At 41.9% G+C, this 69,474-nt stretch overlaps 7 protein-coding genes across 12 annotated transcripts; all 7 read right to left on the bottom strand.

Annotated features, from left to right (window-relative positions):
* Positions 1-9,114: 9,114 nt before the first annotated feature.
* On the bottom strand, positions 9,115-11,066 carry LOC135609672 (monoterpene synthase 8, chloroplastic-like). 3 transcript variants are annotated; one of them, XM_065103171.1, is made up of 5 exons: positions 10,703-11,066; positions 10,359-10,629; positions 9,738-10,113; positions 9,424-9,641; positions 9,115-9,334 (listed from the first exon to the last, which is right to left on the bottom strand). In XM_065103171.1, exons 2-4 carry the CDS (start codon positions 10,603-10,605, stop codon positions 9,542-9,544), a joined length of 723 nt encoding a protein of 240 aa, XP_064959243.1. In that variant the 5' UTR covers positions 10,606-10,629; positions 10,703-11,066; the 3' UTR covers positions 9,115-9,334; positions 9,424-9,541. The 3 variants fall into 3 exon arrangements, with proteins under 3 accessions (XP_064959243.1, XP_064959241.1, XP_064959242.1); XM_065103169.1 differs by having other exon boundaries at positions 9,424-10,113; XM_065103170.1 differs by having other exon boundaries at positions 9,115-10,113.
* A 9,958-nt stretch (positions 11,067-21,024) lies between these two features.
* Positions 21,025-22,759, bottom strand: LOC135608943 (monoterpene synthase 7, chloroplastic-like). Its single transcript, XM_065102020.1, has 3 exons — positions 22,486-22,759; positions 22,142-22,412; positions 21,025-21,900 (listed from the first exon to the last, which is right to left on the bottom strand). Exons 1-3 carry the CDS (start codon positions 22,684-22,686, stop codon positions 21,356-21,358), a joined length of 1,017 nt encoding a protein of 338 aa, XP_064958092.1. The 5' UTR covers positions 22,687-22,759; the 3' UTR covers positions 21,025-21,355.
* A 5,850-nt stretch (positions 22,760-28,609) lies between these two features.
* LOC135608942 (monoterpene synthase 8, chloroplastic-like) lies at positions 28,610-31,360 on the bottom strand. Of its 2 annotated transcripts, none has more exons than XM_065102018.1 (5): positions 29,962-31,360; positions 29,647-29,865; positions 29,419-29,557; positions 29,088-29,333; positions 28,610-28,990 (listed from the first exon to the last, which is right to left on the bottom strand). In XM_065102018.1, exons 1-3 carry the CDS (start codon positions 30,381-30,383, stop codon positions 29,524-29,526), a joined length of 675 nt encoding a protein of 224 aa, XP_064958090.1. In that variant the 5' UTR covers positions 30,384-31,360; the 3' UTR covers positions 28,610-28,990; positions 29,088-29,333; positions 29,419-29,523. The 2 variants fall into 2 exon arrangements, with proteins under 2 accessions (XP_064958090.1, XP_064958089.1); XM_065102017.1 differs by having other exon boundaries at positions 28,611-28,990; positions 29,088-29,557; positions 29,962-30,854; positions 30,909-31,360.
* Positions 30,576-39,413, bottom strand: LOC135610089 (monoterpene synthase 7, chloroplastic-like). The gene is made up of 3 exons (XM_065104104.1): positions 39,167-39,413; positions 38,714-38,922; positions 30,576-30,854 (listed from the first exon to the last, which is right to left on the bottom strand). Exons 1-3 carry the CDS (start codon positions 39,411-39,413, stop codon positions 30,576-30,578), a joined length of 735 nt encoding a protein of 244 aa, XP_064960176.1.
* Positions 39,414-49,166: 9,753 nt separating this feature from the next.
* On the bottom strand, positions 49,167-51,439 carry LOC135608941 (alpha-terpineol synthase, chloroplastic-like). 2 transcript variants are annotated; one of them, XR_010485648.1, is made up of 5 exons: positions 51,202-51,439; positions 50,265-50,955; positions 50,038-50,175; positions 49,730-49,952; positions 49,167-49,621 (listed from the first exon to the last, which is right to left on the bottom strand). XR_010485648.1 is itself a non-coding variant. In XM_065102016.1 (4 exons), exons 1-3 carry the CDS (start codon positions 51,293-51,295, stop codon positions 50,079-50,081), a joined length of 882 nt encoding a protein of 293 aa, XP_064958088.1. In that variant the 5' UTR covers positions 51,296-51,439; the 3' UTR covers positions 49,652-49,952; positions 50,038-50,078. The 2 variants fall into 2 exon arrangements, 1 of the variants encoding a protein (XP_064958088.1); XM_065102016.1 differs by lacking the exon at positions 49,167-49,621 and having other exon boundaries at positions 49,652-49,952.
* Positions 51,440-57,166: 5,727 nt separating this feature from the next.
* LOC135608940 (monoterpene synthase 8, chloroplastic-like) lies at positions 57,167-58,725 on the bottom strand. Its single transcript, XM_065102015.1, has 5 exons — positions 58,562-58,725; positions 58,247-58,465; positions 58,019-58,157; positions 57,688-57,933; positions 57,167-57,589 (listed from the first exon to the last, which is right to left on the bottom strand). Exons 1-5 carry the CDS (start codon positions 58,699-58,701, stop codon positions 57,296-57,298), a joined length of 1,038 nt encoding a protein of 345 aa, XP_064958087.1. The 5' UTR covers positions 58,702-58,725; the 3' UTR covers positions 57,167-57,295.
* Positions 58,726-66,242: 7,517 nt separating this feature from the next.
* Positions 66,243-68,937, bottom strand: LOC135609671 (monoterpene synthase 8, chloroplastic-like). Of its 2 annotated transcripts, XM_065103168.1 has the most exons (7): positions 68,692-68,937; positions 68,348-68,618; positions 67,726-68,101; positions 67,411-67,629; positions 67,183-67,321; positions 66,852-67,097; positions 66,243-66,754 (listed from the first exon to the last, which is right to left on the bottom strand). In XM_065103168.1, the coding sequence occupies exons 1-7, from the start codon at positions 68,887-68,889 to the stop codon at positions 66,461-66,463; spliced, it is 1,743 nt and encodes a 580-aa protein (XP_064959240.1). In that variant the 5' UTR covers positions 68,890-68,937; the 3' UTR covers positions 66,243-66,460. The 2 variants fall into 2 exon arrangements, with proteins under 2 accessions (XP_064959240.1, XP_064959239.1); XM_065103167.1 differs by having other exon boundaries at positions 67,411-68,101.
* Positions 68,938-69,474: the final 537 nt, after the last annotated feature.

The following is a 69,474-nucleotide window of genomic DNA, read 5'->3' as shown; positions in this document are numbered from 1 at the left end:
CTCGGGCAATGAACTAGGCTGGCGAATCACAAGTCGGGGATCGACATTGAGTGACTCGGGCAATGAATTAGGCCGACGAGTCGCATATCGTGGATCGACATGGTGTCACTCGGGCAATGAACTGGGTCGGTGAGTCGCAAGTCGGGAACCGATCTGGAGTGACTTGGACAAAGACTTGGGCTGGCAGGTTGCAAGTCGGGAATCGATCTGGAGAGACTCGGACAAAGACTTGGGCCGGCGGGTTGCAAGTTGGGAACCGACATGGAGTGGCTCGAGCAAGGAGCTGGGCCGGCAAGTCACAAGTCAGGAGTCGACATGGAGTGCCTCAAGTAATGAACTGGGCCGGCGAGTCGCAAGTTGGGGATCGACATGGAGCGACTCGGGCAATGAACTAGGCCGGCGAATCGCAAGTCGGGGATCGACATGGAGCGACTCGGGCAGTGAACTGGGTTGGCGCGCTTCTTGTCGCACTGGTTCTGGCAGAGAACCGTGTTAGGCACGGATCCTTTCGCCACGTGGCCTGCCAAGCGGGGCGGTGCCGGTTCTGGCGGGAATCCGTGTTACGCATGGGGCTTTTCGCCACATGGTGCACCGAGCAGGGCGGCGTCGGTTCTGGCGGGAGACCTCCTGTCGTGAGTTGCCTTTTGGTGGGAAACCTTGAGTGATGAGGCATTTTTTGGCGGGATCTTCGAGACCGACGAATCTAGGGAATCCGAGTCATGATGGTTTCGAAGGCCGCGACCATACCCCTCCTCGGAAAGCTCAATCATCGCCTTCGGGATGAAACGACCTGTTCTTTATAAGCTTCTGCCGAAGGGGTTTCTATCATTCTTGCTTAGCTGCCGTCACCTTGCCTGGCTGTCGTAGCCTTGTTTGTTCCGTTCAGCAACCCGGCTTCTTCACCACTACTTCGAGGTCGGGATGTCTTCACCTTCCTCGTCTTCTTCTTCTTCTTCTTCTTCCGAGGGCCCAGGGGTTTCCCATTTGCCTTCGGGAGGTGTGCCTCTAGAGGTCGTGGGGAGTTCTGCCATGCTTGCAAGTCTCAAGTTGTGGCATGATGTAGACTCGGTGGTGACTAAGGAGCTTCTGGGGGAGCTTCGGGATCGTTATTGCATCCCGAAGTGTTATAAACTTTTTGCCCCCTGGCCGGGTCTACGATCGTATGATCAGTTTCCCCAGGGATTTGGGCTAACGGTGGGTGCCCTCGAGGCGGGACTACGATTCTCGCTTCATCCCGTGATCGAGGATTGCCTCCGTAAGTGGGGTATATCGTCGTCTCAGATGACACTGAACTCTTAGTGCTATTTGGTGGCTTTCCTCGGGGAGTGTCGTGTAGCCAGGATAGAACCATCTAGGGCTCTATTCCTGGCCTGCTTCCGGCTGTGTAGGGGATGAGCCGGTTATTACCTGACCGCCTGTAGTGCATTCAAGATTAGTGATGCCCCCTCCAACAACAAAGGTTGGAAGAGCCGCTTCTTTGTTAGTTGCAGTCGGGGGTGGGTTTTCAGCACCGGGTGGACTTCCCACACCGTCGACAATGTCGTCCCGTTGCTTTTAGGCAGAGAGTCAGCGGACGTGAATCAGTTGAGGAGCATTCTATCCTCTTCTCGGGCAGTCAGGGAGATGACCGAGGATTGGCTGGTCGAGGCGGGACTCAGCCCGGTCGTTAGGGTTATGATTGCCTACACGCCATATACTGTTCGCTTATCCCGAGCGATCTAACCGGCCAAGTTTTTCTTGTAGAGATGGTGGATCTTCGGTCCGTAAAGAAGGCACCTCAAGCCAAAGCCGCTGCGGCTCCATCTCGGGGCGGCGAGGGTTCCGGAGTCGAGGGTGTCCCAAAGAGGAGTGCACCTGAGGGGGCGTCGGGAGCTCCAGAAGCGAGTCAGTCGGCCAAGAAGCTGAAGACTGTGGTTCGGAAGGTGCTCGCGAGATCGACCGCTCGTGGGCGCACCACCCCGGGATCAGCAGAAGCTGCTCCCCCGGGTGAGGGTTCGGGGAGCGCAAAAGGAAAGGGGGCGGCTAGCTTGTCTGGCGATGACCCCGTGAAGAGGGCATCGATGCGCCCGAAGTCGATGCGGGATTTGTGCCGCGTCGGTCAGCCAGAGGGTGAGGAGTACTGGGCCTCGAGTATGACCAGTCTTCCCACTGGGGCATTGGGAGCCCCTTATGTCACTTATCTCAAGGCTAACAATCGTATCAGGGCTGACGGCTCAGGAGTTTATCCGGGGAACGCTGCACCCGACTATGGCCAAGGAACTTTATGGTTCCACCTCGGAGGTGCTAGCAGATCAGGCGGCCAAGTCGCTGGTCTGGGTAAGTAGTAGCATTCCTCTCTTTGGTGCTTCCTTATTCACGTGGGTCTTGATGTTAATTCTGGTACAGGGTCAGCACTACTCCATGGCGCTGATTGACCGAGTCCTTGACGCCGGGCAGGTGATTGAGCGTCAATTGGATGCTTACGCCACCCTTCACCTGGAGAATCAGGATCTGATGAACTCGTTCGATCTGGAGGTCGTTGCAGTGATCGAGCAGCGTGCCTCGGCCTTGGACGAGGAAGTGAGCCATCTGAAAGCCGAGTTGGAGGAAAGTCGATCTCACGCTCAGATGTTGGAGGACGAATTGTAGACCCTCTCGCATGATGTTGAGTTTGCCAGGTCTTCGGCTTGGGCTGCCGAGGAGGCCCTGAAGGAGGAGCGATTGGCGCTGCCCGAGAAGATAGAGAGGGCGATTGCTGAGTACAAGGCGTCTACCGGATTCGAGTGTGGCCTGGTGAGGTCGGGACGGGTGACCTATGAGTTCGGATACCGGGTGGCCTGCGCTTGTGCTCGGGTGAGGCATCCGGAATTGGAGCTAGAGTCGGACCCTTTTGCCGACCACCTAGAGGATCAGTCCATTGATATGCCGGCGAGCGTCCCCTTTGGCGATGGGCCCGAAACTCCCCCTCCGAGCTAACTTATATTTTCCTTTTCTTGGTTTCGGTTGGGTCGACTTTTAGAATTGTGTCGCCCGACCATCATATGTACTTCCTTATTTAGTAAAGAAATTCTTGTTTTGGAATTCTTTCTTTTCTGGCTGTGGATGAGTACATCTTTTAATAATTCATCTTCCAAGTGTCTTGACCTATTTCTTCTACGGGTAGAACTTTCTCAGATTTGCTGCATTCCATGTCCTCGACAGAGGACTCCCTTCCATAGTTTCGAGTCGGTAGGTCCCTTCTCGGACCACATCGTAGACTCGATAGGGGTCTTCCCAGTTGGGCACAAGTTTTCCCCTTGCTCGGGTCGGGTCGCTTACTTCTGCCTTTCGAAGGACAAGGTCCCTGACCTTGATCGGTCGCGGGCGAACCTTGCGGTTGTATATCTGAGCTACAGCCTTCTTGTACGCCAAGGTGCGTAGGTGCGTCTCGGCTCTTCTTTCCTCGAGGAGATCTAGGTTTGCTCGTACGCCTTCCTCGAAATCTGCTTGTTTGTAGTCGGAGGTGCACAGGGTCGGGAACACCATCTCTGGTAGAAGGACTGCGTCGGTTTCGAACGCGAGGCTAAACAAAGACTCTCCTAAGGTCGTTTTTGGGGTCGTCCGCATTGCCCATAGGACATTAGGGAGTTCGTTCGCCCAAGTTCCATGTGCGCCCGTGACTCTCTTCTTGAGTCCTTCCAGGATTGCTCGATTCATTACTTCGGTCTGGCCGTTAGTTTGGGGGTATGCAACTGAGCTGAACTTCAACTGTATCCCATATGACTGGCAATAGGCCCTGAACTTGGTGTTGTTGAACTGAGCTCCATTATCGGTGATGATAGCTCTCGGGATCCCGAACCGAGTGATAATGTTCTTCCACGTGAAGCTTCAAACTTGTTTCTCGGTGATGGAGGCCAAAGGTTCGGCTTCGACCCATTTCGTGAAGTAGTCGACCCCCACTATAAGGAAGCGTCGTTGTCCCGAAGCCGAAGGAAAAGGTCCGAGGATGTCAAGTCCCCACTGGGTGAAAGGCTAGGTTGTCCCCATCGGGGTGAGAGGGACCGCTGGCTAGTGTTGTAGTCAGGCGTGTCTATGACACTGTTGGCATTGTTGTACATATGATGCAGTGTCCCGACGCATGGTCGGCCAGTAGTAACCCTGTCTAAGAGTCTTGAAGGCTAAGGTTCGTCCGCTAATGTGCTCCCCAGAAATCCCCTCATGGAGTTTGGCGAGGATCGTTTCAGCTTCCGACAGCGCGAGACAGCTTAGGAGAGGTTAAGAAAAACCCCTGTAGTATAGTTTTCCATCGATTATGCAGTACCAGGCTTGGGTTCGCCTCAGTCGTCTCATGGCTACTGGATCATCGGGCTTCGTCCCGTCTTTCATGAAGCGGAGGATCTCTTCCATCCAGTTCGGTGAAACTTGAGTTTCAATGATGTCGTGGGACGATATTATTGGCACCATTATGGACTCGGTTGTCGGGGTTGCTTCTAGGCTACGGGCGGAGGCCGACTTAGCCAGAGCATCAGCCTGTGTGTTCTGAGCTCGAGGTATTCGAGTGACCGAGAGGCAGTTGAAGAGACGGGCAAGTCATCGTGTTTCCGCTAGGTATAACGCCATGGTCGAGCTTCGGGCTTCGTAGTTCCTATTGATGTGTCCTGTTACCAGCTAGGAATCGCTGAACACCTCGAGGTCGCCTACCTGCATCTCCGAGGTGAGGCGTAGGCTGTGGAGCAGTGCTTCATACTCAGTCTTGTTGTTGGTGGCTCAGAATTGTAGTCGGAGCAATCTCTCATAGGTTTCTCCGGTTGGGCCCTTGAGGATAAGTCCAATCTCAGCAGCCTCGGCGGTGGTCGAGCCGTCCACATGCATGGTCCACGTGCGTCCGTTGTTTTCTTGTTCAACTGCATGATCTTTAGGGGTTAGCTCGAAGATGAAGTCGGCCAGTACTTGAGCTTTGATGGCAGTTCTAGGAGAGTACTGGATGTCGAATTCGCCGAGCTCAACCGACCACCGCAGCATTCAACCCGATGCGTTGAATTTGGACAGGATTTGTCACAGTGGCTGGTCGGTGATGACTTTGATTGTGTGAGCTTAGAAGTAGGGTTGCAGCTTTCGGGTCGTCTTCATTAATGCGAGGGTTAGCTTTTTGATTAGGCGACAAGTGCCTCCCCTTCTTCCGGGCCCTATGACAGGCCAACGACAGCTTCACGTGGCCGCACTTTCGGCTCGTTGAGGATGTGGTTGATATAGTAGATAGGTTGTTGTTTCGGTGGTGTTTCCCGAACTAACACTGAGCTGACCGCCTGTGCCGATGCTGCCAGGTAAAGACCAAGGGTTTCTCCTAGCTCTGGGGAGGCGAGTCGGGGCAAGCGGACGAGAAATGCCTTCAACCTTTTGAAGGCTTCTTCACATTCTGGGGTCCACGTGAAGCTATCAGCCTGTCGTAGGGCCCGGAAGAAGGGGAGGCACTTGTCGCCTGATCGTGACATGAATCTATTGAGTGCCGCCAGCTTTCCGGCAAGGCGCTGCACCTCCGTGATCGAGCGGGGCGAAGGCATCTTGGTTATGGCCCGAACCTTCTCTGGGTTGGCGTCAATCCCTCTCTGGTGGATGATGAAATTGAGAAATTTTCCCGAGTTAACCCCGAAGACGCACTTTGTGGGATTTAAGCGCATGTTAAATCGTCTAAGTGTTTGGAAAGTTTCTGCCAAGTCGGCCAGGTGTGCGCTTGTTGTTTTGCTTTTTACAATCATGTCATCCATGTATACTTCCATGTTCCTCTCAAGCCGGTGTTTAAACAGGTTATCGACCATTCTTTGGTAAGTTGCCCCAGCATTCTTCAGGCCGAAGGGCAATACTTTGTAGCAGTATACTCCTCTATCATTGATGAAGGCGGTGTTCTCTTAATCTTTTGGTGCCATTCGGATCTGGTTGTAGCCCGAGAATGCGTTTATAAATGAAAGGAGTTCATAGCTTGCTGTGGCGTCGACTAGCTGGTCTATACTTGGAAGTGGATAGCAGTCTTTGGGGAATGCTCAGTTGAGATCGGTATAGTCAACGCACATCTGCCAGCTTCCATTGGGTTTTTTAATGAGGACTACATTTGATAGCCATCGAGGATACTTCACCTCAGTAATAAACCCTGCCTCTTTGAGGCGGTTGTCCTTATCGGAAATCGCCTTCTGTCAGTCGAGAGCGAACTTCCTTGGCCTTTGTTTTACTGGCCTAGCCCCGGGGTCGATGCTAAACTGATGTTGGGCCACTTCCTAGTCAATCCCTAGCATTTCCTTGGAGGACCATGCGAATACGTCTGTATTTTTTCTTAGGAAATCAATTAGCTGGAGCTGATTTTCTTCGGGTTGAGCCGTCCCGATTTTTACGGTCAAATCGGGTTGGTTTCTTTTTAAAGGCACCTCGGTGAGTTGCTCCGGGGGTTCAAGGCGCTCCGGCGCCATGGCTCCTTCTCAGGGATCCTGGTCTTGGGGGTGTGACCTCCCTGGGAGAACGACTACTGTAAGGTAGCATCGCCTTGATTCTCCTAGATCGCTTCATGATTCCCCGATCCCTACCGAGGTTGGAAATTTGATGGCTCGATAGTAGGTAGAGACTACCGCTCTCAATTTATTTAACGTCGGGCGGCCGAGGATGACATTGTAGGCCGAAGGTAGGTCGACTACCATGAAGGTAGTAATGGTCGTCTTAGTCCTTAGTTCTTCCCCGATGGTGACGGGGAGTGTGGTGGTACCGAGCCGGGAGATGGAGTCCCCAGTGAATCCGGTGAGCGCCGAGTTCATCGGAGTGAGGTCCTCCCCGGTTAGGCCAAGCTTTTTGAAGGCGTCGAGGTATAGCACGTCGGCCGAGCTCCCTGTGTCAACCATTACTCTTTTGACCCGAGCGTTGGCGATTCGAATGGAAATCACCAACGCATCGTCGTGATGGGAGCGCTCAACCTCTTCGGCTCCAAAAGTGATCTTGGGCTCGAGCTCGGGTCGGGGGCGCTTCTTGATCGCGCTCCGAGCATAGGCTTTTCTTACCGTTGAGCTGCTATCGTCGGCCACCGGTCCTCCAAAGATGACATCGATCTGTTGTTCGATGGGCCCCTTGGGACATGGAGTTGCTTCCCGGGGTTCCTTGAGATAGTGGCCAAGGTGACCTCTTCGGATCAAGTCCTCGATTTGCTTCTCAGGACTTTTCGACCCTTGGCCTTTTTCCATCCACACGCCTTCCCGCCATCAGTGCTTCGGCGGCGACATACTGGTTGGCGCGCTGAAGCATCTCGGGTATGGTTGTTGGCGACTTCTCGATCAGCGACCAGAAGAATCTTGAAGGCTTCAACCCCATCAGGAATGCTTGCATGATCATAGAGGGGTGAGCGTCCAGAAATCCCTGTACCTCAGTGGCGAAATGTGCCACAAACTGGGAGAGTGTCTTGTCCTCGCACTGGGATAGCGTGAGCAGGGTGGCCATGGAAGGCCTCGACTACACGCTAGCGAGGAAGTTTTGCTCGAACTCCTTGGCGAGCTAATCGAAGGATGAGATTGAGGATTGGCGCAGTCGGCTGAACCATGTGCGTGCTGGTCCCTTGAAGGTCGTTGGGAATGCCTGACACATTAATTCATCGGAAATGCCATAGAGGGTCATCTGAGCCCGAAACGTGGCGACATGCTCCGTAGGGTCTGAGCCGCCATCATACATTTCCAAAGCCAGTAGCCTGAAATTGAGGGGTATAGGCTTTTCTTGTATTTCTTGAACAAAGGGGGATCCGCCCGAGCCACCCTCATTTGGCTCGTTTCGCGATTTCTGAAGCTCTCGCTGGAACTCGTCCAGGCGATGGTTGGCCTAGGATAGTTGCATTCTAAACGAGTCGTCCGTCGAGTCGGACGATATGGTGTCAGGCTCAGGGCAGGGCTGTGTGACTTGGCAGGGCGCAGGTGCACTCTACTCGGGCGAACCTCTCGGGTCCATTGTTCTATCTCGAGCTTCTCCTGTCCCGACTTGCTCCCTGGCCGGCCTTTACCGGGTAGGGTCGGTCGGGGTAGTCGCCAGCTGTATGATCTGGGGGATGAGTGGGACGAGGGTCTGTATCATCCCCACCATTGCTTGTACTTGCTTGGTCAGGCTGAGGAACGCCTTGGGCGATACGTTTGAGGGTCCTACGGTAAGTCCGGGGGGCGAGAACCCCGGGTTGTTGAACAAGCGCCAGTAGTGATCTGGCGTTGAAGTCGAGATTCCCCCGTCTCTGAGGGTGGGGAGGGACCGATCTCCGGGTCCGGCAGAGGGGTGATCGATCGATAGTTCTCCCTCGGGGAGGGCTCCCGTGAGATGTTTTTGCAACATGGCCCTCCTTCTAGCGTAAAAAATGTTGATGGATTGATGGACCGTGGCTGATAAGTCAGCACGGCTTGGTCCACGGGGCAATGTCGGGAGTCACTGGTTAGTTGAGCTGGCTTTCGAGATCGATCGACCACCACTTTGAGCGCCGGCAGCGGAAGTTTGATTAGCACCTTCTAGCCTGCGATCGGTAGCTTTTCTGCAAAAAAGACCTTTGTCGGGTGTCTCTCGACTTTGGTCCCTACGACGATTAAGTCAGTAGCGGGTTGGATCTCCTTTTTCCCTTTCTCTCCACCCCTCGGGCCGGATGCCGACCCGGGGCTTTTATAACACTATATGAGGGCCGGTTGTACGCGAACGTAGCGACCGATCCTCGGGAGGTGAGGTGGTATCTTTGTGCAGCCGCCACCCCGGGACGCACGGAACGGCACCATGCAGCGTTGTCCTGAGCTTTTCGGGACGGGACGTGCGGAACGGCGCCACTCGACGCCGTCCCGAGCTCTCCGGAACGTACCGAGCGACGCCTTGATACAGTTGGTGTGGTCTCATGCTAGTCACATGGGGGTATTCCTCTTGCTTACTTGGCTACAGTGCCATGTGGCATCAATCGTGACGGGGCGTGGACTTTGGAATCTCAGGACGGCTTTGGAAACCGTCCAAGGCCTCTCGAGTTACATCGCCACTGGTGCAATAAGCAACAGTCAATATCAGGGACCCGATATCGATAATAGTGCGTTCTCCAAGTACTCTTCAAGATTGGGTGTGTAGCCCTGGTGGTACCACCTTGCTTCCATCATGTATACCTTGCATACATCTGCCCACTGAATCAAAGGGTAGTACTGTTTATAAAGTGGAACTGCATGATTGACGATACACAAAAGGGGGGATGGGATCGATATTTTACTGCTTTTTTTAGGTTGGAATTATATCCAGACCCTTCTCTTTCATAACATTGTACGCGGTGTCATTTGTAGTGTTGAAGAGGGCTAGAAAACATATCTTCATGTACTCTGGCAATTTGTCCATTGTATTAACATCCCATCTGTAACATCCATCAGAGTAGATGTTTTCAGGAATCAAAGATTGTTGAAATAACACCTCCTACATGCATGACGTGGAGGAGTTGTTTACCTATCGACGGCATCCGTGAAAACTCGAGCTCATCGATGGTGCCGTAAACATCATACACATCATCTATTGTTGTTATCAGGCAGTTCGCTTTTTTCTGCGCCTCCCTGAATCTTGCAAACTATGGCTCAAAAGCCCAGCCAACCGTCCAGAAATAGTTCTCCATCAACCTGTCCCTGGAAAATGAAAGCCTTTGCGCGAGGCCAAGATTGCTCCACCATCTGATCGATAGCCATAAGTTTGTGCTGAAGTTTGCTGGTTCATAAACGACGGCAGAATGTACAGGACATGATTCAAGTAAAGCAAGCTCAAAATACCTCGACACTTCTCTGAGTTCCCTCTGCTGTATGCTCTGAACTCTGTTGAAGTCCAACTTAGCCAATTCAAGTAGGACAGGGTTTATGTTAGCTTCCCTTTGGCATGCTTCTATAAACCACCTGGTCTGTAACCTCGGCATCCTCCAGTTCAATGGAAGCTCCAAGGCATGGGCTACGTGCTCCCTGAGATGAGGCTCAAGTGATCCCTCCATGAGGCTCTTGAGCTGTTTAGTTGTGAAGTTTTTAGCTTCTTCCAGCACGTGCTCTCCTTCCTTTGCAAGATGGGAAGCCTCGTACAAGCTCACCAATCCTTCAGTCTGGAGGCGAAAGCTGGCTTTCAAGTTGCCCTTCTCATCCATAAATCGGTTGAATACACCTTCAGTCCATCCACATAATTTGTGCATGTCAGATTGTGACACCATGATAGAACAGAATAAACACAAAATTCCATTAGTATGTTAGGCTATTAACGTGGCATAATTGTATGACTGACCGGACATATTTCTAATTGTCTCAGTTTTATGAGAGTAATTGTTCTAGCAATATATGAGGTACATCAGCGACAATGTTGTATCAGTCGCAAGAAAGGAGTAAAGCAGGATGGATATGTAGCTTAATCACCTTCAGAAACAGCAAACCCATGTTCTCTGAGAAGCCTGAACATAAGAGCCGTGGCATGAAGATTATCCTTCAGCAACATGTTCACCTCTTCCATGGAACCGTATATAGTCCATAAAGCATCCTTAATATCCTCCTTAAAGTGATACGCCACCCCAAGCTGCCGCAGGTGATCGATCAGTTGAAGTGGGTCCTCAATTCCCTTCTTCATGTAGATCGGCTGTTTCACGTCCTCTGTCAGTTTGTCCATCCTTCTTGCGTTATCCTCCTCCACCTGATAAAAGCTACTCAGCAACCAATGCGAACTATAGATAAAACTCAACCTTACATATTGCATGCACGCCGACCTTGGTGTCAGTTGTGAGCGATTATATGTATTCGTCACTCCACGAGCTCGGCTGGTAATCAGCCGATCGCCGAGGAGGAGGAGTCTGTGCAGAACACCGGATTGGCAGTCGGAGGCATCGACGGGGTGAAGACTTCGAGGGGGCAGTCCGCGGATAGGCACGGATCAAGCTGCAGCAGAAGGACGGAGCAGAAGAGCAGAAAGACATTTGGCTCGGTGGACAACACTCAGTAGAAGATCGGAGAATCTGTTGGGCTTTGTAGTGGCGGTGTTGGCGTTGGATTTATAGTGCCAGAGGCGGTGAAAACAGGATGGATTCAGTAACGAGGTTCTCGTGCCTCTCGACGTACGTCCGACCTCCCTAAAACGAGATTCACAAGCAGAATGCTAAGCGGCCAGGTACGTACAGCCTCATTTATATTCACAAAAGCTCCACATCAACGTGTTCCAACCAAATGCAATTCCAAGTGTCCAAAAATATATCTGGCATCATAGTGGAAGAAGCCACTTTAAAAAATAGTTAATTCGAGGAGTTGATTTGATTAAATTCGAAACCATTAGGACAATCCCATGGCCTCGATCCTTTAGCGTTCCGATTTGCTGTACGTTAACTACTCAAGTCAATCTTGAAGGAACTGAAACACTTGTTACACAGATGAGTGAATCTCTCCACCCTATAACCAATTGACCTATAGAAAGTAAAGACCAATCAACATCACACTATAATGACATCAGAAAATGTTACAAGAATCATTAGGTGAAGTATCACATCTGGCAATATTAAAGGATAAAAGATAAAGAAAGTCCACCTGTATGATCACCAACATGTGAAGCTTACGCTATTGTACTACAATCTATTATTAATCTCGCATTCATAAAATGATAAGGAGAGGCCACTTGTATGATCATCAATATGTGAAGCCTGTGCTATTGTACTTCATGATTTTAAAATTAATAATTATGAACGAAACTTGAGTTACTATTATTTTATCTCGATTTAATCTCATGTCAAATGGACAACGTGGCATATTTGATAATTGATCACAAAGATTGGTAAGAGACAAAGATAATGTTTTTCTTGAGCTTAGCAATGAAATGCAAGTATGCATTTATATGTTTATTATATTATTGATATAAAAAATAATATTTTAAGCTTAGGTCAATTGCTTGAAAAAGGACATGATATTGAAATAACATATTATATATTCATGATAAGAACATGACTTTAATCACTCATGTGAAAATGACTAAGAAGATGATGATGATGTTGCTTCTACAATTGAATATAACAAAATAAATTATTTTACAACTAAATTTAATTTATATTGTTTGGGGACCAATTTGTCGGAATCCGTTGGCTCGGTGGACAACACTCAGTAGAAGATCGGAGAATCTGTTGGGCTTTGTAATGGCGGTGTTGGCGTTGGATTGATAGTGCCAGAGGCGGTGAAAACAAGATTCAATAACGAGGTTCTCGTGCGTTGATAGCAGCCTCATGCGTTGATAGCAGCCTTTAAGGTTGGTGGTGCGTCTGGGCGACACCTTGTCCTCGTTCTTATCTTTCCACGATAAAGTTGATATGATGCTACAACGACTTCCCGCCTCTTTCCCGGCGGACACGCACGGAGATGTAAGAAATAATTGGAGAGAGAGAGAGAGAGAGAGAGAGAGTAACGCCTCCTCATTATGATCATGTGCTATAGATGACTAGATTTTGTAGTCATGACAGAATCATAATGATACGTGATCCAGTAGTTCGTCCACTCTGAGCGCATTTGGCAGCGTCTTTGCAGACTTTGTTTCCACCCACAATACTATGCAGAGCTAGTGTGGGACAGCGTGCAGGAGTCATTTGGCACCGAGCTTAGACGAAGTAGCGTGATGGAGTGACTACCAACGCGTTTATTGAACGAAGTAGTGTGATGACGCACTGACGGCAGAGTCCAAAGGTGGAACGCGTTTACTAAAGGAGTCCTGAGGCTTCTGCACTGACGGAGGAGTCCAAAGGTGGGCCGCCGTCGCGCCCCGAAGGACCAGCTACAAAGCGGTCCCGACCGCCCTCGTGCGAGCATGGGAGTAGGCGGCACTGTGCGGCACCTCCATGGCTAACGACAACAGTGAGGGTGGGGGGTCCGACAGGGGCCATGTAGCCTCCTCGCCGATGTGGTCTCACACCCCCTCCTCGTGCCCCCTCGTCGTCGTTAGCCACGGGCAAGGAAGCAGGGGCGACTCGCCCTCCTGACTAATGACGACGGTGAGGGTCGGGGAGCAATTAGGGCGACCATGCACGAGGCGGAGGGGGGCCGCCGGTGACGTAGAGGTGCGGCTAGGCCTGGCACAGGCGGAGGGGCGGCTAAGTTATGGCAGGAATTTTTTCAAAATATCGAGGGCAAAATCATCTTTTTAGGCAGTTAGAGCAGTTCTATGAGCAATTCTGTAACTTACAAGCTTTTTTGAAGAATTCACCCAATAATATATTATTTTATTCTTAATTAGATCATGCCACGTGATTATAGTCAGCTGATCCATTAAGTCAGCCTTTTCATATGACCGTCAATAATAAAGTTTGAAAGAAATTAAAAATCTAATCTCAATTAGTAGCATAAAATAAACTGTATTTAGGCGATTCGGATTTATAGTAGCATAGAATGAAAAGCATATTTAGGCGATGTGCCCAAATCATATTCGGATTTATAGTAGCATAGAATATGGTTTATTTTAATCCATATTTAGGTGATGTGCCCAAATAAACCATATTCAGGCTTTTCATTATAATCTCCGTTTCTAATAATGTTCCACACTTTTAATAAGCCTTTTTTTGTCTTTAATGTTTCGTAAAGAAAGTTTTTCAAGTTCCAAAGCGATGACATAGATAAACTAGAATTACACCATCAATACCTTATACAGAATAAAAAGAACGATCACATCTAAAGAAACTCAATCAAAGGCTTGGACAAATCACGAGAAGACTTATAGCTTCACGATATTATCCTTAATTCCATTGTTACAAAAGTTTAGGTTCAATCATCAAAGACCTTATGCGTTCCTCAATCACTTGATTGAGTTTCCCATGTCCATCTTTGTATTGGCACATGTATTGGGCCATTCGAGGGACATTAATTATCATCATTTTTAGGTTTTCCTCAAAACGAGAAGTGAAACTTCGATCTCCGTTTATTTTTATCCAATTCCCTCTAATCAATTGCATGATATGCTCACGAGCCACGTTCTCCGATAAACTGCTCTCATGCATGCAACACTGGATAGATTTGGGCACATAACCTCTTTCAAACTCGTCCTGCACAAAAACAATCGATGCAGAGAGGAGAAACTGTGTGATCTCTTTACTGGCCTAAACCAAGAGGTTCACTCGATGGACCTTTGTCCTAAGAATCAAGCGGCATGGTCCATTGATCTCTACGTGCGTGATGCCAGGTGACATTAAACCGATTCCCGTGATAAGGAGCATTAAACCCGAAGGTATGTAATCAGTGTCATGTCATGTGAACATAATACATATATCCCATTGGCAGCCAAGACTGAGACTGGGTTACAACGTCCGGTTCAGACCAACCTCTACCATCAAGCATCATGGTCCACTGCAACATGGTTGTTGCATCAAACGCAATTCGGATCCAACTGTTGGCCAACTTGTCTTCTACCTCAAAAACACTATGAATTAAGTGAGCTGATGGGGGCTTCCTGGCTAGCAGTACCGTCAGAGTCATCTGATTCGCTAAATAAATGTGTAGGTAGGTCATGCGTCGATAGCACACTTACAGGTTGGTGATGGGTCAGGGCGACACCTTGCCCTCGTTCTTATCTTTCCACGAAAAAGATGTCATGATGCTACAACTACTTCCCGCCTCTTTCCCGGCGGACACGCACGGAGATATAAGAAATAGTTGGAGGGAGAGAGAGAGAGAGTTACGCCTCCTCATCATGATCATGTGCTATAGATGACTAGATTTTGCAGTCATCACAGAATCATAATGATACGTGATCCAGTAGTTCGTCCACTCTGAGCGCGTTTGGCAGCGTCTTTGCAGACTTTGTTTCCACCCACAATAATATGCAGAGCCAGTGTGGGACAGCGTGCAGCAGTCATTTGGCACCGAGCTTAGACGAAGTAGCGTGATGGAGTGACTACCAACGCGTTTATTGAACGAAGTAGCGTGATGACGCACCGACGGCAGAGTCCAAAGGTGGAATGCGTTTACTGAACGAGTCCTGAGTCTTCTGATGCACCGACGGAGGAGTCCACAGGTGGTTCCCCGTCGCACCCCAAAGGACCAACTACAAAGCGGTCCTCGCCGCCCTCGCGTGAGCAGAGGCGCAGGCGACGCTGCGCGGCACCTCCGCGACGAGCGGCGGCTCTCGCCGCATGGGAGTAGGCGGCACTGTGCGGCATCTCCATGGCCAACGACAACAGTGAGGGTGGGGGGTCCGACAGGGGCCATGTAGCCTCCTCGCCGATGTGGCCTCACAACCCCTCCTCGTGCCCCTTCCTTGCCGACGCGCTCTCCTCGTGCCCCCTCGGCGCCGTTAGCCACGGGCAAGGAAGTAGGGGCGACTCGCCCTCGTGACTAACGACGACGTTGAGGGTCGGAGGGCAATTGGGGCGACCATGCACGAGGCGGAGTGGGGCCGCCGGTGAGGCAGAGGTGCGGCCAGGCCTGGCACAAGCGGAGGGGCGGCTAGGTTATGGCAGGAATTTTTCAACATATCGAGGGCAAAATCATCTTTTTAGGCAGTTAGAGCGGTTCTATGAGCAATTCTGTAACTTACAAGCTTTTTCAAAGAATTTACCCAATAATATTTTATTCTTAATTAGATTAAGAATAAAAATCTGAGAAAAATTAAAAATCCAATCTCAATGAGTAGCATAAAATAAAATATACTATAGGCTTTTTTTCCTTTAATGTTTCATAAAGAAAGATTTTCTACTTTTTAAGCGATGATATAGATCAATTTTCACAGCAAACAAACTAGAATTAAACCATCAATACCTTTTACCGAATAAAAAGAGCGATCACACCTAAAGAATTTTAATCAAAGGCTTGGACAAATCACGAGGAGACTTATAGCTTCACAATATTATCCTTAATTCCATTGTTACAAAAGTATAGGTTCAATTATTAAAGACCTGATGTGATCCTCAATCACTTGATCGGATTTCCCATGTCCATCTCCGTAGTGGTACATGCATTGGGCCATTCGAGGGATATTGATGGCCATCATTTTCAGGTTTTCCTCGAAACCAGAAGTGAAACTTCGATCTCCGTTTATTGCTCTCCGATTCTCTCTAATCAATTGCCTGATATGGTCACGAGCTGCGTACTCCGATAAACCGCTCTCATGCATGTGACACTGGATAGATTTGGGCATATCGCCTCTTTCATGCTATTAATTGAGACCTTGAATATGGTTTATTTTAATCCATGACATCTAACCCCGATAAACGGTTCTCATGTAACCCTTCTCCAGGCCAAGATTGCTCGAAAATGGTGATGGGGATAAAAAGAGGAATAACCTTTGTATAGGAACAAATACTAGAAGACCAAAATACGCAGCGGAATAAAATGGAAACACAATCAAACAGAACACCAAGATATACGTGGAAAACCCCTTCAATGTGAAGGGTAAAAACCACGGGGCAAACTAGAGATAATCCACTATGAGAATAATGAATATACAAATCTCAATCTCTTGCCCAAAACCCTAGCAACAACCACAAGTAATCACAGCAAGAGTCTATTGTAGATTTGATCTAACCTGAGATGAGAACACTACTAGATGATTGTGAACAGTCTCTCTGCGTTGTCCTTGTCTTCTTCCCTTTCTTTCTCTTCCTTTTCTGCCTTGATCTCCTTCTTCTCTTTGGAATCCCGTGGCCTCAAAGATCTGCCTCGTTGTTGCCTTTTTATAGCCTTAATCTGCCTCTAAAACGCAGCCACCACACCCCCCTAATCTTAATTAGGGTTAGGTTAAGAGACGGTGTGGGCTGTGGGCTGATAAAGCCCACATGGGCTGAATATGGGCCATCAGCCCAACAACCTCCCCCTTCAGCCCATAAGGGAGGCTGTCCCATGACTCCTCAATGTGAAGCCATGCCGACCAACTGTCGGCATATCTCCTGTCTTTCTTTTGGTAAGGTCTTCGTCAACATGTCTGCTCCGTTGTCATCTGTATGAATTTTCTGAAGCTGCAACTGCTTCTCTTCAAATACATTTCGAATCCAGTGGTATCTGACATCTATATGCTTTGACTTGGAATGAAACATTGGGTTCTTACACAAATGGATGGCACTCTGGCTGTCACAATGCACCACATAATTTTCCTATTTCAGCCCCAATTCTTGTAAGAATTCTTTCATCCATAACATTTCTTTGCATACCTCTGTAGCAGCAATATATTCTGCTTCTGTGGTGGAGAGAGCAATACACCTTTGTAACCTGGATTGCCATGACACAGCTCCCCCTGCAAAAGTAAGTACATAACCTGAAGTAGACTTCCTCGTATCTATATCTCTGGCCATATCTGCATCTGTGTAACCTGTCAACACAGGTGGTCCACCTCCAAAGCTTAAACAAACCTTAGAGCTCCCTTTGAGATATCTAAAAATCCACTTCACTGCTGCCCAGTGCTCTTTGCCTGGATTTGCAAGAAATCTGCTAGTAACACCCACTACATATGCGATGTCTGGCCTCGTACATACCATTGCATACATTAAACTTCCAACTGCTGAAGCATAAGGAACCTTTTGCATTTTCTCCTTCTCCTCATCACTTGACGGACTCTGTTCTGAGCACAACTTGAAGTGACCTGCAAGAGGAGAACCAACTGGCTTAGCATTGCTCATACTGAATCTTTCCAATACCTTCTCGATGTATTTCTCCTGTGACAACCAAATCTTCTTGTTTTTCCTGTCACGAGAAATCTGCATGCCTAGTATTTGCTTTGCTGGCCCCATGTCCTTCATTGCAAAAGACTCACTCATTTCCTTCTTCAACCTGTCAATTTTAGACATATCTTTCCCAAGAATAAGCATGTCATCAACATAAAGTAAGAGAATAATAAAATCCTCACCAAACCATTTGATGTACACACAATGATCTGAAGCCGTTCTTTTGTATCCATTTTCTGTCATAAATGAATCAAACTTTCTGTACCACTGTCTTGGAGCTTGCTTTAGCCCATACAAGCTCTTCTTCAACTTGCAGACAAAATTATCTTTACCTTTGACTTTGAAGCCTTCTGGTTGCTCCATATAAATTTCCTCCTCCAAATCACCATGAAGGAAAGCTGTCTTCACATCTAACTGCTCAACCTCCAAGTCCTGGCTAGCAGCAATACCAAGAGCAACACGAATAGAAGACATTTTAACAATAGGAGAAAATATCTCTTCAAAGTCAATACCTTTCTTTTGACCAAAGCCTTTCACAACCAATCTAGCTTTGTACTTTGGTTGAGAACAATATTCTTGAGTCTTCAACCTAAAAACCCACTTGTTCTTCAAGGCCTTCATTCCATTTGGTAGCAGCACCAAATCATAAGTGTGGTTCTTCTGAAGAGCATCCATCTCTTCCTGCATAGCAACTAACCACTTCTCTTTCTGCTCACTCTCAACTGCTTCCTGGTAACTCTCTGGTTCACCTGCATTAGTAAGCATCACATACTCATCTGTAGAGTATCTTCTGGAAGGTTGACGTTGTCTAGAAGATCTTCTCAACTGAGGTTCTACGGGAACTTGCTCTCCTACTTCTTCTTGCTCAACATGTCCTACAGGTAGATCAATATCAGGTTCTACACCATCTTCCTGCATATCTCCCCCATCACCCTGATATACTGGAGGAGTAACTGGGTCACAATCTGCTAATCCTTCTGCAGAAGTCTTGGCTGGTGCCTTCTTCTTCAAATCCTCAAAGGTTTGATCCTCAAAGAAGATCACATCTCTGCTCCTGAACACCTTCTGCTTTTCTGGATCCCAAAGCCTGTAACCAAACTGATCATGTGAGTAACCAAGAAAAATACATTCTTTAGACTTACCATCCAGCTTGGACCTCTCATTATCTGGAACATGTGCAAATGCACGACAACCAAACACTTTCAAATGCCTGTAGGAAACATCTTTCCCTGACCATACATGCTCTGCAACATCACCATCTAGGGCTGTACATGGTGATAAGTTGATCACATCAACTGCAGTCCTCAAAGCCTCATCCCAAAACCTTTTGGGTAGCTTGGCCTATGAAAGCATACATCTGATCTTTTCCATGATGGTGCGGTTCATCCTCTCTGCAATTGCATTATGCTGAGGTGTACCAGGAACTGTCATCTCATGTTGGATTCCATGTGACCTGCAATAGTCATTAAACAATCCTGTATACTCACCACCATTATCTGATCTTATGCATTTCAATTTCCTTTTTGTCTCCCTTTCAACCCTGGCATGAAACTCTTTAAAGACATTAATAACCTGATCTTTGGTCTTCAAAGCATAGGCCCAAACTTTCCTAGAAAAATCATCTATAAAAGTGACAAAATAAAGTACACCACTTATACCAAGAACATCAACAGATCCACCAAGAGTTTTTGTCCTCAAAGGACCACATACATCTGTATAAACACGGTCTAAGGCATGCATTTTTCTAGACAAAGCAGCATTAGCAAATGAAACTCTATGTTGTTTACCAGCTAAACAATCAATACAAGGGTTCAGATGTATACCTCTGAGATCTGGTAATACCTCTCTCTTGGAAAGAGCTTGCAACTCCTTCTCGCTCATGTGTCCCAATCGCCTATGCCACAACTCCATACTGAAGTCTTTCTCTGTAGCATTTAACTGCTCACCATAAGCTTTAGCCTGCAACCTGTACAAAGTATGACATTTCTTTCCATTAGCTATAACAAGAGAACCCTTACTGAGTTTCCATTGCCCTTTGTGAAATCTGCTTTCATAGTCTTCATTATCTAGTCTTCCAACTGAAATTAAATTCAGCCTCAAGTCAACCACATGTCTCACATCCTTAAGTACCAACTTGCAGCCAAGGTTGGTCTTTAAATGGATATCACCCATGCCAATGATGTCTGCTGTGCCATAGTTGCCCATCTTGACAACACCAAAGTTTCCAGACCGGTATGTAGCAAAAAACTCCCTCCGAGGTGTAGCATGATAAGAAGCACCTGTGTCAATCACCCACTCAAGATCCTGACACACACAAGAAAAAATATCATCAGAAGGAGACAAAATCAAATAATCACCACCCTGCACTGTAGCTGTAGTATTATCCTTTGATTCTGTAGACTCCACTTCTTTTCCCTTTTTCTTGTTCTTCTTAGGTTGCTTACATTGGTTCTTGTAATGTCCTTTCTCACCACAGTTATAGCAAACAATATCTTTTCTTGATCTTGACTTGCTCCTACCCATACGTGAACTGCTTCTGAACTTTGACCTTCCTCTGTTCTCTGAGATAAGTGACTGTGAATCATTCTGAGATGTTGCTGAACTCTTTCTTCTCAACTCCTCATTCAACAAACTGCTTGTTACTTGACTCATAGTGACAATACCATCTGGCGCAGAATTACTGAGGGAAACCACCAGTGTCTCCCAACTTTCTGGTAATGAACTGAGAAGTAACAATGCCTGCAACTCATCATCAAGAGACATTTTCATAGAGGATAACTGGTTAGTAATACTCTGCATTTCATTCAAATGCTCAACAATAGAAGCACCTTCTCTATATTTTAGGTTCACAAGTTTTCTGATCAAAAAAGCTTTGTTGCCAGCTGTTTTTCTCTCATAGAGACTTTCCAATTTTTTCCAAAGAGAATATGCAGAAATTTCAGTAGAAACATGGTGAAAGACACTATCATCAAGCCACTGTCTAATAAACCCAATTGTTTTTCGATCTAACCTCTTCCACTCATCATCTGTCATAGTTGTAGGTTTTGCACTATCCCCCTGCAAAGGTCCATACAAATCTTTGCAATACAAGAGATCTTCCATTCTTGGTTTCCATATCATCCAATTATTTCCATTTAAACTAATCATGCGAGAAATATTACTGGCCTCCATGTTCAAATACAAAAATTAAATCACCAAAACCCCGCTCTGATACCAGTTGATGGGGATAAAAAGAGGAATAACCTTTGTATAGGAACAAATACTAGAAGACCAAAATACGCAGCAGAATAAAATGGAAACACAATCAAACAGAACACCAAGATATACGTGGAAAACCCCTTCAATGTGAAGGGTAAAAACCACAGGGCAAACTAGAGATAATCCACTATGAGAATAATGAATATACAAATCTCAATCTCTTGCCCAAAACCCTAGCAACAACCACAAGAGAATAACTGGGATACAAGGATCACGTCACTGCCCACAATATCTAAAACCTCCCCAAGTAATCACAGCAAGAGTCTACTGTAGATTTGATCTAACCTGAGATGAGAACACTGCTAGATGATTGTGAACAGTCTCTCTGCGTTGTCCTTTTCTTCCCTTTCTTTCTCTTCCTTTTCTGCCTTGATCTCCTTCTTCTCTTTGGAATCCCGTGGCCTCAAAGATCTGCCTCGTTGCTGCCTTTTTATAGCCTTAATCTGCCTCTAAAACGCAGCCACCACACCCCCCTAATCTTAATTAGGGTTAGGTTAAGAGAGGGTGTGGGCTGTGGGCTGATAAAGCCCACATGGGCTGAATATGGGCCATCAGCCCAACAAATGGAAGCCTCTGCGCCAGGCCAAGATTGCTCCACCATCTGATCGACAGCCAGAAGTTTGTGCTGAAGTTTGCACGAGGAGCAAGCTCAAAATACCTCGACACTTCTCTGAGTTCCCTCTGCTGTATGCTCTGAACTCTGTTGAAGTCCAACTTAGCCAATTCAAGTAGGACAGGGTGTATGTTAGCTTCCCTTTGGCATGCTTCTATAAACCACCTGGTCTGTAACCTCGGCATCCTCCAGTTCAATGGAAGCTCCAAGGCATGGGCTACGTGCTCCCTGAGATGAGGCTCAAGTGATCCCTCCATGAGGCTCTTGAGCTGTTTAGTTGTGAAGTTCTTAGCTTCTTCCAGCACTTGCTCTCCTTCCTTTGCAAGATGGGAAGCCTCGTACAAGCTCACCAATCCTTCAGTCTGGTGGCGAAGGCTGGCTTTCAAGTTTCCCTTCTCATCCATAAATCGGTAGAATACACCTTCAGTCCATCCACATAATTTGTGCAAGTTAGATTGTGACACCATGATAGAACAGAATAAACACAAAATTCCAATAGTATGTTAGGCTATTAACGTGGCATAATTTATGACTAATTGGACATATTTCTAGTTGTCTCAGTTTTATGGAAGTAATTGTTCTAGCAATATATGAGGTACATCAGCGACAATGCTGTATCAGTCGCCAAGAAAGGAGTAAAGCAGGATATACAGCTTAATCACCTTCAGAAACATCAAACCCATGTTCTCTTAGAAGCCTGAACATAAGAGACGTGGCATGAAGATTATCCTTCAGCAACATGTTCACCTTTTCCACGGAACCGTATATAGTCCCGAAAGCATCCTTAATATCCTCCTTAAAGTGATACGCCACCCCAAGCAGCTGCAGGTGATCGATCAGTTGAAGCTGCTCCTCCATTCCCTTCTTCATGTAGATCAGTTGTTTCACTTCCTCCGTCAGTTTTCCCATCCTTCTTGCGTTATCCTCCTCCACCTAATGAAAGCTAGTCAGCAACCAGTGCGAACTATAGATAAAACTCAAGCTTACAGATTGCATGCATACCGACCTTGGTGTCATTTCTTAGCGATTGGATGTATTCGTCACTCCACGAGCTTGGCTGGTAATTAGCCGATCGCCGAGGAGGAGTCTGCGCAGCACACCGGATATGTGGTCGGAAGCATGGACGTGGTGAAGCCTTGGACGGCGACGTCCACCGATGGGCACCGATGAGACTGCAGAAGGACGGAGCAGAAGCGCAGAAAGCCATTTGGCTCGGTGGACAACACTGAGCAGAAGATGGAGAATCTTATGGGCTTTGTAATGGCAGTGTTGCGATGGGTTTATTACGGACGGCTTCATTTATATCCACACAAGTTGCACATCCTCGTGTTCCATGCAAATGTATATCTGCTGTCAGCGTGTTCAACTTGTTCACTTCCGCACCACGTTTATAAATTAAATTAGAAAATGGTATTAAAACGATAAAAAGAATTTAATTTGGATTTCGAAATTAATTTGTGTTAAAGAGTTTTTCTTGGGTTATATAAAGTCATGATTTGTATCCCTTCGAGTATTCGTGTTGTGAAAACAATTGAGTTGTATAAGTTTTAGTAAATACATCAAGAAACCCTTCTTTCCTCATCCAAATTAACTTGTTTTAATCTCTCCACTTCTTTCTTCAATTGATATCGGAGAGCCAAGTTAACTCATGACTTCCTAGAGTGCATTTTCAACATAAATTTCCTTATTGATGAAGGAAAACTTTAATTTATGGTGCATACAAATTAAGGCACTTCTAGGCACTCTTGATGTGTGGAAGCTTGTACAAGATGGTTTTATAAACTTAGTATGGAGGAAAAAACACAAATGGATAAAGAAGCAACAAAACAACTCAAATATCAAAGAAAAGAGAAGAATGCCTTTATATATAACTAGAGCAACAATTATGTCCAATACGATGCTAGATGAGTGGGCATGTCGTATAAATGCCCAGTTTTCTTCAATTTTGTTTCTATCTGCTCCTTTCCTCTGATCGTTAACACCGGCCATTTACGAGTGCGGCTAGTGATGTCACTCAAAGTAGTTCAGTCGTGGAGTTGAATTGATCAACTTGGCCTGTGTCAGGCTCGAGTCCAAATAAGCTTCAGAGGAATCAACCGAAGTTGAATAAAAAATATATTTGTAATCTTTATTAGTGCGATTGTAAGTGATAAGAATTCAGCCGCAACTCTCACGTTCGGATTAATAAGTGACAACAATTTGGTTCAGTTAGATACAACTGAATTTATATTTTACAACTAAATTTAATTTATATTGTTTGGGGACCAATTTGACGGAATCCGTTGGGGCACGTTTATGCCACGTTAGTAGTGTCCCACTTCACACAGTTATATCGTACATGTCGAAAGCTTTTGTTTCCCACCACAAAGTGGACATTGCATGTCGCAATCTAAACATGAACATCTATATTTATTGCAGACAACATGACGCACTACCAACTCTCATCCATCAGGTCATACCAATTAGCATCGCATTTCTCTCGAGTATCACATTGGCCGAATTGAGAATTGTGGCTATGTCTATCGGATACCACATGATGTACTACCAACTGCAATCCGTCAGACCGTACGAATTAACATGGCATTTGTCTTGGAGTCTCGTATTAGCCAAATTAGCGAATCTACGGATACCACAAGTCATTTTATATTTCACCATAATAACTTATAGGTATACATAAAGATTTTAAATTTATAGTCAGTTTTGTGATAAAATCTCACGAAAAAAATTGATATAATCAAGTGAATCTCTCCATCCTATAACCAATTGACCTTTAGAAAGTAAAGACCAACCAACATCACACTATACATGACATCAGAAAATGTTACAAAATTATTAGTTTAAGGATCAAATCTGACAATATTGAAGGATAAAAGATAAAGAGAGTCCACCTGTACGATCACCAACATGTGAAGCTTACGCTATTGTACTATAATCTATTATTAATCTCGCATTCATAAAATGATAAAAAAAAGTCCACTTGTATGATCACCAATATGTGAGGCCCGTGCTATTGTACTTTATTTTATTCAAATTAATAATTATGATAACAGTGTGTGCTTGTGCACTCTGAAGCTGTAGCTTATGGGAAGGTAAGTTTGGATGTGAACGAAACTTCATCGGGTTGCTATTATTTTGCTTTCATGATAACTTGATTTAATCTCATGTCAAATTGACAGCATGGGATATCATAATTTTACATAAAGATCAAGACGGTCTTAAATTTTTGGATCTTATTACTGTCAAAAAATTTATTTGTTCTAAGCAAATCACATCAATCCTTAATTTTCACACACCCAGTGGGTTAAAGTTTTTCTGGCCAAAATGACAATCTCCACCCTTGGACCTTTCCAAAACTTAAACGAACCTCTATAGCCTATAATTCTATTCTTGAGCTCACCGTCAATATCAATTATGGTTTCCAAAAACTCATTAGCAATGGCAACAACACCCAAATCTAGAATGACCTTGGCTTTTGATAATACTCTTAACCAATAACCCACTTTTGTGGGGGTGAATGAAATGAGTAATTTTTGTGTTGTTTATGATCTTATAACAAATTCTCATTAGAACTTAAGAGCTCTTGTGTCCTTCTTCCACCCCTTTCTTGTCCAGCACATCCTAGCAGTCCACCTCTCTTGACACCTCGATAACGACTCCTAGGTTTGGACCAGTACTCCATTAAGCAGTGCAACAGTGAGCAGTACCGATAAGCATCTCTCTAGATAATACACTCCCGAGAAGCCTTAACAAGGCTGGAAGGTGATTCCGCATCTAAGAATTGCTTCCAAAATAAAAATCTTTTTTTCTGAAATTACTTGCCCACTTTCAACTACATCTCTCAACATTATTCACTGTGAACAAGGCTCGTGTTTTGTTTGCCACTTACATTAGGACTCCTCTTCTTATATCCTTTTAGACTGCAGCTTTGCATAGGCCTACTGGGCAGCCTTACAGCAACACTTACACTTCCGTTTTCGCCTTTTCTTTTCCTGGTTTCAGGGAGTCTGGATAGTTGAGGATCCCTCTCTCGATAGTTCTTCCCGTGATAGGCTCCTTAGCATCATTGCTACCTCCTTTCGGTTTTCGTGGAATAATCAAAATGACGACGTCGATGTTTCTTCGATCTCAAGGAAAGCTCTGCTCACTGTCAATGACTACTTTGAGTCCTCCTACGACCCTAAGGGCCCTGTTGAGACCTTATGACTGCCCAAAAGAAGAAGATGCTGCAAGACAATTTAGCCTATTACAAAACCAAAAAAAAGAAAAAAGAAAAATCAGTGATCTCCCTTTGTTTTCGGCCTCATGCATCCACGGAAGCGATTCTTCTTCATCTGTCTACCACTGTCTCTCCTCCCATATATAATTTCTTCTAGCAGAATTCTTGTTATGTCTCCAACCCTAGTGTGCTTACTCGCATGCTGTTCTTCAAGTTCAGCAAAACATACTGGATTTTATGCCGTTCCAGCTCTAGCCTTTCTATCTTATCTGATTCCCTTCTTGCTTGTTCTGCAATTTGCCGTCTTCTCCGCTGCCACCATCTTCAGAGTTTGTGTCCATACTATCCGAGTTTTTCAACTTCTTGTTTGTATGAATTAACTCAGTGGCAGCTCCTTCAGCATCATTTAACCGTGCATAAATTGTGTTATATCTTAAACTTGCAGGAAGCTTCCCCAGTTGAGAGCTTTCCATTTTCCTCTTCAAATCCTTCACATTAGTTTCGAGATCTATGAACTTCTTGTTTGAAGCCTTACGATGACTCTTTTGGCCGTTCTTGTTGGGTTGCCAAAGCTCTATTCGGCATCTCTAACATGTCAACACTCGACTCCTTCTCAACCGCCAGCTCTGGAGAAGGATATTCACTTTTTTATTCATATGTAGACTCTGTGGATATTCACATTTCCGGTTGCTGCAATCTCATTCAGCTGCTTACCAGAATTGATCATCAATTTCAATCCCCCTTGTATCATAAGAACAAATAGTCCTACAGTGCAAAGAACTTGACTCCTGGTCGAGTTTGTTATCTTTCGTCATTTGCCCCTGCCGATCTCCACATATCGAATCTAGGCTTTAACGGGCATTGCCCCTCCTATGGGACTTGGCCACGTGGACCTACGTGTGCCATATTCACCTTGATCCTTGATGGGCGCATTGATTCAGTTGTAGTTGTTTGACGAATCTGGCTGAATCTAATCCTTACTGATTCATCTAACATAGGGGTGACAATATGGTGCTCGCAAAGGCATTCACATGTGGGTTACGTGTGCTATGGAAGATTTCAAAGATCGTAATGATTGAGGATGTTGGCCTTGGCCAATGGTGTGTTGCCACATAGCAGGTCAATCTAAACATATGGCAACAAGGCAATTAGGCAAAAGGTCACCCGAGCACTATAAATAACCCACAAACTCATTCGCCTCTTCACGCCTTCTGTCGTTCTCAGAACCTTCATGTCTTCGGGCACTCAAACCTTTAGTATTTTAAATTACTTAAATCATTCAGACTTTCAAGTCTAAAACAACTCTGAATGTCTTCCTCATATGGATTAGCTCTTCATTTGACTGTAGCTTGGATGATTCTTTGATCCTGTCGTCGCCTTCAGCATCGATTTCCAAAATTTCTTCCTTTAGTGAAGGGGTTTAGCAAAGCCTAGCTTATAGAGGCTAGAATCAGCCCCTCCCCTCAAGGTCAATATCTGAAATTGTCCCTCCCGCTTCTCTTGTTGAGCGTGTAGTGTGTACTAACATATCTCCTCCTATGCATAAATGGATCTCCCAATAAATGCTAGAAGTAGATGACTAATAGGTCCCTATCGACCCAATGGACCAAGGTAGTCATTTGAAGCCGAAGAAGGGACGAGCCACCTTCAGTGGTTCATTAGGTGGCCTGGGCTCTGACCCACAATTGGAATCAGGCTGATGTGTTGGAGGCACAACTTAGTGTTCGAGGTAAAGGCAGCTATAGGTTCCGTAGGATGAGAGCTTCCCTTATAAAGTTCAAGGGTTGGCATTCTAAAACCTATTGGGATTGGTTCCTTTATAATGCTAATGAAGGGAGACCTGAAGTAAGAATCAAATTCAGGATGCTTTCCTTGCCTTATCTCATGTTTAATATCCTCTAGCCTCTAGTCCATCTCAAAGAGCTAGACTTGCATATTATTATAGAGTTTAGCTGATTGAGCGATTGATTCTCTCGGTCTCTCTACTTCTTGAAGGAGATATCGAGTGGATCATGAGGGAAGTGATCTAGAGAATTATTTTCTGGAGGTAGATCAGCCGCAAGAGGCATGACTTTGTAATTATTTAAGAATGTAATATATGTCATGATTATTGTTATATGCGAATATGGAACCATCACATGTTAAATATGTCATTAAAATGCAATAGTTTATGCTCAATAAAACAATAAGCGTTCATGTGTTTATTTATTGTTTCTAAATTTGCATATGTTAGTAGTCATGGTTCTTAAAATAATATAGGGTGAATTTTTGTAAAGAAGCCCACAAGTTTCAAAATTTTTAAAATAACACCCCAAGAAATTTTCCCCTAGAATACCCTTTTTTTAATATATTGACTATGTTATATAAGTCGATCATTGTCTTTTGCCGAGCCCCTAGCTATATTGTCGTCCTCATCTATTTGACCCATCTAATAATGGAGGTGTAGTGGCCACCACCATACCCCCTTGGACCAATGATAGAATGACTCTTGCCACCCTTGCTAATGACGATGAGAGTCGATGGCTAGGGCTATAATAAAAATTTTTTAAATGGTGAGAGTAAAATAATCTTTTCATGTACTTAGAGGTACTCTACGAGAAATTATAAAACTTATATACTTTTTCTAAGAATTCACTAAATAATATATAGTTTTATTCTTAATTAGGCTATGTCACGTGATTGTAGACAATTGATCCATTAAATCAGCCTTTTTAATGTGCCCGTCAACAATAAAATTGAGAAAAATTAAAAAATCCAATCTAAATGAGTAGCATAAAATAAAATATACTATAGGCTTTTTTCCTTTAATGTTTCATAAAGAAAGATTTTCTATTTTTTAAGCGATGATATAGATCAATTTTCACAGCCAACAAACTAGAATTAAATCATCAATACCTTTTACCGAATAAAAAGAGCGATCACACCTAAAGAATCTTAATCAAAGGCTTGGACAAATCACGAGGAGACTTATAGCTTCACGATATTATCCTTCATTCCATTGTTACAAAAGTATAGGTTCAATTATCAAAGACCTGATGCGATCCTCAATCACTTGATCGGGTTTCCCATGTCCATCTCCGTATTGGTACATGCATTGGGCCATTCGAGGGATATTGATGGCCATCATTTTTAGGTTTTCCTCAAAACGTGAAGTGAAACTTCGATCTCCGTTTATTGCTCTCCAATTCCCCCTAATCAATCGCCTGATATGCTCACGAGCCGCATACTCCGATAAACCGCTCTCATGCATGTAGCACTGGATAGATTTGGGCACATCGCCTCTTTCAAGCTCGTCCTGCACAAAAACAACCGATGCAGAGTGGAGAAACTGTGTGAACTCTTTATTGCGTTGATTCGATGAAGGAATGATAAGTATGGTGCAGTTCAAATACCTTGGAAGTACCCAAGTCATCACAAAGTCGAAGGATCATGGATGACCATCTTGCAATCTTAAGACGGCTTTGGAAACCGTCTAAGGCCTCTCGAGTTACATCGTTACTGGTGCAATAAGCAATAGTCAATATTAGGAGACCCGATATCGATACTAGTGCGTTCTCCAAGTACTCTTCAAGATTGGGTGTGTAGCCTTGGTGGTACCACCTTGCTTCCACCAAGTATGTCTTGCATAGATCTGCCCACTGAATCCAACGGTAGCACTGTTTATAAAGTGGAACTGCATGATTGACGATACACAAAAGAGGGACGATGGGATCAATAAGTTACTGCTTTTTTTAGGTGTGGAATTATATCCAGACACTTCTCTTTCATAACATTGTAGGCGGTGTCATTTATAGTGTTGAAGAGGGCTAGAAAACATATTTTCATGTACTATGGCAATTTGTCCATTGTATTAACATCCCATCTGCAACATCCATCAGAGTAGATGTTATCAGGAATCAAAGATTGTTGAAATAACACCTCCTACATGCATGACGTGGAGGAGTTGTTTACCTATCGACGGCATCCGTGAACAGCTCGAGCTCATCGATGGTGCCGTAAACATCATACACATCATCTATTGTTGTTATCAGGCAGTTCGCTTTTGTCTGCGCCTCCCTGAATCTTGCAAACTGTGGCTCAAAAGCCCAGCCAACCGTCCAGATATAGCTCTCCATCAACCTGTCCCTGGAAAATGGAAGCCTTTGCGCCAGGCCAAGATTGCTCCACCATCTGATCGATAGTCAGAAGTTTGTGCTGAAGTTTGCTGGTTCATAAACGACGGCAGAATGTACAGGACATGATTCAAGTAAAACAAGCTCAAAATACCTCGACACTTCCCTGAGTTCCCTCTGATGTATGCTCTGAACTCTGTTGAAGTCCAACTTAGCCAATTCAAGTAGGACAGGGTTTATGTTCGCTTCCCTTTGGCATGCTTCTATAAACCACCTGGTCTGTAACCTCGGCATCCTCCAGTCCAATGGAAGCTCCAAGGCATGGGCTACGTGCTCCCTGAGATGAGGCTCAAGCGATCCCTCCATGAGGCTCTTGAGCTGTTTAGTTGTGAAGTTCGTAGCTTCTTCCAGCACGTGCTCTCCTTCCTTTGCAAGATGGGAAGCCTCGTACAAGCTCACCAATCCTTCAGTCTGGTGGCGAAGGCTGGCTTTCAAGTTGCCCTTCTCATCTATAAATCGGTTGAATACACCTTCAGTCCATCCACATAATTTGTGCATGTTAGATTGTGACACCATGATAGAACAGAACAAACACAAAATACCAATAGTTTGTTAGGCTAGTAACGTGGGATAGTTTTATGACTAATTGGACATATTTCTACTTGTCTTAGTTTTATGAAAGTAATTGTTCTAGCAATATATGAGGTGCATCAGCGACAATTTTGTATCAGTCGCCAAGAAAGGAGTAAAGCAGGATGGATATATAGCTTAATCACCTTCAGAAACAGCAAACCCATGTTCTCTGAGAAGCCTGAACATAAGAGCCGTGGCATGAAGATTATCCTTCAGCAACATGCTCACCTCTTCCATGGAACCGTATATAGTCCATAAAGCATCCTTAATATCCTCCTTAAAGTGATACGCCACCCCAAGCTGCCGCAGGTAATCGATCAGTTGAAGTTGGTCCTCAATTCCCTTCTTCATGTAGATCAGCTGTTTCACGTCCTCTGTCAGTTTGTCCATCCTTCTTGCGTTATCCTCCTCCACCTGGTGAAAGCTAGTCAGTAACCAATTTGAACTATAGATAAAACTCAACCTTACATATTGCATAAACGCTGAGCTTGGTGCCAGTTGTGAGCGATTGTATGTATTCGTCGCTCCACGAGCTCGGTTGGTAATCAGCCGATCGCCGAGGAGGAGTCCGCGCAGTACACCGGATTGGCAGTAGGAGGCATCGACGCGGTGAGGACTTGGAGTGGGCAGTCCGCGGATAGGCACGGATCAAGCTGCAGCAGGACGGAGCAGAAGAGCAGAAAGACATTTGGCTCGGTGGACAACACTCGGTAGAAGATGGGAGAATCTGTTGGGCTTTGTAATGGCGGTGTTGGCGTTGGATTGATAGTGCCAGAGGCAGTGAAAACAAGATTCAGTAACGAGGTTCTCGTGCCTCTTGACCTACGTCCGACCTCCCTAAAACGAGATTCACAAGCAGAATGCTAATCGGCCACGTACGGACAGCCAGCCTCATGTATATCCACAAATGTAATTCCAAGTGTCCAAAAATATCTCTAGCATCGTAGTGGAAGAAGCCACTTAGGTAACGAGGCTCTCGTGCCTCTCGACCTCCCTAAAACGAGATTCACAAGCAGAATGGTAATCGGCCACGTAGGTACAGCCAGCCTCATGTATATCCACAAAAGCTCCACATCATCGTGTTCCAACCAAATGTAATTCCAAGTGTCCAAAAATATCTCTGGCGTCATAGTGGAAGAAGCCACTTTAAAAAATAGTTAATTCAAGGAGTTGATTTGATTAAATTCGACACCATTGGGACAAGCCCATAGCCTCGACGCTTAGTTCAATCGTATAGTTTCGCTCTGAGTCAGACTCAGAGGCCAAATAATCTTCGAAGACATGAACTGAAGTTGGATAAAAAGGGATTTGTATTCTTTATTAGTGCGTTCGGAAGTTATCATAATTCAGCTGCAACTCCCACCTTCGGATTAATAAGTGACAGCAATTTGGTTCAGTTAGATACAATTGAATTTCTATGTTACGACTAAAATTAATTTATATTGTTTGGGGCCCAATTTGACCGAATCCGTTGGGTCGAAAAAAGAAAAGAAGACAAATAAATACAAAAACGACCCATTTTATTAGTGCATAGGGGAACATTTATGCCACGCTAATAGCGTACCATTTCACAGTTATAATTTGCATCTTGAAAGCTTTTGTTTCCTAACACAACGTGGACATCGAATGTGGCAGTCTAAATATAAATATCTTGATGCCGGGTGACATTAAACCTCATCCCGTGATAAGGATGGGGTTTCCTGGCTAACAGTACCGTCAGCGTCATCTGGTTCGCTAAATAATTGTGTAGGGAGGTCATGCGTTGATAGCAGCCTTTAAGGCTTGTGATGCGTCTGGGCGACACCTTACCCTCGTTCTTATCTTTCTGGTATTAGAGCACTGAGAAAAATGAAGCTTCGTTCCTGTCTTCGACCAGTGACCAACGCTGCTATAGCCATATTCCTAAGAAGCTCCGTAGCTAATCCTTATCTTTCTCACCGCGATAGTCTTCGTTAATCTGCCAACAATCGACGGACTTAAAGGATAATGAAGAAAAAGCTTGTGACCTCAATAGTCTGCACGTTGGGACTTAGCGGTTCGATGCACTCTCCTTCATGTATACATACAACCATGCCACGCATAACACCGCATGGATCGCTCCAACTCTCACCTCCTTAATATTTCTATAGCATCACTCTAACTTGCAATTTCCTCCTTTATTGTAGCTTCCTCTTTTATTGTAGTTTTTTTCTTAAGTGTGACTTGTGATGGAAATAAGAATAGAAGATAAGAACAATTATTGAAGAAGCTTTATTGAAGAGATGAAGTAGCTTGAATGCATTAACATATCCCTCTCCTATTTATACAGATAGGAGGGAGGATTTTCCTAACAGAATAGAGGATTTTACTCAACAGAATAGATAATATTTCCTCATATAGTTGGGGAAATCTTATCTTCTATCAACTTGGCTGCAATATTGCTATAGTTTAGAAATCCTTTTCTATTCTATTGAAAAAAATTCTCTCTTAATCGGTATAAATAGGGACATGTTAATGTATTTAATATTCTTTATTTCTTTAATAAAGTTTCTTATTGCTATAGCGCCTTTGGCAGCGTCTTTGCAGACTTTGGCATTTTGGACAGTCTGCAGCGGTCATTTGGCACCGAGCTTAGACGAAATAACGTGATGGAGTGACTAACTACACGTTTATTGAACGAAGTAGCATGATGACGCACTGACGGCAGAGTCCAAACGTGGAACACGTTTACTGAAGGACTCCTGAGGCTTCTAATGCACTGACGGAGGAGTCCAAAGGAGGGCCCCCGTCGCACCCCGAAGGACCAGCTAAAAAGTGGTCCCGGCCGCCTTCGCGCGAGCATGGGAGTAGGCGGCACTGTGCGGCACCTCTATGGCCAACGACAACAGTGAGGGTGGGGGGGTCCGACAGGGGCCATGTAGTCTCCTCGCCGATGTGGTCTCACACCCCTTCCTCGTGCCTCTTCCTTGTCACAAGATAATTTTGACAACATAATAAAGATAATAAAGTGAAAAGATAAAAGCGACAAGAACACCAGATTTACATGGTTCAATCAATTAACTTTGACCTACATCCACGAACGAAAGAGGAGCAAATCACTACTATGAAAAGGGACAATTACAAATGCCTTAGGAAGATATTCCTAGGTCATAAAACACTCGAAAATACTAAACAAGAATAACCTAAAGTATAAGTCCAAACTATTTAACTGAGTATGGACTTAAACCAAAGTAAATACTTAGGTTTTCTTGTGGTGCCACTTATGGTACCTCTTGTGGTGCATCTGACTTCAAAGCTCAGGTCCTTATTTATAGTTCCAAGATGAGACAACAAGTCTGATTTTCTCGATGTGGGACTATGGGACTTACCAAACTAACAAATCTCCACCTTGGCATGTCCCAACAAAACTTGCTTCACCTTTTTCATAAAAGCCCCAACGGGCAATCACCAACAATGAACACCAACCAAGTCCAAGCACTACTTGAACTTGTAAACCGGAAAAGGCTTCGTAAACATATCAGCTGGATTGTCCTTCGTATGAATTTTCTGAACAAGGACTTTTCCCTCAGCAATGATATCATGAATAAAATGAAACTTCACATCGATGTGTTTTGTCCTCTCATGATACATCTAGTCTTTAGTCAAATGAATAGCACTTTGACTATCACAGTAAATTGTAGTAACACTTTGATGCAGATATAATTCGCTGAACAATCCTCTTAACCATAAAACTTCTTTGATTGCCTCTGTCACTGCTATATATTCTGCCTCTGTAGTAGATAAAGCTACGACAAATTATAAGGAAGCTTTCCAACTAACTGCACAACCGCTAACGCAAAATACATAGCCTATCAAAGATCTTCGTTTATCAAGATCCGCAGCATAATCAAAGTCAACGTAACCAACCAAAGTGTCATGATTTTTTCCAAATTCCAAACAAGCATATGAAGTCCCTTGCAAGTATCTGAGAATCCACTTCATAGCCTGCCAATGTGTTTTACCCGGGCGAGACATATATCTACTAACCACACTGACTACTTGTGAAATATCTAGACGAGTACAAACCATTGCATACATAATACTGTCGATAGCACTAGAATATAGAATTTTCACTATATATTCTTCCTCTTCAACTGACTATGGTGACTGAGCAGCACATAGCCGAAAATGGCTAGCAAGAGGAGTACTCACTGGCTTAGCATTTTTCATGTCAAACCTCTCCAAGACTTTCTTGAGGTAATTTTTCTAAGTCAGAAATAATTTTTCAACTCCTCGATCTCTTTTGATCTCCATGCCAAGAATTTTCTTAGCTGCTCCCAAATCTTTCATTTCAAATTCACTACTCAGTTGCATTTTCAAAGTATGAATTTCTGATAAATTCTTAGCTGCAATAAGCATGTCATTAACATAAAGCAACAAATATACAAAAGAGCCATCAGTTAACTTCCGGAAGTAAACACAACTATCATACATGCTCCTCGTGTAACCATGACCCAACATAAAAGAATCAAACCTCTTATACCGCTGTCTTGGAGACTTCTTCAATCCATACAAGGATTTTTTTAACAAGCAAACATGGTCTTCCTTACCATCAACTTCAAATCCATGAGGTTGCTCCATATAAATTTGTTCTTCAAGTTCACCATGTAAGAAAGTTGTCTTGACATCAAGTTGCTCCAATTCCAAATCATACATGGCAACTAAAGCAAGCAAAACACGAATAGAGCTATGTTTAACAACAGGTGAAAATACGTCATTAAAATCAACACCATATACCTGATATAGCCCTTTGCAACTAATCTTGCTTTGTACCTTGCATCTTCAACCCCTGGCTTCACAAGATCCCAAGTTCTATTTCGATAGAGAGATTCAATTTCTTCATTCATCGCAATCAACCACTTAGCGGAATTATCACAAGAAACTGCATCTGAGTAGGAAGTAGGCTCACCAACTTCACTTGTCTCTTCTGCAACAGACAAAGCATATATGCAACCAAATTTGCATATCTTTGTGGTGGTCGAATATCTCTCCGTTGTCTATCCTTGGCTAAGGAATATTGCTCTTCCTCTGGATCATCTGCGTTAGTAGACTCGGGACCACCTATTGGCATTCTTTGAGTAGAAGAATTCGACTTAAAAGAATCTGAACTTCCAATCTCAAGCTCCACCTGCTTCTGTGCACTATCATTTGTATAACTAGTAGATTTCTCTTTGGAAGATAACATAGACGATTAATCAAAAGTAATATCTCTACTGATTACAAATTTTGGGGATTTGGGATCAGAATATCATAATCTGTATCCTTTCACCCCAGAAGCATACCCAAGGAAAATGCACTTTTTAGTCCGAGGCTCTAATTTTCCTTCATTTACATGCATGTATGCTGGACACCTAAAAATTTTAAAATCAGAGTAATCAGTAAGAGTACCTGACCAAACTTCCTCCGGAGTTTTAAAGTTAAGTACTGCAGAAGGAGCGCAGTTGACAACGTAACAGGCCATATTAATCGCTTCTGCCCAAAAGTCCTTTGTCAACCCTGCATTTGAGATCATACACCTTGCTCTCCCCAAGAGTGTTATGTTTATACGTTCGGCCACACCATTTTGCTGAGGCGTCATCCTAACAGTGCGATGCCGAACAATTCCTTTATTTTTATAAAATTCATCAAAGATACTTTCATAAAATTCCATACCATTATCTGTTCGAAGCCGCTTAATCGGTTTACCTGTTTGCTTCTCAATCAAAGCCTTCCATTGTTTAAAGGTTAGAAAGACATCATTTTTATATTTCAAAAAATAAGCCCAAACTTTCCTAGAATAATCGTCAATGAAAGTCAACATATACCTAGCACCACCCTTAGACTGAACATGAGCTGGACCCCAAAGGTCTGAATGAATATAGTTAAGAGTACCTTTCGTTTTGTGAACTGCCGGAGAAATGAAGCTGACTCTTTTCTGCTTTCCAAAAATGCAGTGTTCACAAAAATCAAATGGCCCAGTACTCTGTCCGCAAAGTAGACCCCTTTTGCTCAATATGCTCAAACATTTTTCGCTCATATGACCCAAACGCATATGCTATAATTTGGTGATGTTAGAATCAGACAATGATGATGATGAAACTGCAACCGAACCTGTGACAGTAGTTCCCTGTAGAATATACAAGCTACCAGACCTACAAGCTTTCATAACAACAAGAGCACTTATAGAAACTTTCATAACTCCACCTTCAGCTGTGTATTTACACCCAAGGGCCTCTAGGGTGCCTAAAGAGATGAGATTCTTTTTTAAATCAGGAACATGTCTAACATTAGTGAGCGTCCTCACAATACCATCATGCATTTTAATTCGGATTGTGCCTCTACCAACAACATTACATGCGGCATTATTGCCCATCAAAACAATTCCACAATTACAAGATTCATATGTGGAAAACAAATCCCTATTGGGACACATGTCATAAGAACAACTCGAATCTAAAATCCATTCATTTTTAGACATCGTCCTGTCATCAATAGCAGAGAAAATATTTCCAACATTCTCATCAGTTGCTACACTAACTTCAGCGGATTCAATAGTTTTCTCAACAAATTTTTCCTTTTGCTTTAATTTATTTTTCAATTTAAAGCAATCAGATTTAATGTGCCCCATTTTATGACAATATCTACATTCCAAATTTCTATGTCTTGATTTAGATCTAGATTTAGATCTACTACTGTCAAATTCTCTTTTATCCATTCTCCCCTAACGACCAGACCCTCATCCTGATTCTCTTTAATTTTTCCAATGATATCATTGTCTATCTGTTCCTTAGATTTCAATGCAAATTTAATTTCTTGATACGAAACTGTTTCTTTTCCATAAATCAAAGTATCATGGAAATACTTAAAAGATTGGGGAAGAGAACACAAGAGTAATAGGGTCTTATCCTCACCATCAATTTTTGCATCTATATTCTCCAAATCCATAACCAAAGAATCAAATTTATCAAGATGCGAGAGTATAGATATACCTTCAATCATCCGAAGCATATACAGTCTCTACTTCAGGTAGAGACGATTCTCCACTGTCCTCTTCATGTACAAGGCTTTAAGCTTGTCCCACATGCTCTTAGTCGTAATCTCCGTAGCTACCTCCCGTAAAACCTCATCAAAGAGATTTAGAATGATGCTTGATCGGGCCTTCTTATCCATACCCGCAAGCTCTTCTTTTGACATATCATCTGGAATATTCTCGGCTCCCTATAGTACCAAATCAACTCCATCTTGAACCAAAATGGCTTCCATCTTGAGTTGTCATAAGCCGAAGTTGACATTTCTATCGAATTTCTCGACAATGATCTTTGTTATTGTCATCGTTGCCAAAAGATCCCGAAACCAAGCTCTGATACCAATTTGTTAAAGCTAGCCCTAGGAAATTTACCACAAGGTAATTTTGGCAACACAACAAAGTTAATAAAGTGAAAAGATAAAAGCGACAAGAACACCAGATTTACGTGGTTCAGTCAATTAACTTTGACTTACATCCACGGACGAAAGAGGAGCAAATCACTACTATGAAAAGGGACAATTACAAATGCCTTAGAAAGATGTTCCTAGACCATAAAACACCCAAAAATACTAAACAAGAATAACCCAAAGTATAAGTCCAAACTATTTAACTGAGTATGGACTTAAACCAAAGTAAATACTTAGGTTTTCTTGTGGTGCCACATATGGTACCTCTTGTGGTGCATCTGACTTCAAAGCTCAGGCCCTTATTTATAGTTCCAATATGAGACAACAAGTTTGATTTTTCCGATGTGGAACTATGGGACTTGCCAAACTAACACTAGGTTATGGCAGGAATTTTTCATCAAGGGCAAAATCATCTTTTTAGGTAATTAGAGCGGTTCTATGAACAATTCTGTAACTTACAAGCTTTTTCAAAGAATTTACCCTATAATATGTTATTCTTAATTAGATTAAGAATAAAAATCCAATTAAGTCGGTCTTTTCATATGACCGTCAATAATAATGATCGAAAGAAATTAAAAATCCAATCTCAAATAGTAGCATAAAATAAATCATACTTTAGATTTTTTTGTCTTTAATATTTCATGAAGAAAGTTTTCTAGTTCCAAAGAGCTGATACAGATCAATTATCACAACCAATAACCTAGAACTACACCATCAAAAGAGTGATCACACGCAAAGAATCTTAATCAAAGGCTTGGATGAATGACGAGGAGACTTATAACTTCATGTTATCATCCTTAATTCAATTGTTACAAAAGTATATAGGTTCAATTATCAAAGACCTGATGTGCGTGCTCCCTGAGATGAGGCTCAAGTGATCCATCCATGAGGCTCTTGAGCTGTTTAGTTGTGAAGTTCGTAGCTTCTTCCAGCACGTGCTCTCCTTCCTTTGCAAGATGGGAAGCCTCGTACAAGCTCACCAATTCTTCAGTCTGGTGGCGAAGGATGGCTTTCAAGTTTCCCTTCTCATCCATAAATCGGTAGAATACACCTTCAGTCCATCCACATAATTTATGCATGTCAGATTGTGACACCATGATAGAAAAGAATAAACACAAAATTCCATTAGTATGTTAGGCTATTAACGTGGCATAATTTATGACTAATTGGATATATTTCTAGTTGTCTCAGTTTTATGAGAGTAATTGTTCTAGCAATATATGAGGTACATCAGCGACAATGTTGTATCAGTCGCAAGAAAGGAGTAAAGCAGGATGGATATGTAGCTTAATCACCTTCAGAAACAGCAAACCCATGTTCTCTGAGAAGCCTGAACATAAGAGCCGTGGCTTGAAGATTATCCTTCAGCAACATGTTCACGTCTTCCATGGAACCGTATATAGTCCATAAAGCATCCTTAATATCCTCCTTAAAGTGATACGCCACCCCAAGCTGCCGCAGGTGATCGATCAGTTGAAGTTGGTCCTCAACTCCCTTGTTCATGTAGATCAGCTGTTTCACGTCCTCTGTCAGTTTGTCCATCCTTCTTGCGTTATCCTCCTCCACCTGATGAAAGCTAGTCAGCAAACAATGCGAACTATAGATAAAACAACCTTACATATTGCATGCACGCCGACCTTGGTGTCAGTTGTGAGCGATTGTATGTATTCGTCACTCCACGAGCTCGGCTGGTAATCAGCTGATCGCTGAGGAGGAGGAGTCTGTGCAGAACACCGGAATGGCAGTAGGAGGCATCGACGGGGTGAAGACTTCGAGGGGGCAGTCCGCGGATAGGCACAGATCAAGCTATAAGCATAAAGTCTATAATTATACTATATCTGAAATGCGAAAGTAACTTATATACCAGGATTGAAATCAAAATGTATAGATCTAAACATTACGATGTGTACCTTTTGATGTCATCTCTTCAGAGATTTGGTTTGATCTACTAAGCACCGTCTTTAATCCAAGATTGTTGCAGGCAGCCAGCCACCGATGCAGGCACCGACGAGATTTTGGGAGAAAGGGGTTTTTTTAGGGAGAAACTGAAATCCCTCGGAGAGGTGCCAACGCTCTAACACCACCTCAACCCCTAGAGATCCTGTCAGAGGGTGTACAATGATCTCAGGAGATTTCCTCGTTATCTCCCGAGGAATTTCCACTAACTTAGTTTATTGGCTAAAATATCTGAACGGAATCCAATTAGTTATTCTATTATAGCCACATATTTTAACATTCTCCCACTTGGCCCATTAATTGATAAGATATAAAAGAGATACAAAATTAAAACAAATAAAATAAAATTTGTTTAAAAAATAATTTTATCTAATTAAATTCCAAGGAATTTTATAAAGCATTTTATACATGGCCATGTTTTAAAATAAGCCAATAAGTTCAATAAAAATAATAATACTATATTAACTCCAACTATCAATACGAGTCATAGCGATTATATTTCATCAATGTCATACTCCCTTCTATGTACCACAACATTGTTAGTCTTTTCTAATATAGTCCATAATAACCCCTGTAATTTATCTTGTCAAGACAATCTTATCATCACATTCAACCATAATTTGTACATACATAATTGTGAACAGGATAGTAGAAACAAATAACTTTAAGTACGTAAGTAAGAATGTCAATTATAGTATCCACTCAAACATGCATCACCATATCCTTTATGGGTTGCTCACAAACCCAATCATAAGAACATATTCTTTCAAAATACTTTAGACTGTAAGTCCTAAGTGAATGGATCAGCAATCAATACAGTGAAACTCAAGTAATTAATTGATATTAGATGTTTCTAGACTCATCTTCTCTAACCATCAAGTACTTTATACCATAATGCATATAGATGCAATAGTAATTGTCATTCTTAGAGAAGAAAACTACTGCAATGTCATAATATATCTTCAACGACTTGGTAATTGTGTTTGACTACACCAAGTCTTGAGATAAAAATTTTGCAGTAAAAAATTTGATTAGTGGCCTCAAAGCATGCCACAAAATCAACTTCTATTATTCATAATAATAAATTGCCCCTCTAATTGATATAGATATTAACTATAAGGTGGACTTCCTATTATCGAGGTAATTTATACAATCAGCATCTGAAAAATACCATTATTTCAAGCTGATATAATTTTATACATGTGAGCATATAATCATTTATCCCTTACGGATATCTAATTACTTTCTCTGTAGTCCTTTAGTGTTTTTACTTCTGGGTAACTCAAATATATACCCAATATTTTAATTATAAAAACTGATATATTTTCTAACAGAGACTTGAGCATAGACTTCCAACTGCACATATACAAAGAATATCTTATTTATCTAATTCTTTTCAAGTCATTTTTAAGCATTTACTATTGACTAAAATTTTGCTTTTATGATTTACTGAACAAAGCTGTATATCAAAATCATTTCAAGACTCGATTGATATATCCTTTCTAAGACAATCTTCATAATCATTGAGGTCTATCATTGAATTACTCAATGTTAATAATATAGGATGTCTCATTCATATCAACCATATTAAAACTTTTAGTGACAAATTCTTGATTTAGTATAATAAATCAAGATCATTATTGATAAGATAAAATATTATCCATATATAAGATCAATATAATAAACATGCTCCCACTGATATAAATACTAATTAATAGTATTTACCTTAAATCTAAAAATAATGATATTAAGAACCTTTATATATCATTATTTTGGAGCTTGTTTAAGGTCATAAATGGATTCCTGAATTTGCATACCAAACTTTATATTTCTTTCATTTTCTTTGTAAATCATGTAGAGTAACCCATATAAAGATAAATATTAAAAAAAAAATGTTTCCATATCATTATGATATAACTCAAACTCATAATGAGTCACTAATGTCATGATGATTCTAAACGAGTTTATTAAAAATCTCGTTATGGTCGATGCATTCTTTACGAGCAAAATTTTTAACCACAAGTCTGACCATTATATCGTTCGACATTGTCCTTTGAGTCACATTTATATAATAGACTCTTTTACAATTATTGGACAATTCGATAAATTTATCAGACACCATTCTGGTTATTAATTTTAACTCTTCTTTTATTGCATCATATTACTTTTTAGAATCATTACTTTTCATGACCTATGACAAAAAAAATAAGGGATCCATTATGATTCATATATCATAATATAATTCTTGTATATATACAACATAATAACCATAAATGACATGATTCCTTCCCCTTTGAGATATTCTCAAAGTTGTCAATTATGGTTGTTCTACAAGACCATTAATAATGATATCAATATAATGTGGGAGTTTAGTAATGTTATTTTGTTGTTCACTTTTATCAAATTATTTAATGATTTGAGTAACAATAATCTCTCAAATAATAAAGGAGTATTAACTTATATCTCCTCTATATCAAAATTAAATCTCGAGATTTTCACTCCCACTGATTTGCTATTTTATAGGAATCTTATATTACCAGATTTAATTGTCCTTGTACTATAATTAGAGCAATAAATTATATACCCCTTTAAACTTTTCTGAATAGATAATAAAATATTCAAAAATAATTATTAAATCAAAATTTTCTTTTATGTGAGTTGAATACCCTTATCTCCATAGGACAGTCTCAAATATGTAAATATCTTAAATCATGTTTCCTATCATTTTATAACTTAAAAGAAGTCATTTAATTTACTTACTAGGAACACCATTCAAGATATACATAGTTGTCCTTGTAGCTTCTTCTCACATTAATTTGGGTACAAAAGAATAATCTATAATGCTCCTAACCATATCTATAAGGTATGATGATATCTTTCAGCAATCATATTATGCTGTAACACATCTGATAAATCATATACCTTTTTTTTTTTAAGAATCTAGTAAAAGAATTATAATTGGGTTCATCATAAATACCATAAAATTTATCACCCTTTTCAGATATGATGATATTGACTTTTCTATATAATTGTCTATCAACTTCATTTATATACACTTCAAGAGTGTAAACGGTCATAGACTTTACATGAATTAGATATACATAATCATATCTCAACATATTATTTATATGATAATAAGATGTCTCTCTTTAATGAGACAAAAGCATATAGTGATAAACATAACCTCAAGGAGTTTATAAAACTAAATTTCACTTCAATATTTAATTATAGGATCATTGTAAACTTATGATTCACATTAATTCTGTATAGACTATTATACATAATTCAAAGGTTAATTTTATTGAATTACAATAAGTTTACAACCACCAAAAGAAAAAATAATATTATAATAATTCTAGGTAAAGAACTTAAATTCCCAGAATTATAAAAAACACAACATGGATTCTCAAGATTTATCAAATTGAATCATCTTTAGATATAAGCAATAAATACAAACTAATATCGCTTTCACTTTAAGATGATTCCCTACATTGATAAATATCTCATTCTTTTGGTTTTATCCCAATATCTATTATTGGTAACATATGATGAAACATCAAATTAATCCATCAATAATATCCGTAATATTTGATTTGAACCATACAAAGGTTATAATTATACCTTTTTTTATTTCAAATCAAATCTTATAGTATATTTCTTCTTCACATAACTTTATTTGCTACAAAAGTAACACTTTATTGTGAAGATATTCTTTTATGAGTTTATATAATAATTATAAACTCAGGTGAAATTACGCTTCATCCTTATTTTAGTGTTACCTACTCCTTGAGTAGTACTCAAAATATTATGAGTCTTAAGCTTACAGCTTTATCATTTATTTTGATGATATAATCTTGAATTCCTCAAATACTATCATAGTAAAGTGTCAACTAATGACTTATCAGATAATTTAAATTGATCCTTAGATATTCTTATGCGCAAGTTGTAAACTGTACTGAAGTCTAAGTATCATAAAATTGAGTATTTCATGCCTTTCTTGATCAGTCACCTCAATTATTTATTTCACAGAACTTTCAGTAATTATGTTCTGTTTAATTAATCTGATCAAGATCTCACTCACTCAATACAACTTGTATATGCTCAAGCCATTTATTTCAGAAAGTATAGGGACATTTACAGAAACACAATAAAGAAAGTGCCACAGTAATAATATAACATTAATGCTTTGAGTTTCTAAAATATGATGAACTATTGATATCATCTATATTTCACCTTTGGGTGAAATATTGACATATCTAGTGTTCATTAAGATCTCTTACGGAGGACTGATACCATTCTTGTGGAATAGTATTGTTACCTTTGGGTATACAACCCTAAACTGCAAGAATATCCAAAACAGTATCATCCTACCCCATCACATAATTATTTGAAATAGATTCTCCTTTGGGATTATCTAAATCTCATAATTATATGTGCCATCATGAATATTATTTTATTTAATGTCATTTAGGATTAATTCCATAATGTATTTTATAGATTATTGGTTCAGGTCACTTTGGTGGCTACTGGACCAATACAAAAATATAAAATACAATCCAAAATATCCCACGAATGATATAAATTTTATTGTAATTCATATCCCATAACCCTATCATCCCAGGCTACTTTGGTATCTACCGGTCAGATAAAACTTAGGAAGATAAATTACAAATAATATTCACTAAATTCATTTAACCTGATTCATATTGTCATTATGAATATTATTTTATTTAATATCATTTAGGACTAAATTCATAATGTATTTTATAAATTATCAGTCCAGGTCACTTTGGTGGCTATAGGACCAATACAAAATATAAAATACAATCCAAAATGTCCTATAAATGATAAGACCTTTATTGTAATTCATATCACAAAAGTTTATCATCCAAGGCCACTTTGGCTGCTACAAGTTAGATAAAACTTAAGGAGATGAATTACAAATAATATTCATCAAATTTCTTTAATTTATGCTAAGTAGTTCAATAATAGAATAACAGCAATAATAATTATTGAACATTAATGCTAAGCAGTTTCAATAATAAAATAGCCATAATAATTATTGAACATTAATGCCAAGCAATTCAATAATAGAATAACAAAAATAATAATTATTGAATGCTAAGCAGTTTCAATAATAAAATAACCATAATAATTATTGAACTTTAATACTAAGCAATTTAATAAAAAATAACCATAATAATTATTGAACATTAATGCTAAGCAGTTCAATAATAGAATAACCATAATAATTATTGAACATTAATACTAAGTAGTTCAATAATAAATAACCATAATAATTATTGAACTTTAATCAATAAAAGAAAACTCATATGATAATCATGATAATATATAAATCATGCATTCATGTGAAAGGTATACATTATTTCACAATTTCATATATATACATGTGAATAAATAAATAAAATTAAAAAAACAATAATTGGATTTTTAATTTTATTTATCACATGTAAAATCAAAAATTCATATGAGAAAACTATAAAATAAACCATAATTTATAGTTTTTTTAATCAAAAATTAAATCCAATCAAATAATCAAAAATATAATTATGATTAAAATTAATCATAATTATAATAAATCATATTTATTAATTTATAATTGAGAATATGAATTAAATTTCTCAATTTTTGATAAAACCATAAATATTTGAAATGGAATAAATCAGAAATATGCGAATGGCAGAACTGTAATTTTGACATAAATTAAATCCGAGGGTAAAACTGTAAATATGTTGACAGAAAAAAATGAAATTACGAAATTTGCAAGGGTAAAACTGTAATTTTCATAAAACCCTAGCCTCGAGAGTAAAACCATAATTATGCCAAAAACCCTAATCTACCTTCGCCGCGGCTGCCTACGCGAGCGGCGCTACCGCTTTTGCCTGCGGCCCGGCCGCTGCCAGCGGTTGTTCTAGCCTGCGCATAGCCGCTGCCGCCGCGGGGCTGCTACTGCTCATGCGCGGCCGCTGTCGCTGTGGCGATTCCTGCCCGTGGGTGGCTGCTGCCAGCACGCGGCCGCCGCTTGTGCACGGCCTACTCACGCATGGCCGCCACCTGGGCTGTCTGCTTGCATGCGGCCGACCGTCGCATGGACGGGATCTAAACGGCCAACCGTCGCATGGACGGGTTCCGCGTATGGGACGGATTCTGTAATGCCCGCATATGAGACGGGTTCTGTGATGTCCGCATATGGGACGGGTTCTGTGATGCCCGCATATGGGACGGGTTCTATGATGCGTACACTACCCGGCGTAGTCGCAGATTCGCAGCAAGGTCGACGGTGACCATTACTGCTTAGTAGTTCTTGGAAGAAAAAGGTAATTTTATGCATCGTAAATAAATTTATAGTTCTAATGCATTTGATTTCAAAAACCCGTGGCTCTGATACCAATTGTTAGCATAAAGTCTATAATTATGTTATATCTGAAATGCGGAAGTAACTTATATACCAGGATTGAAATCAAAATGTATAGATCTAAACATTACGATGCGTACCTTTTGATATCATCTCTTCTGCTGCAGGCAGCCAGCCACCGATCCAAAGTTGCAGGCACCGTCGCCGTGAGAAACTGAAATCCCTCGGAGAGGTGCCAACGCTCTAACACCACCTCAACCCCTAGATATCATGTCTTTTTATATGCGAGACCAGAGGGTCTACGATGAGATCTCAGAAATTTTCTTATCTCCCGAGAAATCGTTCCGTAGTGAACGTAGTCTATTGGCTAAAATATCTTAACGGAATCTAATTAATTATTCTATTATATATCTTATTTAATTATAAAAGGGCCATATATTCTAACACAAGCTGCAGCAGAAGGACGGAGCAGAAGAGCAGAAAGACATTTGGCTCGGTGGACAACACTCAGTAAAAGATCGGAGAATCTGTTGGTTTTTGCAGTGGCGGTGTTGGCGTTGGATTTATAGTGCCAGAGGCGGTGAAAACAGGATGGATTCAGTAACGAGGTTCTCGTGCCTCTCGACGTACGTCCGACCTCCCTAAAACGAGATTCACAAGCAGAATGCTAAGCGGCCACGTACGTACAGCCTCATTTATACCCACAAAAGCTCCACATCATCGTGTTCCAACCAAATGCAATTCCAAGTGTCCAAAAATATATCTGGCATCATAGTGGAAGAAGCCACTTTAAAAATTAGTTAATTCGAGGAGTTGATTTGATTAAATTCGAAACCATTAGGAGAATCCCATGGCCTCGATCCTTTCGCGTTCCGATTTGCTGTACGTTAACTACTCAAGTCAATCTTGAAGGAACTGAAACACTTGTTACACAGATGAGTGAATCTCTCCACCCTATAACCAATTGACCTATAGAAAGTAAAGACCAATCAACATCACACTATAATGACATCAGAAAATGTTACAAGAATCATTGGGTGAAGTATCACATCTGGCAATATTAAAGGATAAAAGATAAAGAAAGTCCACCTGTATGATCACCAACATGTGAAGCTTACGCTATTGTACTACAATCTATTATTAATCTCGCATTCATAAAATGATAAGGAGAGGCCACTTGTATGATCATCAACATGTGAAGCCTGTGCTACTGTACTTCATAATTTTAAAATTAATAATTATGAACGAAACTTGAGTTACTATTATTTTATCTCGATTTAATCTCATGTCAAATGGACAACGTGGCATATTTGATAATTGATCACAAAGATTGGTAAGAGACAAAGATAATATTTTTCTTGAGCTTAGCAATGAAAAGCAAGTATGCATTTATATGTTTAATATATTCTTGATATAAAAAATAATATTTTAAGCTTAGGTCAATTGCTTGAAAAAGGACATGATATTGAAATAACATATTATATATTCATGATAAGAACATGACTTTAATCACTCATGTGAAAATGACTAAGAAGATGATGATGATGTTGCTTCTACAATTGAATATAACAAAATAAATTATTTTACAACTAAATTTAATTTATATTGTTTGGGGACCAATTTGTCGGAATCCGTTGGCTCGGTGGACAACACTCAGTAGAAGATGGGAGAATCTGTTGGGCTTTGTAATGGCGGTGTTGGCGTTGGATTGATAGTGCTAGAGGCGGTGAAAACAAAATTCAGTAACAAGGTTCTCGTGCGTTGATAGCAGCCTTTAAGGTTGGTGATGCGTCTGGGCGACACCTTGTCCTCGTTCTTATCTTTCCACGATAAAGTTGATATGATGCTACAACGACTTCCCGCCTCTTTCCCGGCGGACACGCACGGAGATGTAAGAAATAATTGGAGAGAGAGAGAGAGAGAGAGTAACGCCGCCTCATTATGATCATGTGCTATAGATGACTAGATTTTGTAGTCATGACAGAAACATAATGATACGTGATCCAGTAGTTCCTCCACTCTGAGCGCGTTTGGCAGCGTCTTTGCAGACTTTGTTTCCACCCACAATAATATGCAGAGCCAGTGTGGAACAGCGTGCAGCGGTCATTTGGCACCGAGCTTAGACGAAGTAGCGTAATGGAGTGACTACCAACGCGTTTATTGAACGTAGTAGCGTGATGACGCACCGACGGCAGAGTCCAAAGGTGGAATGCGTTTACTGAACGAGTCCTGAGTCTTCTGATGCACCGACGGAGGAGTCCACAGGTGGGCCCCCGTCGCACCCCTCAGGACCAACTACAAAGCGGTCCTCGCCGCCCTCGCGTGAGCAGAGGCGCAGGCGACGCTGCGCGGCACCTCCGCGAGGAGCGGCGGCTCTCGCCGCATGGGAGTAGGCGGCACTGTGCGGCACCTCCATGGCCAACGACAATAGTGAGTGTGGGGGGTCCGACAGGGGCCATGTAGCCTCCTCGCCGATGTGGACTCACACCCCCGCCTCGTGCCCCTTCCTTGCCGACGCGCTCTCCTCGTGCCCCCTCGGCGCCGTTAGCCACGGGCAAGGAAGTAGGGGCGACTCGCCCTCGTCACTAACGACGACGTTGAGGGTCGGAGGGCAATTGGGGCGACCATGCACGAGGCGGAGTGGGGCCGCCGGTGAGGCAGAGGTGCGGCCAGGCCTGGCACAAGCGGAGGGGCGGCTAGGTTATGGCAGGAATTTTTCAACATATCGAGGGCAAAATCATCTTTTTAGGCAGTTAGAGCGGTTCTATGAGCAATTCTGTAACTTACAAGCTTTTTCAAAGAATTTACCCAATAATATGTTATTCTTAATTAGATTAAGAATAAAAATCCAATTAAGTCGGTCTTTTCATATGACCGTCAATAATAATGATCGAGAGAAATTAAAAATCCAATCTCAATTAGTAGCATAAAATAAATCATACTTTAGATTTTTTTGTCTTTAATATTTCATGAAGAAAGTTTTCTAGTTCGAAAGCGCTGATACAAATCAATTATCACAACCAATAACCTAGAACTACACCATCAAAAGAGTGATCACACCCAAAGAATCTTAATCAAAGGCTTGGATGAATGACGAGGAGACTTATAACTTCATGATATCATCCTTAATTCAATTGTCACAAAAGTATATAGGTTCAATTATCAAAGACCTGATGTGATCCTCAGTCACTTGATCAGGTTTTCCATGTCCATCTCATTGGGCCATTCGAGGAAAATTAATGATCATCATTTTTATGTTTTCCTCAAAACGAGAAGTGAAACTTCGATCTCCGTTTATTGCTCTCCAATTGCCCCTAATCAATCGCTTGATATGGTCATGAGCCACGTACTCCGATAAACCACTCTCATTGATGTAAAACTGGATAGATTTGGACACATCGCCTCTTTCAAGCTCGTCCTGCACAAAAACAACCGATGCAGAGAGGAGAAACTGTGTGAACACTTTATCGCCATGATTCCATGAACGAATGATAATTATGGTGCATTTTAAATATCTTGGAAGTACCCAAATCATCACAAAGTCGAAGGATCATGGATGACCATCTTGCAATCTTAAGACAGCTGTGGAAGTCTTCCAAGGTCTCTTGACTTACATCTCACTGGTGCAATAAGCAAGAGTGGGTGTGTAGCCCTTCAAGTGCGTTCTCCAAGTACTCTTCAAGATTGGGTGTGTAGCCCTGGTGGTACTACCTTGCTTCCACCATGTGTGCCTTGCATACATCTGCCCACTGAATCCAAGGGTTGCACTGTTTAGAAAGTGGAACTGAATGATCGATGATACACAAAAGAGGGAGGATGGGATCGATATGTTACTGCTTTTTTTAGGTGTGGAATTATGTCCAGACCCTTCTCTTTCATAACATTATATGCGGTGTCATTGTAGTGTTGAAGAGGGCTAGAAAACACATCTTCATGTACTCTGGAAGTTTGCCCGTTGCATTAACGTCCCATCTGCAACATCCATCAGAGTAGATGTTATCAGGAATCAACGATCGTTGAAATTGCATCTATTGCATTCATGAGGTGGAGTTCTTCATCACCTATCGACGGCATCCGTGAAAAGCTCGAGCTCATCCATGGTGCCGTAAACATCATACACATCATCAACTGTTGTTATCAGGCAGTTTGCCTTTGTCTGCGCCTCCCTGCATCTTGCAAACTGTGGCTCAAAAGCCCAGCCAACCGTCCAGAAATAGTTCTCCATCAACCTGTCCCTCGAAAATGTAAGCCTCTGCGCCAGGCCAAGATTGCTCCACCATCTGATCGACAGCCAGAAGTTTGTGCTGAAGTTTGCTGGTTCATGCACGAGGGCAGAATGTACATGACATGATTCAAGTAAAGCAAGCTCAAAATACCTCGACACTTCTCTGAGTTCCCTCTGATGTATGCTCTGAACCCTGTTGAAGTCCAACTTAGCCAATTCAAGCAGGACAGGGTTCATCTTCGCTTCCCTTTGGGATGCTTCTATGAACCACCTGGTCTGTAACCTCGGCATCCTCCAGTTCAATGGAAGCTCCAAGGCATGGGCTACGTGCTCCCTGAGATGAGGCTCAAGTGATCCCTCCATGAGGCTCTTGAGCTGTTTAGTTGTAAAGTTTATAGCTTCTTCCAGCACGTGCTCTGCTTCCTTTGCAAGATGGGATGCCTCGCACAAGCTCACCAATCCTTTAGTCTGGTGGCGAAGGCTGGCTTTCAAGTTGCCCTTCTCAACTATAAATCGGTTGAAGAGACCTTCAGAACATCCACATAATTTGTGCATTTCAGATTGTGACACCATGATAGAGCAGAATAAACATAAAATTCCAATAGTATGTTAAGCTATTAACGTGGCATAATTGTATGACTAATTGGAGATATTTCTAGTTGTCTCAGTTTTATGAAAGTAATTGTTCTAGCAATATATGAGGTACATCAGCGACAATGTTGTATCAGTCGCCAAGAAAGGAGTAAAGCAGGATGGATATATAGCTTAATCACCTTCAGAAACAGCAAACCCATGTTCTCTGAGAAGCCTGAACATTAGAGCCGTGGCAACATGTTCACCTCTTCCATGGAACGGTATATTGTCCATAAAGCATCCCTAATATCCTCCTTAAAGTGATACGCCACCCCAAGCTGCTGCAGGTGATCGATCAGTTGAAGCTGGTCTTCAATTCCCTTCTTCATGTAGATCAGTTGTTTCACGTCCTCCGTCAGTTTTCCCATCCTTGCTGCGTTATCCTCCTCCACCTAATGAAAGCTAGTCAGTAACCAGTGCGAACTATAGATAAAACTCAAGCTTACAGCTTGCATGCATACCGACCTTGGTGTCATTTCTTAGCGATTGGATGTATTCGTCACTCCACGAGCTTGGCTGGTAATTAGCCGATCGCCGATGAGGAGTCTGCGCAGTACACCGGATATGTGGTCGGAGGCATGGACGGGGTGAAGCATTGGAGGGCGCGGTCCACCGGTGGACACCGATCAATTTGCAGGAGAACGTCGGAGCGCAGAAAGTCATTTGGCTCATTAGACAACACTCAGTAGAAGATGGAGAATCTGATGGGTTTGTTGCGATGGCCGTGTTGGTGATGGATGGATTTATTAGCGCGGGAGTAAGTGAGAAGAGACTTGAGTACCGAGGTTCTCGTGCAGTCCGACCTCCACAAAACGAGATTCACAAGCAGACTGCTGTGCGGCCAGCCATATCTACGCCACCTCCACATCAACGTGTTCCAAACAAATGTAGAAACTTAGTAAACGAAGAAAAAGTAACAAAACAGAAAAGAATATATATATAGATATATATTCTGCTCGATGAGTCGGCAGGCATGCCGTGTGAATGCTTCTTCACCTGCTTTTATTTTCTTTCCTCTTCTCCGCTTTTCTCAACGTTGTCACCGGCCATTTGCAATGACGGCAATGATGTCAAGTAAAGAAGTAATTAATTGGAGGAGTTGATTTAATCAACTTCGGCATCATCGGGACAAGCCCATGCCTGGACGTTTAGTTCAGTCATTTAGTCTTGATTTTGAGTTAGAGTTCCAAATAATCTGCAGAGGCATGAACCGAAGTGGAATAAAAAGGAATTTGTACACATTATTAGTGAATTCGGAAGTGATTAGAATTCGTCCGCAACTCTCACGTTCGGATTGATAAGTGACAACAATTTGGTTCAGTTATAAACATTGAATTTTATATGTTACAGCTAAAATTATTTTAAATTGTTTGGGGTCCAATTTGACGGGAGAACGTTTGTATCGCGCATGTTGAAAGCTTTTGTCACGTGGACATTGCGTGTGGTAGTATATATATATACATATATGTATATGTATATATATATATATATACATATACATATATGTATATATATATATATACATATACATATATGTATATATATATACATACATATATGTATATACATATATGTATGTATGTATATACATATATGTATGTATATATATATACATATATATATATATACATACATACACATATATATATACATACATACATATATATATTTATGTATACATAAATATATATATATATATATATATATATATATATATATGTATGTATACATATATATATATATATATATTTATAAATAAATATATATATATACGACATGACACTACTACCATCTGGCATCCATTTGGATTTATCCAAATTGACCAAATTGAGAATTGTGACTAAAGAATTGTCGGTATTGTGGGCTGTACATTAAGAGAGTAAATAAGTGCAGCACCTGTCAGCCGGACCCCCTCAAGTCTTTTATCTTCGAAGGAATGGAAACAACGTGACGGAGATGAGTGAATCTACAAATACCATAAGTCATTTTATATTTCACCAATAACTTATGGACAACGATACAGATTTTAAACTGTAGTATGCATATAAAATTACCCTCAAGAAAGCAAAAGACCAATCAACGTGACACTGTACATGATGTTAAAAGAATTATTAGGTTTAAGGATCAATGGAGTCCACTTATATTATCACCAATATATAATTAATCCCACGTTCTTAAAGGATAAAAAAGCTTCCACTTGTTTGATCACCGACATCTGAAGCTTATGTTATTGTATTTCACTTTATATACCCGTGCCATATTGAAGAGTAGAAGATAAAAATATTCGTTACGATAATATTGCGTGCTTGTGCATTCTAAAATTTTTATAGATAAGTGATTTGGGTTAGATTCAAAGTGAAATCAAATCGAAATTGAATTGGGTTGAAATCGGAACTAAATTGATCTGACGAGTCATCGACTCTAAATTAAACTCAACAGACAACACTCAGTAGAAGATGGAGAATCTGATGGGTTTGTTGGGATGGCCGTGTTTGTGACGGATGGATTCACAAGCAGACTGTTGTGCGGCCAGCCATATCTACGCCGCCTCCACATCAACGTGTTCCAAACAAATGTAGAAACTTAGTAAACGAAGAAAAAGTAACAAAACAGAAAAGAATATATATATATATATATATATATATATATATATTCTGCTCGATGAGTCGGCAGGCATGCCGCGTGAATGCTTCTTCACCTACTTTTTATCTTCTTTCCTCTTCTCCGCTTTTCTCAACGTTGTCACCGGCCATTTGCAATGACGGCAATGATGTCACTTAAAGAAGTAATTAACTAGAGGAGTTGATTTAATCAACTTCGACATCATCGGGACAAGCCCATGCCTGGACGTTTAGTTCAGTCATTTAGTCTTGATTTTGAGTTAGAGTTCCAAATAATCTTCAGAGGCATGAACCGAAGTTGAATAAAAAGGAATTTGTAATCATTATTAGTGCGTTCGGAAGTGATTAGAATTCGGCTGCAACTCTCACGTTCGGATTGATAAGTGACAACAATTTGGTTCAGTTATAAACATTGAATTTTATATGTTACAGCTAAAATTATTTTAAATTGTTTGGGGTCCAATTTGACGGGAGAACGTTTATATCGTGCATCTTGAAAGCTTTTGTCACGTGGACATTGCGTCTGGCAGTATATATATAGATATATACACGACATGACAGTACTACCATCTGGCATCCATTGGATTTATCCAAATTGACCAAATTGAGAATTGTGACTAAAGAATTTGTCGGTATAGTGGGCTGTACTTTAAGAGAGTAAGTAAGTGCAGCACCTGTCAGCCGGACCCCCTCAAGTCTTTTATCTTCGAAGGAATGGAAACAAAGTGACGGAGATGAGTGAATCTACAAATACCATAAGTCATTTTATATTTCACCAATAACTTATGGACATCGATAAAGATTTTAAACTGAGAGTATGTATATAAAATTACCCTCGAGAAAGCAAAGACCAATCAACGTGACACTGTACATGATGTTAAAAGAATTATTAGGTTAAGGATCAATGGAGTCCACTTATATGATCACCAATATATAATTAATTCCACGTTCTTAAAGGATAAAAAAGCTTCCACTTGTTTGATCACCGACATCTGAAGCTTGTGTTATTGTATTTCACTTTATATATTCGTGCCATATTGAAGAGTAGAAGACAAAAATATTCGTTACGATAAGATAATATTGCGTGCTTGAGCATTCTAAAATTTTTATAGATAAGTGATTTGGGTTAGATTCAAAGTGAAATCAAATCGAAATTGAATTGGGTTGAAATCAGAACCAAATTGATCTGACGAGTCATCGACTCTAAATTAAACTCAAAGTGGTTTTATCTGACTTGATTTTAGTTTTTAGTTTTAGAACACTAAAATCGATAGGTCTAATTCCAATCTAAACCATCGATTCCATAGTTTAAGCTACAATGGTCCAATGATCAACCGTTTGAGCGTTAGCAGGATAAATGAACACTGTTCTCTTCCTGGCAGTCATATATTGATTGTTTTTAGAGATATCTTGATTATTTAATAATTAAAAATATATAAAAAGATAAATTTATCATTTTAATAGCTAAATAATAGTTAGTTTTATGACCAATTATTGAAAAACTTATATAATATATTATTACACTCTCTAATCACTGTCTTAAACCCTGTCTTGATTCCTATGATAGGTAAAAGTCACCACTTCACTGAAGAATTTGATATGACAGCCAAAGTTAGAATATCTTCAAGCTGCATTTCAGATATGAAAAAAATTAGTACATGGTCATGGACAAGGCACAGATGGATTTGTTTCATAAGGAGTATAAGTTACCTGCAAGAGAGATGTTGTCGAGTAGAGGAAGGATACCAAAGGGCACTTCCTCTCGTCTCCAGACTGAGGAGAGAAAGGAGACGGTTTTTATTATTTGATAATGGGTAAAGGTCATTCCACTCGTGGAGTGTTTTTTTTCTTTCTCTTTCCTTCAGGCGTGCAAAGTCGAAGTTGTCCGTATCGAAGACCGCAAAACTTGCATTCTTTTGTTTCTTCTATAAAAAATTTATTTACTTCCAATATTATTAAAAGTACAAGTTTTTTAAAAAATAAAATCATTTTATTCTATTATTATAGCAAGAACAAGAAAATTAGAGTTTCTATAAAAATCATCTAGAAAATCATATCTCCTAGATTGATAAATGAGCCTCGATCAAGTAAAATTAACTAAAAAATTATTCTTTGATTAAGTCTCTGAAGAATAGAGCACCATCGAATGGAGGACAAAGAACCGACGAGATGATTGATGTCACAGTGAGTAGTATGACGGGACTATAGAAATAGTTCATGTTTGGTGATTAATGATATGACTTATTGACAATTTAAGCAGACGATTAGACGTTACATTCCTTTCTACAGGACTATGAGTAGTCCTTTAAGGCACAACATTCAATTTGTAATGAAGTGGATGCACGAGAAATTGAACATCCTGCAAGCGTAGATCTATCACGGTGTTTAAGAATGTAACCTATGCCACGATTATTGTTACATGCAGAGATCGAACCATCACATTCTAATAAACAAGTTTTAATTATGTCATTTAAATGCAGAAGTTTATGTTCGACAAAATGATAAACATTCATGTTCTTGCTTATTTATTGTTTCTAAATTAGCATATGTCAGTAGTTTTGGAAATAATATAGGGTAAATTCTCGAAAAAAAAAACTTCTAAGTTACAGAAATTTTTAAATAGCACCCTAAGTTTGAAAATTTTTTGTAGAATACTTATTTTTTCAAATAATCATCCTACTCCCATCGACCATCGCCCTCCTTCCAACTCTTAACCGTACCATTATCTCGTCGGTTGTCCCCCTCCGTCGAACCCACCTAGTGACAAAGGTGTATTGACCATCGTCACACTCCACTGGACCAGCAATGGAGCGACCCTTGCCACTCTCGCACAAGAAAAGGTATAGAAGACGCTACACAACACCTCTATAATCAACAATGACGGTGAGGGTTGGGGGTCCGACAGGGACTGCACAATCTTGTTATGCCCTTTCTTCACTGATGCAATCTCCTCGCATCCCCTTCTAGTCGTTGACCATGAGCAAGTTAGGAGGGGGGGTGGCTTGCCCTCGTGACCAATGATAACAATGAGGGTAATAGGGTGGGGAAGGGCCGACGAGCAGCCAGCAACATGCAAGGCAGAGGGTGGCCATTAGCTAGGCCAAGGCTTGGCCAAGGTTAGCAGGGCAGAAGTGTATCTAGGGCTAGGGTAAGAATTTTTCAAAATTATGAGTACAAAATCATCTTTTCATGTGCTTAGTGGCGCTCAACGAGAAATTATAAAACTTTAAAATATTTTCAAAAAATCACCTAGTAATATATTGTTTTATTCTTAACTAAACCATGCTACAAGATCTTAGATAGTTGATCCATTAAATCAGCCATTTCAGGTGCCCATCAACAATAAAGTTGAGAGAAATTAAAAATTTAATCTCAATGAGTAGCATAAAGTAAAATATACTATAGGCTTTTTTTCCTTTAATGTTTAATAAAGAAAGTTTTCTACTTTCAAAACGATGATACAGATCAATTATCACAACCAACAAACGAAAATTATACCATCAATAACTTTTGCAGAATAAAAAGAGTGATCACACTTAAAGAAACTTGATCAAAGACTTGGACAAATCATGACGAGACTTATAGCTTCACGATATTATCCTTGATTATATTATTACATAAGTATAGGTTCAATCAACAAAGACCTTATGCGATCCTCGATCACTCCATCGGGTTTGCCATATCCATCTCCATATTGGTATATGCATTGGGCCATTCGAGGAATATTGATGGCCATCATTTTCAGATTTTCCTCAAAAGGCGAAGTGAAACTTCGATCTCCATTTATTGCTCTCCAATTCCCCTTGATTAATCCCCTGATATGCCCACGAGCTATGTTCTCCGATACACCGGTCTCATGCATGTAGCACTGGATAGATTTGGATATATCGCCTCTTTCAAGCTCGTCCTGCACAAAAACAATCGATACAGAGAGGAGAAACTGTGTGAACTATTTATTACGTTCATTCCATGAACGAATGATTAAGTATGGAGCAATTCTCATACCGTGGAAGTACCCAAATCATCACAAAGTCGAAGGATCATGGATGACCATCTTGCAATCTCAGGACGGCTTTGGAAACCGTCTAAGGCCTCTCGAGTTACATCGTCACTGGTGCAACAAGCAACAGTCAATATCAGGAGACCCGATATCGATACAAGTGCGTTCTCCAAGTACTCTTCAAGATTGGGTGTGTAGCCTTGGTGGTACCACCTTGCTTCCACCATGTATGCCTTGCATAGATCTGCCCACTGAATCCAAGGATAGCACTGTTTATAAAGTGGAACTGCATGATTGACGATACACAAAAGAGGGGGGATGGGATCGATATGTTACTGCTTTTTTTAGGTGTGGAATTATATCCAGACCCTTCTCTTTCATAACATTGTACGCGGTGTCATTTGTAGTGTTGAAGAGGGCTAGAAAACATATCTTCATATACTCTGGCAATTTGTCCATTGTATTAACATCCCATCTGCAACATCCATCAGAGTAGATGTTATCAGGGATGAAAGATTGTTGAAATAACACCTCCTACATGCATGACGTGGAGGAGTTGTTTACCTATCGACGGCATCCGTGAAAAGCTCGAGCTCATCGATGGTGCCGTAAACATCATACACATCATCTATTGTTGTTATCAGGCAGTTAACTTTTGTCTGCGCCTCCCTGAATCTTGCAAACTGTGGCTCAAAAGCCCAGCCAACCGTCCAGAAATAGTTCTCCATCAACCTGTCCCTGGAAAATGGAAGCCTTTTCGCGAGGCCAAGATTGCTCCACCATCTGATCGATAGCCATAAGTTTGTGCTGAAGTTTGCTGGTTCATAAACGAGGGCAGATTGCACAAGACATGATTCAAGTAAAGCAAGCTTAAAATACCTCGACACTTCTCTGAGTTCCCTCTGATATATGATCTGAACCCTGTTGAAGTCCAACTTAGCCAATTCAAGTAGGACAGGGTTCATCTTCGCTTCCCATTGGGATGCTTCTATGAACCACCTGGTCTGTAACCTCGGCATCCTCCAGTTCAATGGAAGCTCCAAGGCATGGGCTACGTGCTCCCTGAGATGAGGATCAAGTGATCCCTCCATGAGGCTCTTGAGCTGTTTAGTTGTGAAGTTCGTAGCTTCTTCCAGCGCGTGCTCTCCTTCCTTTGCAAGATGGGAAGCCTCGTACAAGCTCACCAATCCTTCAGTCTGGTGCCGAAGGCTGGCTTTCAGGTTGCCCTTCTCATCCATAAATCGGTTGAATACACCTTCAGTCCATCCACATAATTTGTGCATGTCAGATTGTGACACCATGATAGAACAGAATAAGCACAAAATTCCATTAGTATGTTAGGTTATTAACGTGGCATAATTTATGGCTAATTGGACATATTTCTAGTTGTCTCAGTTTTATAGAAGTAATTGTTCTAGCAATAAATGAGGTACATCAGCGACAATGCTGTATCAGTCGCCAAGAAAGGAGTAAAGCAGGATATACAGCTTAATCACCTTCAGAAACAGCAAACCCATGTTCTCTGAGAAGCCTGAACAGAAGAGCCGTGGCATGAAGATTATCCTTCAGCAACATGTTCATCTTTTCCACGGAACCGTATATAGTCCCTAAAGCATCCTTAACATCCTCCTTAAAGTGATACGCCACCCCAAGCTGCTGCAGGTGATCGATCAGTTGAAGCTGCTCCTCCATTCCCTTCGTCGTGTAGATCAGATGTTTCACGTCCTCTGTCAGTTTGCCCATCCTTGTTGCGTTATCCTCCTCCACCTAATGAAAGCTTGTCAGTAACCAATGCGAACTATAGATAAACTCAAGCTTACATATTGCATGCACGCGGACCTTGGTGTCAATTGTGAGCGATTGTATGTATTCGTCGCTCCACGAGCTCGGTTGGTAATCAGCCGATCGCCGAGGAGGAGGAGTCCGCGCAGTACACCGGATTGGCAGTAGGATGCATCGACGCGGTGAAGACTTGGAGGGGGCAGTCCGCGGATAGGCACCGATCAAGCGACAGCAGAAGGACGGAGCAGAAGAGCAGAAAGCCATTTGGCTCGGTGGATAACACCCAGTAGTAGATCGGAGAATCTGATGGGCTCTGTCATGGCGGTGTTGGCGTTGGATTTATAGTGCCAGAGGCGGTGAAAACAGGATGGATTCAGCTTAGTAATGAAAAGAAATCTCTTATCACAAAGATTGATAAGAGACAAAGATAATATTTTTCTTGAGCTTAGTAATGAAAAGAAAGTATGCATTTATATGTTTATTATGTTCTTGATATAAAAAATAATATTTTAAGCTTAGATTAATTGTTTGAAAAAGAACATGATATTGAAATAACATATTATATATTCATGATAAAAATAAGACTTTAATCACTCATGTGAAAATGACTAAGAACATGATGATGATGATGTTGCTTCTGCAATTGAATATAACAAAATAAATTATTTTACAATTTAATTTAATTTATATTGTTTGGGGACCAATTTGAGAACATAAGACAAATAAATGCTAAAACGACCCATCCCGTTAGTGCATGGGGAACGTTTATGCCACGTTAGTAGTGTCCCACTTCATACAGTTATATCGTGCATGTCGAAAGCTTTTGTTTCCCAACACAAAGTGGACATTGCATGTGGCAGTCTAAATTTATCGCATACGACATGGGGTACTACCAACTGTCATCCATCACTTCATACCGATTAGCATCGCATTTCTCGAGTATCACATTGGCCGAAGTGAGAATTGTCTATATCCATTAGATGCGACATGACGTACTACCAATTACAATCCATCAGATCGTACGAATTAACATTAGCGTCTTCGTTTACTATCATCAAATATTAAAATTATTTTTTCATCCTTTATTTTTGTTTTTTTATTAATAAAACTAATATTATTATGACACAGATCTAATTATTTTAGTTTCATAATTATAAGGATATCGATATATTTTTTTTAAGTATAATGATCGAAACGTTCAAGATAGTTTTGACCAAATCAATATATTCTATAGTTAACGCTATTGAATTGGTCAAATTAAAAATTATGACCAAAATAGTTTTGGTGTGCTCAAGTCCATATAGAAGGAACAGAAACACCATTGACACTATAACCAATCGACTGTACGTGACATCAGAAAATGTTACAAGAATTATTAGGTTAAGCATCAAATCCAGTAATATTAAAGGATAAAAGATAAAGAAAGTCCACCTGTATGATCACCAATGAAGCTTACGCTATTGTACTATAATCTTTTATTAATCTCGCATTCATAAAATGATTATAAAAAAAAAAGTCCACTTGTATGATCAATATGTGAAGCCGGTGCTATTGAACTTCATTTTATTAAAATTAATAATTATGATAACAGTGTGTGCTTGTGCACTCTGAAGCTGTAGCTTATGGGAAGTCAAGTTTGGATGTGAAGGAAACTTCGAGTTGCTATTATTTTGTTTTCATGATATATTGATTTAATCTCATGTCAAATTGACACCATGGGATATCACAATTTTACCTACAGATCAGGATGGTCATAAATTTTGGGATCTTATTATTGTCAAAAAATTTATTTGTGCTAAGCAAATCACATCAATCCTTAATTTTCACACACCCATTGGGTTAAAGTTTTCCTAACCAAATATGACAGTCTCCACCCTTTGGTCCCTTCCAAAACATAAACGAACCTCTATAGCCTATAAATCTATTCTTGAGCTCACCGTCAATATCAATTATGGTTTCCAAAAACTCATTAGCAATGGCAACAACACCAAAATCTAGAATGACCTTGGTTTTGATAATACTCTTAACCAATAGCCCACTTTTGTGGGGTGAATGAAATGAGTAATTTTTGTGTTGTTTATGATCTTATAACAAATTCTCATTAGAACTTAAGAGCGCTTGTGTCCTTCTTCCACCCCTTTCTTGTCCAGCACATCCTAGCAGTCCACCTCTCTTGACACCTCGATAATGACTCGTAGGTTTGGACCAGTACTCCATTAAGCAGTGGAACAGTGAGCAGTACCGATAAGCATCTCTCTAGATAATACACTCCCGAGAAGCCTTAACAAGGCTGGAAGGTGATTCCGCATCTAAGAATTGCTTCCAAAATAAAAATCTTTTTTCTGAAATTACTTGCCTACTTTCAACGACATCTCTAACATTATTCACTGTGAACAAGGCTCATGTTTTGTTTGCCACATACCTTTAGACTCTTCTTATATCCTTTTAGACTGCAGCTTTGCATAGGCCTACTGGGCAGCCTTACAACAACACTTACACTTCCATTTTCACCTTTTCTCTTCCTGGTTTCAGGGAGTCTGGATAGTTGAGGATCCCTCTCTCGATAGTTCTTCCCGTGATAGGCTCCTTAGCATCATTGCTACCTCCTTTCGGTTTTCGTGGAATAATCAAAATGACGACGTCGATGTTTCTTCGCTCTAAGGAAAGCTCTGCTCAGAGATCGGAATGCGAAAATAACTTAATTATGCTATATCAAAATGACGACGTCGACTTTGATGTAAGTAAAAAAATTTAATTATGCTATATCTGAAATACGGAAATAACTTATATACATCTTTGATCTAAGATTGCTGCAGGGCAAGGAGTGCAAGGAGTAGATCCTTTACGAGTAGATCCTTTTGATAGAAGATAAGATTTCCCCAACTATAGGCAATCTTATCTGTTCTATTAACGAAAATCCTTATTCTATTGAGGAAAATCCTCCCTCCTAATCCCTATAAATAGGAGAGGGATATGCTAATGCATTCAAGCTAAAGCTTCTTCTCTTCTATTCTTTTTATAATGGTATCAGAGCTGTTTGCCTAGAGCAAGCTCTCTTCTCTCTTCTCGCTGCCGACTTATCACTGTTGCTTCTCCATCTCTGACGACAAAAGAAAAAGCTTTCTACCATTGCTTCGCCAACGTTCGTTCCCTTCATTTGCGGGCATTGCCCTGTTCGTTCCCTTCATTTGCGGGCATTGCCCCACCTTTCTTCCTCGCTGTAGCTACCTCCTACCTCTTTTGTTGCAGCTTCCTCCTTTGTTGCACTTCTGCTGCAGCTTCCTCCTCTGCTGCACCTTCCTCCTATGTTGCACCTTCCTCCTTTGTTGTAGTAGCATCACTACAACATTACTGTAGATTTCTCCTCTGCCATCGTCGCAGTCGTCGCAGCCACAACCGTCACCATCGCATCCACAACCGTCACCATCGCATCCACAACCGTCACCATCACAGCCGCAACCGTCGTTGTCGTAGTCACAACCGTCGCCGTCGCAACCGCAACAGTCGCCGTCGCCATCGCAACCGCAACCGTCGCCGTCGCAGCCGCAACCGTCGCAGCCGCAACCGTTGCCGTCGCAGCCGCAACCGTCGCCGTCGCAGCCGTAACCGTCGCCGTCGCTGTCGCCGTCGCAGCTGCAACCATCGCCGTCGCAGCCGCAACCGTCGCCGTCGCAGCCGTAACCATCGCCGTCGCAGCTGCAACTGCTGTCGTCGCAGTCGCAACCGCCGCCGTCGCAGTCGCAACCGCCGCCGTCGCAGTCGCAACCGCCGCCGTCGCAATCGCAACCACCGCCGTCGCAATCGCAACCGCCGCCGTCGCAATCGCAACCGCCGCCGTCGCAATCGCAACCGTCGTCGTCGCAATCGCAACCGTCGCCGTCGCAATCGTAGTCGTTACCATCGCAGCCGCAGCCATCGTCGTCAAAACTGTAGCAACAACAATAGCAGCTGCAATATGCTCTTGCCCTACTCATGAAGCCTCTCGCTTGTAAACCATATTTTGCATCGATTGGTATCTTTGTTAGGAGCACCATCTTGCGAGGGCATGATAGAAGATAAGATTTTCCCAACTATATGAGGAAATATTATCTATTCTGTTGAGGAAAATCCTTTATTCTATTGAGGAAAATCCTCCCTCCTAATCCCTATAAATAGTAGAGGGTGCTTATCTTCTATTCCCTCCTAATGCATTCAAGCTAAAGCTTCTTATCTTCTATTCTTTTTATCACTTTTCTCCTCTCTTCCTATCCTTTCACAGGACCAACTGAACTGAGATTAATGGATTTTAGAGGAGAGGGTTCTTTTTATCACCTTTCTCCTCTCTTCCTATCCTTTCACGGGACCAACTGAACTGAGATTAATGGGGTTTTGGGGAGAGGGTTTTAGGGAGAGGGGAGAGGGTTTTGGGGAGAGGGTCTATAATAAGATCTCAGAAGATTTTCTCCCATCAAGGTTATCTTTCGAGGAATCGTTCCATAAGTGGATTTCTATTCTATTGGCTAAAATATTTCGACGGAACCCAATTAGTTATATATCTTATCCAATTATAAAAAGATCATAAAATTTAACATTCTCCCACTTAGTTCATTAATTAATAAGATATAAAAGAGATATCCATTAATTGGTCCATTAATTTATATTGTTTGGAGACAAATTTGATGGAATCCGTTGGGTCGAATAAAAAAAGAAGATAAATAAATACAAAAACGACCCATTTTATTAGTGCATAGGAGAACATTTATGCCACGCTAATAGCGTACCAATTCACAGTTATAATTTGCATCTTGAAAGCTTTTGTTTCCTAACACAATGTGGACATCCAATGTAGCAGTCTAAATATAAATATCTTGATGCCAGGTGACATTAAACCTAATCCCGTGATAAGGATGGGGTTTCCTGGCTAACAGTACCGTCAGCGTCATCTGGTTCGCTAAATAAATGTGTAGGGAGGTCTTGCGTTGATAGCAGCGTTGAAGGTTGGTGATGCGTCTGGGCGACACCTTGTCCTCGTTCTTATATCTTTCCACGATAAAGTTGATATAATGCTACAACGGCTTCCCGCCTCTTTCCCGGCGGACAACGCACGGAGATGTAAGAAATAGTTGGAGAGAGAGAGTTACGCCTCCTCGTTACGATCATGTGCTATAGATGACTAGATTTTAAAGTCGGAATGACATATTTTGACCCTCAAAACACGTCAAGTCAGAATCTATATTAAGATACTATTCGGCACGTCATGCCTCGGAAATCTAATAAATATTAAGTCAGAATCCGTACTAAGACACTGCTCGGCACGTTCACCACGCCAACCCACGTACAACCAACCCACGTATAGTAATATAAAGACCTATGGCCGGCATCTGGCCAGGAGAGAAAAAAGATGGCAAAATCAATTGATCACTCGATTGACTTGCTCGTCAAAGGGGCCTCATCGGGAATCACCCGACGGGGGCCATTTTTGCATGAAAACGTGGCCACCTGACGAAGACGATCTACCACCACCCGGGAATCGTCATCCAGTGCACGAAGGAGTGCAGCCAATCGATCCGGATCCCAACCAATGCCAACCAGCACTCCTTCCCGAGGGCATGGCCACCTCACGAAGATGAGCTACCAACCACCCCGGAGAAGGAGAGATGCAGCTCGGCATACATGGCGCATGGATCGACACATCAAGGAACGCTGATCAACACCTCATCGCGAGGGTCTGATCGACCTCGACATCCCACTCAACCGATAGAAGACTCCCGACATCGATCCGTGGATTAGGCCGTGCTGACTTACCGGTCAGAACACATTTGTTCACCGACAATAATGATACGTGATCCAGTGGTTCGTCCACTCTGAGCGCGTTTGGCAGCATCTTTGCAGACTTTGTTTCCACCCACAATAATATGCAGAGCCTGTGTGGGACAGCGTGCAGCAGTCATTTGGCACCGAGCTTAGACGAAGTAGCGTAATGGAGTGACTACCAACGCGTTTATTGAACGAAGTAGCGTGATGACGCACCGACGGCAGAGTCCAAAGGTGGAATGCGTTTACTGAACGAGTCCTGAGTCTTCTGATGCACCGACGGAGGAGTCCACAGGTGGGCCCCCGTCGCACCCCGAAGGACCGACTACAAAGCGGTCCTCGCCGTCCTCGCGTGAGCAGAGGCGCAGGCGACGCTGCGCGGCACCTCCGCGACGAGCGGCAGCTCTCGCCGCCTTCGCGCGAGCAAGGGAGTAGGCGGCACTGTGCGGCACCTCCATGGCCAACAACAACAGTGAGGGTGGGGGGTCCGACAGGGGCCATGTAGCCTCCTCGCCGATGTGGTCTCACACCCCCTCCTCGTGCCCCTTCCTTGCCGACGCGCTCTCCTCGTGCCCCCTCGTCGCCGTTAGCCACGGGCAAGGAAGTAGGGGCGACTCGCCCTCGTGACTAACGACGACGTTGAGGGTCGGAGGGCAATCGGGGCGACCATGCACGAGGCGGAGTGGGGCGGCCGGTGAGGCAGAGGTGCGGCCAGGCGTGGCACAAGCGGAGGGGCGGTTAGGTTATGGCAGGAATTTTTCAACATATCGAGGGCAAAATAATCTTTTTAGGCAGCTAGAGCGGTTCTATGAGCAATTCTGTAACTTACAAGCTTTTTCAAAGAATTTACCCAATAATGTTTTATTCTTAATTAGATTAAGAATAAAAATCCAATTAAGTAGGTCTTTTTCATATGACCGTCAATAATAATGATTGAGAGAAATTAAAAATCCAATCTCAATTAGTAGCATAAAATAAATCATACTTTAGGTTTTTTTTGTCTTTAATATTTCATAAAGAAAGTTTTTCTAGTTCCAAAGCGCTGATACAGATCAATTATCACAACCAACAAACTAGAATTACATCATCAATACCTTTTACCGAATAAAAAGAGCGATCACACCTAAAGAATCTTCTTAATCAAAGGCTTGGACAAATCACGAGGAGACTTATAGCTTCACGATATTATCCTTAATTCCATTGTTACAAAAGTATAGGTTCAATTATCAAAGACCTGATGCGATCCTCAATCACTTGGCCGGGTTTCCCATGTCCATCTCCGTATTGGTACATGCATTGGGCCATTCGAGGGACATTAATGATCATCATTTTTATGTTTTCCTCAAAACGAGAAGTGAAACTTCGATCTCCGTTTATTGCTCTCCAATTCTCTCTAATCAATCGCCTGATATGGTAACGAGCCGCGTACTCCGATAAACCGCTCTCATGCATGTAACACTGGATAGATTTGGGCACATCGCCTCTTTCAAGCTCGTCCTGCACAAAAACAACCGATGCAGAGAGGAGAAACTGTGTGAACTCTTTATCGCCATGATTCCACGAACGAATGAAAATTATGGTGCATTTCAAATACCTTGGAAGTGCCCAAATCATCACAAAGTCGAAGGATCATGGATGACCGTCTTGCAATCTCAGGACAGCTGTGGAAGTCTTCCAAGGTCTCTTGACTTACATCGTTACTGGTGCAATAAGCAAGAGTCAATATCAGGGGACCCGATACCGATACTAGTGCGTTCTCCAAGTACTCTTCAAGATTGGGTGTGTAGCCCTGGTGGTACCACCTTGCTTCCACCATGTGTGCCTTGCATACATCAGCCCACTGAATCCAAGGGTTGCACTGTTTAGAAAGTGGAACTGAATGATCGATGATACACAAAAGAGGGAGGATGGGATCGATATGTTACTGCTTTTTTTAGGTGTGGAATTATGTCCAGACCCTTCTCTTTCATAACATTGTATGCGGTGTCATTTGTAGTGTTGAAGAGGGCTAGAAAACATATCTTCATGTACTCTGGAAGTTTGCCCGTTGCATTAACGTCCCATCTGTAACATCCATCAGAGTAGATGTTATCAGGAATCAACGATCGTTGAAATTGCATCTATTGCATTCATGAGGTGGAGTTCTTCATCACCTATCGACGGCATCCGTGAAAAGCTCGAGCTCATCCATGGTGCCGTAAACATCATACACATCATCTATTGTTGTTATCAGGCAGTTTGCCTTTGTCTGCGCCTCCCTGCATCTTGCAAACTGTGGCTCAAAAGCCCAGCCAACTGTCCAGAAATAGTTCTCCACCAACCTGTCCCTCGAAAATGGAAGCCTCTGCGCCAGGCCAAGATTGCTCCACCATCTGATCGACAGCCAGAAGTTTGTGCTGAAGTTTGCTGATTCATGGACGAGGGCAGAATGTACATGACATGATTCAAGTAAAGCAAGCTCAAAATACCTCGACACTTCTCTGAGTTCCCTCTGATGTATGTTCTGAACCCTGTTGAAGTCCAACTTAGCCAATTCAAGCAGGACAGGGTTCATCTTCGCTTCCCTCTGGGATGCTTCTATGAACCACCTGGTCTGTAACCTCGGCATCCTCCAGTTCAATGGAAGCTCCAAGGCATGGGCTACGTGCTCCCTGAGATGAGGCTCAAGTGATCCCTCCATGAGGCTCTTGAGCTGCTTAGTTGTAAAGTTTATAGCTTCTTCCAGCACGTGCTCTGCTTCCTTTGCAAGATGGGAAGCCTCGTACAAGCTCACCAATCCTTCAGTATGGTGGCGAAGGCTGGCTTTCAAGTTGCCCTTCTCAACTATAAATCGGTTGAAGACACCTTCAGAACATCCACATAATTTGTGCATGTCAGATTGTGACACCATGATAGAGCAGAATAAACACAAAATTCCAATAGTATGTCAAGCTATTAACGTGGCATAATTGTATGACTAATTGGACATATTTCTAGTTGTCACAGTTTTATGAAAGTAATTGTTCTAGCAATATATGAGGTACATCAGCGACAATGTTGTATCAGTCGCCAAGAAAGGAGTAAAGCAGGATGGATATATAGCTTAATCACCTTCAGAAACAGCAAACCCATGTTCTCTGAGAAGCCTGAACATAAGAGCCGTGGCATGAAGATTATCCTTCAGCAACATGTTCACCTCTTCCATGGAACGGTATATTGTCCATAATGCATCCTTAATATCCTCCTTAAAGTGATACGCCACCCCAAGCTGCTGCAGGTGATCGATCAGTTGAAGCTGGTCCTCAATTCCCTTCTTCATGTAGATCAGTTGTTTCACGTCCTCCGTCAGTTTTCCCATCCTTGTTGCGTTATCCTCCTCCACCTAATGAAAGCTAGTCAGTAACCTGTGCGAACTATAGATAAAACTCAAGCTTACAGATCGCATGCATACCGACCTTGGTGTCATTTCTTAGCGATTGGATGTATTCGTCACTCCACGAGCTTGGCTGGTAATTAGCCGATCGCCGATGAGGAGTCTGCGCAGCACACCCGATATGTGGTCGGAGGCACGGACGGGGTGAAGCATTGGAGGGCGCGGTCCACCGGTGGACACCGATCAATTTGCAGGAGAAGGTCGGAGCGCAGAAAGTCATTTGGCTCAGTGGACAACACTCAGTAGAAGATGGAGAATCTGATGGGCTTGTTGTGATGGCCGTGTTGGTGATGGATGGATTTATTAGCGCGGGAGTAAGTGAGAAGAGAATTGAGTAACGAGGTTCTCGTGCAGTCCGACCTCCACAAAACGAGATTCACAAGCAGACTGCTGTGCGGCCAGCCATATCTACGCCACCTCCACATCAACGTGTTCCAAACAAATGTAGAAACTTAGTAAACGAAGAAAAACTAACAACGTGTTCCAATATTATGCTCGATGAGTCGGCAGGCATGCCGCGTGAATGCTTCTTCACCTACTTTTATCTTCTTTCCTCTTCTCCGCTTTTGTCAACGTTGTCACCGGCCATTTGCAATGACGGCAATGATGTCACTTAAAGAAGTAATTAACTGGAGGAGTTGATATAATCAACTTCGACATCATCGGAACAAGCCCATGCCTGGACGTTTAGTTCAGTCATTTAGTCTTGATTTTGAGTTAAGAGTTCCAAATAATCTTCAGAGGCATGAACCGAAGTTGAATAAAAAGGAATTTGTAATCATTATTAGTGCGTTCGGAAGTGATT

This window comes from Musa acuminata, chromosome BXJ2-4 (genome assembly GCF_036884655.1).
Source record: "Musa acuminata AAA Group cultivar baxijiao chromosome BXJ2-4, Cavendish_Baxijiao_AAA, whole genome shotgun sequence".
NCBI lineage: Eukaryota > Viridiplantae > Streptophyta > Magnoliopsida > Zingiberales > Musaceae > Musa > Musa acuminata.
This window is presented reverse-complemented; position numbering and strand designations above follow the sequence as displayed.

Excerpts from the sequence above, each read along its gene's own strand:
- LOC135609672 (XM_065103170.1), bottom strand. The coding sequence starts at position 10,605 with ATGGACAAACTGACAGAGGACGTGAAACAGCCGATCTACATGAAGAAG. Across the intron at positions 10,114-10,358 it reads TGGGTTTGCTGTTTCTGAAG|GTGTATTCAACCGATTTATG; the intron begins GTGATTAAGCTA and ends GATGGACTGAAG.
- LOC135608943 (XM_065102020.1), bottom strand. The coding sequence starts at position 22,686 with ATGGCTTTCTGCGCTTCTGCTCCGTCCTTCTGCAGTCTCATCGGTGCC. Across the intron at positions 22,413-22,485 it reads CGCTAAGAAATGACACCAAG|GTGGAGGAGGATAACGCAAG; the intron begins GTCGGTATGCAT and ends AGCTTTCATTAG. Across the intron at positions 21,901-22,141 it reads TGGGTTTGATGTTTCTGAAG|GTGTATTCTACCGATTTATG; the intron begins GTGATTAAGCTG and ends GATGGACTGAAG.
- LOC135608942 (XM_065102018.1), bottom strand. The coding sequence starts at position 30,383 with ATGGTGTCACAATCTAACATGCACAAATTATGTGGATGGACTGAAGGT. Across the intron at positions 29,866-29,961 it reads GAACTCAGGGAAGTGTCGAG|ATGGTGGAGCAATCTTGGCC; the intron begins GTATTTTGAGCT and ends ACTATCGATCAG. Across the intron at positions 29,558-29,646 it reads TTCACGGATGCCGTCGATAG|ATGGGATGTTAATACAATGG; the intron begins GTAAACAACTCC and ends TGGATGTTGCAG.
- LOC135610089 (XM_065104104.1), bottom strand. The coding sequence starts at position 39,413 with ATGGACAAACTGACAGAGGACGTGAAACAGCTGATCTACATGAACAAG. Across the intron at positions 38,923-39,166 it reads TGGGTTTGCTGTTTCTGAAG|GTGTATTCTACCGATTTATG; the intron begins GTGATTAAGCTA and ends GATGGACTGAAG. Across the intron at positions 30,855-38,713 it reads TCAGGGAGCACGCACATCAG|GTGGAGGAGGATAACGCAAG; the intron begins GTCTTTGATAAT and ends AGCTTTCACCAG.
- LOC135608941 (XM_065102016.1), bottom strand. The coding sequence starts at position 51,295 with ATGGACAATATACCGTTCCATGGAAGAGGTGAACATGTTGCCACGGCT. Across the intron at positions 50,956-51,201 it reads TGGGTTTGCTGTTTCTGAAG|GTCTCTTCAACCGATTTATA; the intron begins GTGATTAAGCTA and ends GATGTTCTGAAG. Across the intron at positions 50,176-50,264 it reads TTCACGGATGCCGTCGATAG|ATGGGACGTTAATGCAACGG; the intron begins GTGATGAAGAAC and ends TGGATGTTGCAG.
- LOC135608940 (XM_065102015.1), bottom strand. The coding sequence starts at position 58,701 with ATGCCGAGGTTACAGACCAGGTGGTTCATAGAAGCATCCCAATGGGAA. Across the intron at positions 58,466-58,561 it reads GAACTCAGAGAAGTGTCGAG|ATGGTGGAGCAATCTTGGCC; the intron begins GTATTTTAAGCT and ends GCTATCGATCAG. Across the intron at positions 57,934-58,018 it reads TTCCACACCTAAAAAAAGCA|TGGGCAGATCTATGCAAGGC; the intron begins GTAACATATCGA and ends CCTTGGATTCAG.
- LOC135609671 (XM_065103167.1), bottom strand. The coding sequence starts at position 68,889 with ATGACTTTCTGCGCTCCGACCTTCTCCTGCAAATTGATCGGTGTCCAC. Across the intron at positions 68,619-68,691 it reads CGCTAAGAAATGACACCAAG|GTGGAGGAGGATAACGCAAC; the intron begins GTCGGTATGCAT and ends AGCTTTCATTAG. Across the intron at positions 67,098-67,182 it reads TTCCACACCTAAAAAAAGCA|TGGGCTGATGTATGCAAGGC; the intron begins GTAACATATCGA and ends CCTTGGATTCAG.